Consider the following 72,089-nt stretch of genomic DNA (forward strand, 5'->3'; position numbering starts at 1 on the left):
ATAACTTTCCTTCCAAGGAGTAAGCGTCTTTTAATATCATGGCTGCAGTCACGATCTGCAGTGATTTTGGAGCCCAAGAAAAATAAAGTCAGCTACTGTTTTCACTGTTTTCCCATCTATTTGCCATGAAGTGATGGGACTGTATGCCATGATCTTAGTTTTCTGAATGTTGAGCTTTAAGCCAACTTTTTCACTCTCCTCTTTCACTTTCATCAAGAGGCTCTTGAGTTCTTCTTCAATTTCTACCATAAGGGTGGTGTCATCTCTATATCTGAGGTTATTGATATTTCTCACAGCAATCTTGATTCCAGCTTGTGCTTCATCCAGCTCAGCATTTCTCATGATGTACTCCGCATATAAGTTAAATAAGCAGGGTGACAATATACAGTTTTGACATACTCCTTTCCCTATTTGGAACCAGTCTGTTTTTCCATGTCCAGTTCTAAATGTTGCTTCCTGACCTGCATACAAATTTCTTAAGAGGCAGGTCAGCTGGTTTGGTATTCCAATCTCTTTCAGAATTTTCCAGTTTGTTGTGATCCACATACTCAAAGGCTTTGGCATAGTCAAAAAAGCAGAAGCAGATATTTTTCTGGAACTCTCTAGCTTTCTTAATAATCCAACGGATGTTGGCAATTTGATATCTGGTTCCTCTGCTTTTCTAAATCCAGCTTGAACATCTGGAAGTGCACGGTTCATGTACTATTGGAGCCTTGCTTGGAGAATTTTGAGGATTACTTTGCTAGCATGTGAGTTGAGTGCAATTGTGCGGTAGTTTGAGCATTCATTGGCACTGCCTTTCTTTAGGATTAACATGAAAACTGACATTATCCAGTCATGTGGCCACTGCTGAGTTTTCCCAATTGGCTGGCATATTGAGCGCAGCACTTTCACAGCATCATCTTTTAGGATTTGAAATAGCTCAAAACTGGAATTCCATCATCTCCACTACTTTGTTCATAGTGATGCTTTCTAAGGCCAGCTGGACTTTGCATTCCAGGATATCTGGCTCTAGGTGAGTGATCACACCATCGTGGTTAGCTGGGTCATGAAAATCTTTTTTGTATAGTTTTTCTGTAAATTCTTGCCATCTCTTGTTAATATCTTCTGCTTGTGTTAGGTCCATACAATTTCTCTTTTATTGTGCCCATCTTTGTGTGAAATATTCCTTGGTATCTCTAATTTTCTTGAAGAGACCTCTAGTCTCCCATTCTATTGTTTTCCTCTCTTTCTTTGCATTGATCGCTGAGGAAGGCTTTCTTTTCTCTCTTTGCTATTCTTTGGAACTCTGCATTCAAATGGCTATATCTTTCCTTTTGTCCTTTGCCTTTCACTTCTCTTCTTTTCATAGCTATTTGTAACACCTCAGACAATCATTTTGCCATTTTTGCATTTCTTTTTCTTGGGGATGGTCTTGATCCCTGCCTCCTGTACATTGTCACAAACCTCTGTCCATAGCTCTTCAGACACTCTATCAGATCTAATCCCTTGAATCTATTTTTCATTTCCACTGTATAACCATAAGGGATTTGATTTAGGTCATACCTGAAAGGTCTAGTGGTTTTCCCTGCTTTCTTCACTTTAAGTCTGAATTTGGCAATAAGGAGTTCATGATCTGAGCAACAGTCAGCTCCTGGTCTTGTTTTTGCTGACTGCCTAGCACTTCTCCATATTTGGCTTCAAAGAATATAATCAATCCGATTTCCAGGTGTTGACCATCTGGTGATATCCACGTGTATACAGAGTCTTCTCTTGTGTTGTTGGAAGAGGATGTTTGCTATGACCAGTGCATTCTCTTGGCAAAACTCTACTAGCCTTTGCCCTGCTTGTTTCTGTACTCCAAAGCCAAATTTGCCTGTTACCCTTGACTTCCTACTTTTGCATTCCAGTCCCCTATAATGAAAAGGACATCTTTTCTGTGTGTTAGTTCTAGAAGGTCTTTTAGGTCTTCATAGAACCATTTGGGGCATAGTCTTGGATTACTGTGATAGGAATGGTTTGCCTTTCATTTTTGTGATTGCATCCAAGTACTGCATTTCAAACTCTTCTGTTGACTATGATGGGTAAGGGATTCTTGCCCACAGTAGTAGATATAATGGTCATCTGAGTTAAATTCACCCATTTGAGACCATTTTAGTTTGCTGACTCCTAAAATGTCATATTCACTCTTGCCTTCTCATCTGACAACTTCCAGTTTGCTTTGATTCATGGACGTAACGTTCCAGGTTCCTATGTAATATTGCTCTTTACAGCATTGGACAATATTTCCACCAGTCACATCCACAACTGGGTGTTGCTTTTGCTTTGGCTCTGTCTTTTCATTCTTTCTGGAGTTATTTCTCCACTGATCTCCAATAGAATACTGGGAACCTACCGACCTGTAGAGTTCATCTTTCAGTGTCTTATCTTTTTGCCTTTTCATACTGTTCATGGGGTTCTCAAGGCAAGAATACTGAAGTGGTTTGCCATTCCCTTCTCCAGTGGGCCACATTTTATCAGAATTCTCAACCATGATCCATCCATCTTGGGTGGCCCTACACTGCATGACTCATAGTTTCATTGAGTAAGACAAGGCTGTGGTCCACGTGACCCAGTTGGTTAGTTTTCTGTGATTGTGGTTTTCAGTGGTGGCTCAGGTTTACCACAGGTGGTTCAGTGGTAAAGAATTCACCTGCCAATGTAGGAGACACTGGTTCAGTCCTTGGGTTGGGAAGATCTCCTGCAGAGGAGAATGAAAACTGACTCCAGTATTCTTGCCTGGAAAATCCCATGGACAGAGGAATCTGGTGGGCTACAGTCCATAGTGTCACAAAAGAGTCAGACACAGCTTAGCAACTAAAACAACAAATACCTTCTGTGTCCTACCAATTCCTTCTTCCCTGCAGAGTCAGGCTCTGGAAGTCATTGATCTTTTTACTATTTACATAGTTTGCACTTGTGTTCGTGAGAGATATTGCTCTGTAATTTTCTTTTCTTGTAATGTCTTTGCCTGGTTTTGGTGCAGATGGTGATTGCAGCCATGAAATTAAAAGACGCTTACTCCTTGGAAGAAAAGTTATGACCAACCTAGATAGTATATTAAAAAGCAGAGACATTACTTTGCCAACTAAGGTCGGTCTAGTCAAGGCTATGGTTTTTCCTGTGGTCATGTATGAATGTGAGAGTTGGACTGTGAAGAAGGCTGAACACCGAAGAATTGATGCTTTTGAACTGTGGTGTTGGAGAAGACTCTTGAGAGTCCCTTGGACTGCAAGGAGATCCAAGGAGTCCATTCTGAAGGAGATCAGCCCTGGGATTTCTTTGGAAGGACTGATGCTAAAGCTGAAACTCCAGTACTTTGGCCACCTCATGCGGAGAGTTGACTCATTGGAAAAGACTCTGATGCTGGGAGGGATTGGAGGCAGGAGGAGAAGGGGACGACAGAGGATGAGATGGCTGGATGGCATCACGGACTCGACAGACGTGAGTCTGAGTGAACTCCGGGAGTTGGTGATGGACAGGGACGCCTGGCGTGCTGCGATTCATGGGGTCACAAAGAGTCAGACATGACTGAGTGTCTGAACTGAACTGAACTGAATATGGGTCTCAAAGAACGAGTTAACTAGTATACCGCCCACTCCTATCCTCTAATACTGTAGAGAACTGGTATCACTTTTTCCTTAAATGTTTAGTAGAATTCACCAATAAACACATAAAAGGTTGTTGCTGAACCATGAAAGACGCTGGGATTCTTGGCCTTCGGAGGAGAATTCAATCTGGGGCCTGTGATGAGCCTTGATCACTTGGATGTTTTATGTAATAAAATTTTATTAAAGTATAAAAGAGATAGAGAAATATTCTAACATAGACATCAGAAGAGGGCAAAAAGAATAACCCCCTTGCTAGTCTCTAGCCGGATGTTATATAGCTACAACCAGTCTGCTAATTAGAGAAAGGAAATGTCTCAAAACTCAAGAGAGTGGCACCAGGCCCCTCACTCACAACATGCATTGAGATAACCTTGGCACTAGGTGAGTCATCTCGGGCCATAAAACCATTGACATGAATCTTGAAGAAAAGGCAGATTTCCAAGCAAATGTATAGTTTCATTAACATAGACTAGGAGAACATGTATGAGTATAACACACTGGTTTGTCAAGTCCATTCTGAGCCTTTAGGCAGAAGTGACTTGAAGACAGTCTAGGGTAAATACATAGTACATTAACATAGCTTAAGACAAACATTTCCATAAGAAAAATGCATTGGTTAGCTCAAGATCTGAGAAAAGTTAATATGCAGGTCAGGAAGCAACAGTTAGAACTGGAAATGGAACAACAGACTGGTTCCAAATAGGAAAAGGAGAATGTCAAGGCTGTATATTGTCACCCTGCTTATTTAACTTATATACAGAGTACATCATGAGAAACGCTGGGCTGGAAGAAGCACAAGCTGGAATCAAGATTGCTGTGAGAAATATCAATAACCTCAGATATGCAGATGATACCACCCTTATGGCAGAGAGTGAAGAGGAACTAAAAAGCCTCTTGATGAGAGAGTGAAAAAGTTCGCTTAAAGTTCAATATTCAGAAAACAAAGATCATCGCATCTAGTCCCATCACTTCATGGGAAATAGATGGGGAAACAGTGGAAACAGTGTCACACTTTATTTTTGGGGGCTCCAAAATCACTGCAGATGGTGATTGCAGCCGTGAAATTAAAAGCCGCTTATCCCTTGGAAGGAAAGCTATGATCAACCTAGATAGCATATTCAAAAGCAGAGACATTATTTTGCCAACAAAGGTCCATCTAGTCAAAGCTATGATTTTTCCTGTGGTCATGTATGGATGTTAGAGTTGGACTGTGAAGAAGGCTGAGCACCGAAGAATTGATGCTTTTGAACTGTGGTATTGGAGAAGACTCTTGAGAGTCCCTTGAACTGCAAGGAAATCCAACCAGTCCATTTTAAAGATCAGTCCTGGGTGTTCTTTGGAAGGAAAGATGCTAACTGAAACTCCAGTACTTTGGCCACCTCATGCGAAGAGTTGACTCATTGGAAAAGACTCTGATGCTGGCAGGGATTGGGGACAGGAGAAGGGACGACAGAGGATGAGATGGCTGGATGGCATCACAGACTCGATGGATGTGAGTCTGAGTGAACTCTGGGAGCTGGTGACGGACAGGGAGGCCTGGAGTGCTGCAATTCATGGGGTCGCAGAGTCGGACACGACCGAGCGACTGAACTGAACTGAAGTTCAGGTGGAACCAGATGTCATTATGGCAATACAAAATTTTAAGACAAACCTCTTTTTAAATTTGTATAGAGAAGAGGAAAAAAATATAACACTAATTTGTTTCCTCCTGCTGCTTAAAAGAGAGATAAAAAATGTCCAACACTTGCAGCCTATTTCCTCCATTTGGAGACTCCTGGCCTTCCTGCCTGTTACCCTCTCACCCATCTGGGGCTAATGTTATTTTGGAAGGCTATTAATTATTGATTTAATTTCATTAATAGATATACATTGCCTATTTTCCCTTTTGTGAGTTTTGGCAAATTATCTTTTTCAAAGAATTGGTTCATTCTATCTAGGCTATCAAAGTGTGAGAAAGAGTTGTTTATGCAGTTCATTTAAATATCCTTTTAATGTTCATTCGATCTGAAAAAATGTTCCTACTTTCATTTCTGTTTTAGTAATTGGTTTCATCTCTCTTTTTTCTTAGTTAGCCTGGCAGGAAGTTAATCAATGTTATTGGTCTTTTTGAAAAACAAGCTTTTGGTTTATTTGCTCTATTCATTTTCTGTGTTCAATTTTATTCATTTCTTTTCAAACACTTATTTCTTTATATCTGCTTATTCTAGATTTAATTTATTCTTCTTCTAGTGTCCTAAGGTAGAATATTAGATTATTGATTCTAAAAGATCTTTCTTCTTTTGTAACATATGCATCCAATTGTATAAATTCTCTCTCAGCACTGCTTTCACTGCATCACACAAAGTTTGATAAGGTTTGTTTTCATTTTCATTTAGTGAAAAATTTATTTTTCTTAAGATTTCTTCTTCGAGATTCATGTGTTATTTAGAAGTGTTTAATCTCCATGTATTTTAAAAATCTCCAGCTACCTTTCAGTCATTGATTATGAATTTAGTTCCATTATAGTTTGAAACCAGATACTTCATAGTTTATATTCTTTTAAATTTATTAAGGTGTGTTTTATGGCACACAATTTCATTTATTTGGATAAATATTCCATATGATTTTGAGTAGAATGTGTACTCTGCTGTTCCTGGACAAAGTACTATATAGATATCATTTGCATCCATTTGACTGCTGGTGTTAAGTTCAATTATAGCCTTATTGATTTTCTGACTGCTGAATCTTTCCATTTATGGTAGAAGAGTATTGAAGTCTTCAACTACAGAAGTGTACTCATCTATATGTATCCTTACAATTTGATTACTTATGGTCTCATGTACTTTGATGATCTGTTGTTAAGTGCATCTGCATTAAAGATTGCTATGTTTTCTTGGAGAATTAATTCCTTTATAATTAAACAATGCCCTTCTTTATCCCTGATAACTTTCCTCGCTTAGAAGTGTTTTCTTTCTGGAATTAATAAGAGCACATATTGGAGAAAATGTAGGTTCAGTTACAGTCTACCACAATAAAGTAAGTCACATGAATTTTTTTGGTTTCCAAGTCTGTATAAAAAGTATCCTTATACTATACTGTACTCTATTAGTATGCAATACCATTATGACTTTTTAAAGTACATATATTACTTTAAAATACTTTACTGCTAAAAAAAAAACTGCTAACCATGATCTGACAGTGCAGGGTTTCCACGATACTTCAATTAAAAAAAAAAAAAAAGCAAACAAACAAAAAAAAATGCAATGTCTGTCAGGTGCAATAAAGCAAGGTGCAAAAAAACAATATATGCCTGTATAGTTACTCCTACTATGTTTTAATTAGTGTTGGCATATTATAAGTTTCTCCATATACTTGCTTTTAATGTTTACATACCTTTATATTTATATTTTTGTGGGTTTCTTGTAGGTAGTATACAGTTGGGTCTTATTTTTTGATCAATGGATAATCTTTTAATTAGTACATTTAGATCATTGATGTTCAAAGTGACTACTGATACATTAATAGTTGGATTAACACCTACCATACTTTGTGATTATTGTCAGGTTGTTGCCCTTGTTCTTTGCTCTTATTTTTGTCTTTCACTCTTTTCCTACCTTTTGTGTTGTTAACTGACAATTATGATTTAATTTTCTCTTTTCTTAGCATATTAATTATACTTTTTTCCTATGCCTAATGTTTCCCCTAAAGTTTGCAACATAGATTTACCATCAGTCCAAATCTACTTTCAAATAACACTATATGACTTCACAGGTATATAATACCAAAATTAATCTATTTATCCCTCCAGTCCCTTATATCACTGATGTCATGTGTCTTTCCTATGGTTTCTTTAGGGATTTTGTATTTATCTTTGATTTTCTGTAGTTTGATAATGATATGTCTATGTGTTCATTTGTTTTGAGGGTGGCATTTATGTACTTGATGTTATCTGAGCTTCCTGGATATGTTGTTTGATCTCAGATATTAATTTGGAAAATTTCTCAGTCATTATTGCTTCAAATATTTCTATTTCTTCCTCTCTTTTTCTGGTATTCTCATTACACAAATGTTAAACCTTCTGTAGTTGTCTCACAGTATTTGAATATTCTATTCTACTTTTTTCATTATTTCCTTTGCTTTTCAATTTGCAGTTTCTAATGATATATCCTCAAGCTCAGTGATTCTTTCTTCAGCTGTGTCCAGTCTACGAATAAACTCATCAAAGGCATTCTTTATATTATGATGTTTTAGATCTCTAGCATTTCTTTTGGGTTATTTCTTAGGATTTCCACCTCTCTGCTTATACTTCATCTGTTCTTGTGTATCACCTACTTTATCCATTAGAGGCCTTAGCATATTAAGTACGGTTGTTTTAAATTCCTAGACTAATAATTCCAATATCTCTGCTATATCTGGTTTTGATGCTTGCTCTATCTCCTTAAATCGTGGGTTTTGTCTCTTAGTATACCTTGTAATTATTTTTCTTGCTGGCTGGACATAATCTACCAGGTAAAAGGAACTGCTGTAAATAAACCTGTAGTAATGTGGCAGTAAGGTACTGGGGAGGAGAATAAATCAATGATGTGATGATTAGGTCTCATTCTTTTACTGAGTCTATACTTCTGAAATATATTACTCAGGCATTTTTTCCTGTTAGGTGGGAAAGGATAAATAGAGTGGGCTGGAATTTGCTATTTCCTTTCCTTCATCATGAAAAGCTTGAGGGGGCTGAAGTTGGGTTTTCCCTTCCCCAGGTCAGCTTCCCTGATAGCTCAGTTGGTAAAGAAACCGCCTGCAATGCAGGAGACCACAGTTCAATTTCTGGGTTGGGAATATCCGCTGTAAAAGGGATAGGCTACCCACTCCAGTATTCTTGGGCTTCCCTTGTGGCTCAGCTGGTAAAGAATCCACCTGCAATGTGGGAGACCTGGGTTCGACACCTGGGTTGGGAAGATCCCCTGGAGAAGGGAAAGGCTACCCACTCCAGTATTCTGGCCTGGAGAATTCCATGGACTCTACAGTCCATAGGGTCGCAAAGAGTAGGACACAACTGAGCGACTTTCACTTTCACTCTCCCCAGGTCAGTTTGATCTTGTTAAGAGAGCCCTGTGTATTTCAGAATTATTCTTTTTCCCCTCCTGTCTGAAGCATGAATAAATTTTTTTTCTCTGATATTTAGCTGAGAACCTCTTTGGGCTTCTTGTGGTCACTTTCACAATATTTCAGGGCCTCTTTGTTGCTGGGTTCCCCTGGAATTTTTTTTCCCACACTTTCAAAGTGATCCATACTGCTAAGTCACTTCAGTCATGTCCAACTTTTTGTGACCCAATGGACTGTAGCCTGCCAAGTTCCTCTGTCCATGTGATTTCCCAGGCAAGAATACTGGAGGGGGTTTCCATTTCTTTCACCAGGAGACCTTCCTGACCCAGGGATTGAACTAGCATCTCTTACATCTTTTGCATTGGCAGGTGAGTTCTTTACCACTAGCACTACCTGGGAAACCCTGGTCCACACTGAGCCTCTAGCAAAACTCATCAATTACAGTTCAGGTTTTCCTACCCCAGTTCTAATCTCTGATCTTGAGCCTCTCCTCCAGTAAGCTGTGACTCATTGTATTTGTCTGTCTCTCCATCCTTGGGGCCAGTAATTTGTCCTGTGTTCTTCCCTCTCTTAGAGATCCAAGAAGGGTTGCAGATATTTTACTTTGCTGATCTTTTTGCTTGTTGTTAAGATGAGTTGTGACTCAAAAAGCTCCTTATGTGTGGAACTGGAAGTCTTTTTTTTTTTTTTAAAACCATGAGTGCTTTGTAAAGAATATAACAACTGCTAGTACAGTTTGCCACCACTGAATTGATTTGTACTAAGGCAGCAGCAATTTTATCTACTACTGCTTTTTGTATAATTATGGCAAATTTCAAACACTAAAAGAGCACATAATGTCTTAGTGTTATCACAAAAAAGTTTTTGAGCTTGTGGATCCCTGAATCCCAGAATTCCCTAGGGGTCCTTAGATTCCACTTTGAGGACCACTATTTTAAATTTAACACATATAGAAGCTCTTTTTTGTATTAAAGTTACACATAAAAATGGAATGGTTAATGATATATATCTCTTTGGCTCTAAAAATATCTTTGCTAAACAGCTTTCTCTTTCCTCTAAGACCAAAAATCACCCTTCAGGACACCTACCTCTTCCAACACTAGTTACCTTTTGTTATCACATAAATGACACTGAAAGTAATCAGCACAATTGCCTAATCTGGGCTTCTGCTTAGCAGCTCAGTCTTGTCCAACTCTTTGCAACCCCATGGACTGTAGTCTACCAGGCTCTTGTGTCCATGGGGATTCTCCAAGCAAGAATACAGGAGTGGGTTGTGATTTCCTACTCCAAATCTGGGTGTGTGCACATGATGAAACTGATGCCAAGACAGGAAAACCCACTACTGTAGGGCTGTTATTTTAAATCTCCTGATTTCCAGCTCAAATCATGTTTTTATTTTTGTGTATATGGCTTTATTCAACCATTGAATTCTCTCTCTGTTACGTTTATTTTCTCTTTCCCTGTTTTCCTTCTTTTAATCAGACACACTCCTAATCATACATAGTAATGTTTCTCATTTATGTTTTGCTAGTTCAAGCTAAAAAATCTTTTAAATATCATCTCTGGGTGATTTGACTACATTTAGAAGCTGTGTTAAAGCCCAAAGCAATTAAAAATGGTGTAGTATAAATCTCTGAATGATAGAATTTACAGAGAAAACAGAATGCATATAACTCCTAATTATCTTTGCATGAATTTGAAATCTTTCCAGAGGACAAAATATTGTTTAAACATAAATAATTGCAGTAAAGAAGAAATGAGTTCACCCTCAAATGTTGTCTCTGAAGACAGCGGTTATTCTACCCTTCACTGGCTGTGACTTAACCTAAATTAAACATAATGAGTAAGAAGCTATTAAAAAGGAAAGAAGAAAATACAAGAGGAGAAAAATGCAATCGATAATTTCAGTCCTAAATTGCAAGTTTACTAATCTAGCTGCACCATATTGCAGATGTTTCTTGATCCACCATAAGTGAACCTCAGCAAATTTCTTCCTACTCAGAATAAAATTATTAACCTAACTCCAAAAAAGATGATGTGAAATGATGTGAGCATCAAGCACTGTAACAACTTTGAAAATGTTCCCAACCAAAATCTATGATGCCTGTGCTATTAAAACGTGGTTGATAATTCTCATGTCAGTCATTTAAGGGCTATTTAGGTCTTGTTAATTGAATTTAAAAGGGGACTTTATCATAGACACTCTTGGCTTGAATATTTTTCTCAAAATAAATTGTTAAAGGGTCTTTCTACGTCCAATGTATGGAACAAGCTATTGGCTTGTATTTAAAATATAAATATATTTAAAATGAGGGGCCATGTTGCTTTTAAAATCTCCATATGATGATCTGAGTGCAAATGATTCTACCAGAAGTCAGTATTGTAAAGCTGAATTCTCTTATAAACTAAAAATGCAAGTTTCACATACTGATTTTTGAGAATTATACCTTAGCTTTTTCTAGGTTTCCTGAAATACAGATCTAAAGATGGCTCTAGGTTAACCAACTGAGCATATCACCCAGCAAACAGCTCTGCCTTGTAACAGGCAAACAAGGTGAGCTGCACACTTGCTGTCAATCTTTCACAGTATATTATGGTTCAAATTTAGTGAGAACAGAGCTACAGATTTCTGATTGTTCTGTTAGAATGGCACATTAACAAGGCACCCATCGCTTAAATTTAATATATTGTCCAGTATTCAGATATTAGTCATAAAAAACTGTTACAAATTAGAATTCATTTTTATACCATCTGTTATAAATCACAGTGTTAGTCACTCAGTTGCATCTGACTCTTTAAGACCCCATGGACTGTAGGCCCCCAGACTCTTCTGCCCATGGAATTCTCCAGGCAAGAATACTGGTTGCCATTCCCTTCTCCAGGGGATTGTCCTGATCCAGGGATCAAACTTGGGTCTCCTGCATTGCAGGCAGATTTTTTACCATCTGAGCCACAAGGAAAGCTCAAAGTGAAAGTCATTCAATCATGCCTGACTCTTTGTGACTCCAAGGACTATCCCACCAGGTTCCTCTGTCCATGGGATTCTCCACACAGGAATATTGGAGTGGGTAGCCATTCCCTTCTCCAGGGGGATCTTCCCAATCCAGGGATCCAACCCAGGTCTCCTGCATTACAGGCAGATTCTTTACCATCTGAGCCTGTTATAAATCATGAGATTATCTAAAATTGCAGCATATTTCTAAAGCATGAGTTCAAATACTTTTAGTGATATTGTCCTCTGATCCAACAACTTTATATACACTACATGCCTAAAACTTAACATTCTAAAATTTACGAGGAAAAACTGAAACAGTGAATGTCGGCCTTGAGGGACTCTCAGCACATTAGTATCACTTCAAGGCACCAAAACTAGACCTGAAATCTTTTCCTCCTGTGGGTAATGGCTGAACAGCTTTGAGTCAAATGTTAGAGGGACTGCTGATGATTAATTCTTCCAGCTAGTTTTATTTCATTCCTTTTTTAACTGTGGATGGAACAGAACACTAGCAGGTGATTGCCAGTGAGCCATGGTAAGAGATGAAGCAATACCAAGTTTGATGTTTCTGTATGCAAAGATGATCACTCCAAATCCAAGAGAAGAGCTGACCAAAACAAATAACAATGTTTGAACATTCAGTTTTGTGAGTGCAAACTGAGAACACCATCCTAGAAACACTATTCCATTCTCACCTACAAACCTGGGTGAAATTAAAAGTGGAAAAGATAAAACATGATGATTTACCTCTATTTTACAAAGAGAAAATCATCTTTGGTTCAACTGTCACCCAAAGTGACAGAAGTAAGAGTATTTTGAGGTGAATCAGGCTCAAAGAAACACAAAAGTGAAACGAAGAAGAGGAGTTTAGCTTTATATTCCATGTCCTAGGTACACTCCAGAACCTAAAGAGACTAGGACTAATAACAAGAGTCATATGTATTGAGCATTTGCTATAAGCATGAGTCTGTCCTTCATGTGCCTAAATGAAATGAAAGCAAGGCAGATATTAAAATGTTAAGGGAAATAAAAGAATAAACACAGAGATGTAAGAATCCAATAATAAAAATCACTAGAGACAAAGTCCATTGTTTAATTATATAATATTCCAAACTGAGACTTCACTTTGTGGGATACTTAACCAAATTGCCATCCTATGAAGGAATCAGAATTTTTATTTCTCTCTCTCTCTCTCTCTCTCTCTCTATATATATATATATATATATATATTTTTATACACACACACATATATAACATATGTTTTATGTTAAATAAGTTTATATAGAGAGATATATAGATATATAAGATATAAAAGACATCAGTTCAGTTCAGTTCAGTGGCTCAATTGTGTCCGACTCTGCGACCCCATGGACTACTGCACGCCAGGCCTCCCTGTCCTTCACCAACTCCTGGAGTTTAGTCAAACTCATATCCATTGAGTCGGTGATGCCATCCAACCATCTCATCCTCTGTCATCCCTTTCTCTTCCCGCCTTCAATCTTTCCCAGAATCAGGGTCTTTTCAAATGAGTCAGTTCTTCATGTCAGGTGGCCAAAGTATTGGAGTTTCAGCTTTAACATCAGTCCTTCTATTGAACACCCAGGACTGATCTCCTTTAGGATGGACTGGTTGGACCTCCTTGCAGTCCAAGGACTCTCGAGAGTCTTCTCCAACACCACAGTTCAAAAGCATCAATTCTTCAGCATTCAGCTTTCTTTATAGTCCAACTCTCACATCCATACCCGACTACTATACATACATATAAATATGTGCATATTGATATAGCAACAAATAGATATGATAGATACCACTCACATATATATTGCATATAGACAGAGACAGACAGTCGGAGACAGAGGAGACAGAGAGAAGAAATAGAATAGTTAAGATTTTGTAAATCTTAAACCCATCTCACAGTTCCATGGCCTGAGTCAGGGGAAAAGAAACTGGGCCACAGTTCCTTTTCATTAAAATTGCATTTGAACTATCATATTTGGCCTAACTGTGATCATCCTCTTTTCTCAAATGAATTTGGTCCTTGTGAAAAAAATATGGATTGTCAGCACTGGATCACAAGCTTAAGCCCACCCTGAGCACACTTTATCAAAAAAATAAAAAAGTTTTAACTATGCCTATAGGAATTTTAAAGATATAACATTCTTTCACAAATATAAAAATAAAACAAACAGAAGGGCAGCAAGGCGGGGAATGTGGTGATGTCTCTGTAACATCTAACACTGGAGTGCATCATTAATGAATGTACATAGATTAAAAATGGGGCTATTGGGAACAAGACTGACCAGAGGCATCATGTTTAAGCAAACAAAACCAGGCCCAAGTTACAACAAAATTGCAGAAGCAAAGTTGTATTTTTACCTCCAAATATCTGCATTATATTTTATGATCCATTTTAAATCATAGAAACATGTCCACACTCTAAATGCTGCATTAAGGTGCTTTGATTCTAACATTTTGTGTGCATTTATAGTTTTTTATCTATCAGGGGTGTGTGTGTGTGTGTCAGTCGCCCAGTTGTGTCCAACTCTTCTGCGACCCCATGGACTGTAACCTGCCAGGCTTCTCTGGCCATGGGATTCTCCAAGCAAGGATAGTGGAGCAGGTGCCAGTTCTTTCTCCAGAGGACCTCCTGACACAGGGCTCAAACCTGAGTCTCCTGCTTTGCAGGCAGATTCTTTACCACTGAGCCACCAGGGAAGCCTGATGTACAATGAAGTAAATCAGCTATATGTATACATATATCCCCTCTTCGTTGCACCTCCCTTCCTCCACCTGATTTTACTCATCTAGGTTATCACAGAGAACCGAGCTGAACTTACTGTACTGAGAATTGATACAGTATGAAGGAAGAATATTCACAATCATTTGAAAGGACTATTAAAATACCTCTCCATATTTCAACTATTAAAAACAAAATATAAACTCATATCAGTTTGACAGAAAACAAGTATAAATGAACTGGAGCTTATTTGTCTGAGTCTTGTAAGACTTAAGAAAGTCCTTGAAATAAGAAGACAAGACATCTCTGACAGATGTTTAAACTAAAGTAGAAGGACCATGAAGACCCACTCAACTCTCATATCCACTAAACCTCTCACTATTAAATTGCACCCATAACCTCAGTGAGTCTAATATAATTATTCTGATCTTCCTGGTTGGTAAAGTAGATATGTAAATCCCCAGATTGCATGGAATAATTTTAAGCTAAAAATAACTACAGGTATAAAAGTAATTATATGTGTGGTGGTCTACTGTTCCATTATAAGTTCTTGTGGTGAGATTTTTTGTTCTATTTTAACATATGTTCAAATTCATCAGAAAATTATAATACTTTAAAAGTTATATTTAAAATCAAATCTATTTACATCCAATAATGTTAATATTTGAGATCAATAAAATGTACAAGGGGAAAATGAACATATCAAAATATAAAAAACCTTACAAGGACTACATCCCAAGTAATTTTTCATTTTCATTTGAAATGAGGTAAAAGGAGTCTTTTTTCAAATGCTTGCCTCATCATTTGATAGCCAAATCTGGAGATACAAATATACCATGATCAAACTAAGCAATAAGGAATTTAGTCCAAGTTTACAGGATGAGGCATAGCTGATAGAGTGCTGTGATATTAATGGTTTAGACAAATAACACTGCACATAAGAGCAGACTCAGATTGAAGAAATCTTTTTAAATAGTACAACATTGGAAATGTAGAAAAGTAAAGCTCAATACAAAGAATGACCCTGCCTCCCACTTGAGATAATACTGTTATAATAAACATTTTTAACACTCATTATAAATCAAGACTAATTATTTTAACACCTTAAAATTGTTTAATTCATTTGGGAAGATGTTATACTTCAAACAAAAATTATTTGTAAAAACAGAAGAAATATTGATCCAAAATAATGGATTTTGAAAAGTTTAGACAATCTTTTAGTGACAAACTGTGGGCTATTTTAGAGATGTTTTTTAAAAGCTAAATTCAGTGACTTATTTTTATAATTTTGCTCTTGTGCCTATCAATAGACTGAAGAAACCATACTCAATAAACTAATTTGTATCCATTTATTTACATTACATTATATTAGTACCAACTATGTGTCAGGCATTTGAGGTTTCCCTCTGGGATTAAATAATACATGATACATGTCTAAATATGCAGGAGTTACAATATATATTGTTTTAAAAGTTGAAATAATAGTTAATATTATGCATCAAGTAGAGCATATCCTTATAAGGGTGAAGAGTACAACATACAGTGGAGATGTAACTGTGGTTTATCTATGGGCAGATGACAATAGCAACAAAACACTTCGGGTCAAAATCTCTGGGTATCAAAAGTGACATAGAGAGCTGAATAAAAGAAAATTAATAAGAACCAAAACTAAACACAGTACTCTCGGCAGGGGGAAGCATATTTTCTTTTCAAATATCCATGAAACATTAATCAAATTTTGATCATATATTTGGCCACAAGGAAAAAATTAACTTTTTAAAACGAAAAGCATACAAATGACATTCAATGACTATGAATCTGATTTTAAAAGCAATAGAAACTAATTTACAAAACAGATAGACTCAGATACTGAAAACAAATTTATGGTTACCAAAGAGGAAAGGGTGGAGGGAGGCATAAATTAAGAGTTTTGGATTATCAGATATATATATATATATAGATATAGATATATAAATAAAATACATAAACAATAAGGACCTCCTGATATATGTAACTGAAACACTTTACTGTACACCTGAAAACTAAAACAATATTATAAATCAACTGCAGTTTAAAAGATTAATAGAAATCAAGGGTAAAAACTGTATCTAGTGCCTCAGATATTTAAAAACACTCTGTTCAACTTCTTTTGAAGCAAGAAGTAAATAAAAATTTCAGTTGCTGAAAAAAAGTCACTAAGAAAAACCCCTTGTTCCATAATTTTCATGAAGTGAAATGAAACTTGCTCAGTCGTGTCCAACTTTCTGCGACACCACAGACTATATTGTCCATGGAATTCTCCAGGCCAGAATACTGGAGTGGGTAGCCTTTCCCTTCTCCAGGGGATTTTCCCAACCTAGGGATCAAACCCAGGTCTCCCACATTGCAGGTGGATTCTTTGCCAGCTGAGCCGCAAGGAAAGTCCAAGAATATTGGAGTGGTTAGCCTATCCCTTCTCCAGGAGATATTCCCGACCCAGGAATCGAACTGGGGTCTTCTGCATTGCAGGTGGATTCTTTACCAACTGAGCTATCAGGGAAGCAATTCATGGGATGTGATCAAAGAACACTAACTTTAAGGGATAAAATAGAATGAGGGCAACCACTGTTTTGTTTTGTTGTTATCATCATCATTATTTAGGAGGGGTCTTCATGTGCTCAGTCATATCTAACTCTGCTATCCCATGAACTGTAGCCCACCAGGCTCCTCTGTCCATGGGATTTCCCAGGCAAGAATACTGGAGAGGGTTGCCATTTCCTTCTCCAGAGGATCTTCCCAACCCAGGAATTGAACCTGAATCTCCTGTGGCTCCTGCATTGTAAGAAAATATTTTACCTGCTGCGCTACTGGGGAAGCCCCTTAAGGAGAGCTGTATGTGTGCTTAGTCTGACTCCTTGTGACATGATGGACTGTAGCCCGCCAGGCCCCTCTGTCCATGGGGATTCTCCAGGCAAGAATGCTGGAGTGGGGTCGCCATTCCCTCCTCTAGGAGATCTTCCCAAACCAGGGATTGAACCCAGGTCTCCCACATTGCAGGCAGATTCTTTACCATCTGAATCACCAGGGAAGCTGGGGCAGATGGTCAAACAGAACCAGTAAGCCAAGCTGACAAAAGGGCACAGAGAAGTGGTCTGAGAAGACGGGTCATTATGTTGTCACCATTTTAACAGTGATGAGAAGGTGTGCTCTGGACTCAGTGCCTGGACTCAGATTCTTTTTCTCCGATGTTCTAATTGAGAGACCATGGGCAAATTTCCCCATATTACCAAGGGGAAGAATAAATGCTTTCATGAGGTTTTCACAAAGAGTAAATAAGTACTCAAGGCCATACTAGTGCCCAGCAAAAAGTTAATTCTCAATAAACATTTGCAAAATTCTAGTGGCGAGAATCCAAAGAATAGGAGGAAAAAAACTATCATATAATACAAAAAGTCAAGGGCCCAAAGAGTTGAGAGGATATCACTGGATTTGACTAGCTAACTGACTGCCACCTGAAATTACAAGAATGCAATTAGAAAAGAGCAAGAAAGTTAAAGGTGATAGACTGCAGGAGCTTATTTAGTGCCCCGTAACATTTTTGGGAAAAAAATCATTCAGAATGTCCAACAGGCATTTCTTAAAGATGTAGTATATGTGAGTCACTTGGCAAAGCTATTTCAGTATAGAAAGAAACAGATCATTCCATTGGCTGTCTCTCTTGTATCCTCTGCAGGCAACCTAAAACCCCATGGGCATGACTTAGGCAATGGCAATCACTCCGCATTCTTTGTTTAGGATGGTCATTCCTTAATGTGTTTAACTATCTATTGAGCACCCATGACAGTGCCACCATTTACCTTAAAATTTGGAAATCAACACATATCAGTCATGGAAGGTAAAACTGATTTTTAAAGATGAACCAAAAATTCAAATATTCATATAAAATATTCTCAAGTGTTGGCGCAAAAATACTGAGACAATACAAATCAACAAAATCACAGGTTAACTAGGTTTCATGCTTGCTCACTGTGACAGTTTAGTTCTTTATTTTCATTTTTTGACACTTTAGTTCTTGATATCCAATCTCTCATCTATTCTCATTTTTAATCTTTTTCAATGTTTCCTGTAAAATTCATGTCTTTTTTCCTCTCTTTTTGGGAAAAAAAAAAAAAAAAGGAAGCCTCTGAAGTACAAGAGATTCAGAAATAAAGGAAGTCAGGGAAGAGAACTGCATGGCCCCAGGGAATTTATTTCCTGTCCTTGGGTCATCCCATTTTATTTTCTTCTAGTTCTGAAAACACCATGCTGACCGGATTTTTGATTAAAAGTGGATTTGGGCTGAGCAGAAAGTTAGAGAACTATATATCAACTGACCAAAATCCTTTTCAGAAATGAAACTAAAGAAATTACACTTTCCTTTTACCTACAATTCTCAGAAAAGCGAAAATATTTCCTCAGTATTTAGCAATTCCCCAATCTCTTAACTCCAAGAAATCCATCAAAGGCTCTTTTATAATTATGTAATTGAGTAATTATTATATGCCAGGCATTAGGCCAAAGTGAATAGCAGCATGGAAAAAGAACTATTATCCGTCCTATTTTCAATTTCGAAATCAGGAACTCAAAGATTTACAATAGGTCACATAGTAGCTATAACCAGAGGGGTTGAGATTCAAACCCATAATTATGTGATGTTATGTGATAAAATATTCTGCAATATTAAAATTATGTGATATTATATTCTGTAAGGACCAAAAAAGATAGCAGATTGCAAACAATTTTAAAAAATGTGGAGTAAAGGACAAAAGAGGGAAAAAAAGAGGAAAAGCAGCACACAGAAAGGGAGGCAGTGGGCAATAATAGATATAAAATCCCAAACCTAGTCTGCTTTTACAGAACGCCACTTAGCATTTCACCCTGCACAGGAAACAGGAGAACTTTCAGAAGGTGCCTCTTAATAAGAATGATCTCTCACCCACCAAGCTGACAATAGAATCTGGAGATGCTGAAAAATGCCTGATTGCTCCTGGTTTTTTTTCCCCCACTCACTGAGTAGGAAAAAAATGTAGCAGGAAGAAAATGAGAATATGTGTGCCATCTTTTCATCTTTGCTGCAAAACGGGGGTGAGGGGGGACGGGAGGGAGCGAACATTCATATGTCCATTGCTAACATCCTCATACGTATGAAACAGTTCTGGAATTCTCTTTTTTTGAAGGAATTATAGTATTGTTATTTTTTAATGAAATTCATATCAGAAATCTGTCAGAGAAAAATTTAGACGAAAAGCCGTGTGCCACAGTGAAGGCTGGATGATTAGATAAGGAAATAAGCTACACCATCATTTATGAAAAAGGGATGAAGAGAGATGCTGACCATTTTTGTAACTATATTTCTTCATATTTGGAAGTAAAGGTATAATCTTTGGATCTTAAAATATAAAAATCAATTAATCAGACCATTTCTTTGGAAATAAATGACATGCTGTGTAAATCAATACCAGAGTTACTTGAAAGTCAGGAAATAAAAAGGCCAGAGTGGTTCTCTATGGTTTTATTAGGCCATAGCTAGAATATCAATCCATGACTTGCCAAGGCAGTCTAGAATTCATACGAAAATGTTCATAATAATGGAATCAGCTGTGGAAAGAAGAAGTATTCGATGTCCACAGTATACCCTGTCAGGTGATTCTGCACAGGGCAAAATGACTGAGGCAAAGATTTCCTGTACTGCTGGGAAAAAATGCATCTCCAATCATCACAGGTTTAATAGCAATTCTTATCTCTGGGCTGTAGAATTCATCTACCGCTGAGAAACGACTTTGCCATGTGTTTCTCAATCTTTTGACATTTAGCAATATTATGAAGATTGCCAAATTTACAATATATACTGAATTTCAAAAGAAGATTTATTTTAAGTCATTTCTAAGGTGCACAAATGCTATACAGAAAATAATTATGTACCTGACAGCAATAATAGGAGTAAAGGAAATGGCTAACCAATTTTGTTTTTTATTTACTTCAATATGGGTAATTTAAGAAAGATTTATAGTCTAATGCCTTCAAATATAATTTCTAATACATACTGCAGTCACATAGATATAACAGAATCTGACCAAGTACTGTCAACACAAATGACTTTCAGGGACCAGACAGGTATATATCATGAATAGCAAATGTTCAGTACTAGTGTCAGAAACGAGAGGAAAGCATTTGGACTGAGGCAAAATGAAGACCCCGTATCTCACCAAAGGTGTTCCCAGTCCTATCTTACCATTCCCTTTGAAAATTTAGGTCTAGAGCTGCTCAATATTTTGATTTTTTTTATATTTTTTGAAATTGTTTCTAAAATATCACATTACCCTGTAGCTCAGATGGTAAACAAATGTGCCTGCAATGCCGGAGACCCAGGTTTCATCCCTGGGTTGGGAAAACCCTCTGGCAAAGGGAATGGCAACCCACTGCAGTATTCTTGTCTGGAGAATTCCATGGACAAAGGAGCCTGGTGGGCTACAGTCCACGGGGTTGCAAAGAGTCAGACACAACTGAGTGACTAACACTTCTATTACTAACACATACAGAATGCCTCTGTGAACTACGTAAAAGTCTTGAGCCTGGTCTAAGTCTGAGGACGAATAGAGTATAGGTAAGACAAAATCATGTAGTTGTACGTGACTTGGTCAAGTATGGGCAACACTCCCACTCTGATTCTATCTTGATGTCTACTTCCTTCCTGAGTCCTTCTAGGTTATATGCTCAAGGGGGAGGGTGCAGGAAAGAAGAGGCTGCAAGAAGGTGTGCACAACAGGAACACTGCAAGCAACCGTGTACACTTGGGTACTGGAGTCATTGCTTTTAACTGGCTTTATGACACTTGTCTGACTCATTTAACATCTCTGTGCCAGCTTTTTCCTCCTTTGAACTGAAGAGAATTAGATTAGATAATGTCTAAAATCTCTTCTACCCAGAAAAATCTAGAAGTAGGCAAACTATTTCACAGCCTCTCTGTGGCAAAGGAAGTTGTTAGTCATATTGTATCAAGCCTATACTTTATCTTTAAATCTTTTTTAATAATACTTTTCACTGAGGTAATTTTCCTTTTCAATGGTTACCTTTATTTTTGTACTTTTACACGTTAAAAAAAATTCTATGTGTGTGCTTTAGGAATAGGCTAACAGATTTCATCTTATGTATAAGGTCTAATACTGGAGTAGCTTCCTAGAGGACTGTGTTCAAAAGGATTATGGGAGATCTAGAGGTGGTACACAGAGAAGGCAATGGCACCCCACTCCAGCACTCTTGCCTGGAAAATTCCATGGATGGAGGAGCCTGGTAGGCTGCAGTCCATGGGGTCACTAAGAGTCAGACACGACTGAGCGAATTCACTTTCACTTTTCACTCTCATGCACTGGAGAAGGACATGGCAACCCACTCCAGTGTTCTTGCCTGGAGAATCCCAGGGACGGGGGAGCCTGGTGGGCTGCTGTCTCTGGGGTCGCACAGAGTTGGATGTGACTGAAGCGACTTAGCAGCAGCAGCAGAGTTGATACATAGCATCATAATTGATTAGCAGTGTCTGCATAGGTGAGAGAGAATGATTTCTACTTTTTATCAGAATTAGGTTTAGAAGCATTGATTCTGAATCCTAAGATTTCAAAATCACCTGAACCTTACGATAAACATCCAAGATGCATGATTACTCTTATATATATATATTCTCCAGGCAAGGATACTGGAGTGGGTTGATTTCCTTCTCCAGGGGAACTTCCTGACCCAGGGATCGAACCCAGGTCTCCCACATTGCAGGCAGACGCTTTAACCTCTGAGCCAGCAGGGAAGCCCGTGTGTGTGTGTGTGTGTGTGTGTGTGTGTGTGTGTGTGTGTGTGTGTGTGTGTGTGTGTGTGTGTGTGTGTGTGTGTGTGTGTGTGTGTGTGTGTGTGTGTGTGTGTGTGTGTGTGTGTGTGTGTGTGTGTGTGTGTGTGTGTGTGTGTGTGTGTGTGTGTGTGTGTGTGTGTGTATAAAATAAAAATTTTTAGCCAAAGTATCAACCTCCCTGTTATTTTTTTAGGAGAGTGCGGAGGGCAGAGGGTGGCACTTTTTCTCAAATTATAAAATACATTATGAAAAATATCATTACTTTAAGTTTTATTTCAAAGTCTTGGAAATTCATTGGAAAAATATATAAAGTATACCTTGAACTGCAATGAAAATTAATTCTGCATATCTCACCTATATTCTCAGTTTTTTGGTTTTTTTTTTAACAAATCAGGAGCATAGTTTATCTTACTCTTCACAACTTAGCTAAATATCAAAGAGAGGAGTGGTACGAAGTATATTTCTTTTGCAACCTCATGGGACTGTAGGCCACCAGTCCATGGGATTCTCCAAGCAAAAATACTGCAGTGGGTTGCCATTTCCTTATCCAGGGGATCAGCCCAACCCAAAGATGAAATCTGAGTCTCCTATTTGGCAGGCAGATTGTTTACCATTGAGTTACCTGGGAAACCCCATGAAGCATATACTAAGCCTGTCAGATTTTAAATTCTCATCAGGTCTTTTATTCAGACACATGGAACATGGAATCCAATATCACCATCAAACAAAAGAAAAATTGAATGTTTCAGAAATAACAGAATTTTACATGAAAGTAAAATCTTGAAATATTTAAAGGAGGACAGAAACTTATTGCCCAGCAGTTTTAACAGGGACTCAGAGCTAAATGGGCTTCCCTAGTGGCTCAGCTGGTAAAGAATCCACCTGCAACGTGGGAGACCTGCGTTCGATCCCTGGGTTGGGAAGATCCTCTGGAGAAGGGAACAGCTGCCCACTCCAGTATTCTGGCCTGGAGAATTCCAAGAAATAATCAAGAAAAGATAATTCTTCCAAATGCTAGGAATTCTAGAAAAACTGAATAAAGTTGCTAAATTTGCTTCTTAAAAAATATATATTTCTATGAATAGTATGATGAAATTCTATTTCTCAAGTAGTTTTTAAAGTTCTGATTTTTAAATACCCATATGTAGAATATTTTAAAATAATTACAGTTTTATTATTTGTGCTCACTCCAAAGTAGGATAGAAAAGAACTCCCTAATAGAGATCTTCTCACTTCCTAGGTGAAAAAATATTAAAAATATTAAATTTATTCTATTAATTTTCAGTAAATAAATGTGTGCCAATATAGTTTTAAGATCCTGAACAAAATTGTTCTCTAAGATGAAACATTATCTCCACAGTAATCTTCATAAGATAGCATTTTCTAAATTGAAGTAAATTCAAATTACCCCTGGCTCTGAATTTCTGAATTAGTAAAGAATAAATTATAATGCAGTCATCTTACCACTCAAGGTCTTACTACTGACAAATACATTTAAAAGAAATACAACAATTTCGGGGGAAAGAGACAACCACACTGAAAATCCAGATTCTTAAAAAACTTTCCTCACAAAGCTTGCTCAGATGAACATTTCAGATCTCAAATAAATTTTTACCTGATATTCAAAACCTGTGTCCTAGGTTTGTTTTTTTCCCAAGAGCCATGGCGATGGCTTTTCCAATTACAGCCATATTTGAAAATCCCTGAATCTTTAAATAAAGGTTTCTTTGGATCCCATGGGAAGAATATCTGTGTGGATTACACAACATTAACTCTGACACAACAGTTAGGTTAAGAGAATTATAACTCAGAGACAAAGACATCCATTTATTTTTCATGTCTGCTAAAGAAAATCACATTGTTCATGGGGTTCTCAAGGCTAGAATACTGAAGTGGTTTGCCATGCCCTTCTCCAGTGGACCATGTTTTGTCAGGCTGTATACTGTCACCCTGCTTATATAACATATATGCAGAGTACATCATGTGAAATGCAGGGCTGGATGAAGCATTAGCTAGAATCAAGATTGCCAGGAAAACTGTCAGTAATCTCAGATATGTAGATGACAACACCCTTATGGCAGAAAGTAAAGAACTAAAGAGCCTCTTGATGAAAGTGAAAGATGAGTGTGAAAAAGCTGACTTAAAACTCAACATTGGAGGATGATGTTTCAGAGACCTAGCCTGCTATTACCTAGGTCCACTGGTGATACTTTCCTATTCCTGGCCTCCAAACCTCATCTCTCAGTTTATTGGCCTGTCCTCAACAAGCAGATAGAGTTTGGACTCTATGGAGAGGAAGGACACTAAGAGGTATTTCATGCATGGGCTTTGTAAGGAAGGAGATAACTGTCACTATTCACACGGCCTCTCTGACAGTCCATATGGTGTAGTGTGCAAGTATTTTCAGGGAGGGTACTGTATTTACAGAGTCCGCTGCAGATACAAACATAGCAAGCCACCGAAACAGGAAGAAGCAACTGCTACAGATCTAACTGCAAAGTCAGCCCTTGCTGCTTCCACGAGCCTCTCATCAGTTGGACCTACTGCTGAAATGAACATGTGTGAAGCTGAGTCACGAAATTCAACCTTTGCAACTGTAGGAGCCAGTTCAGAAGACTGGGTAAATGCCATTGAGTGTGTTCCGGGGCAGCCCTACTGTGGCCAAACTGCCCTTTCCTCCGCTGAAGCCCTGCTGCAAGGCTCAGTGACCCAGAAAGATGCAGAGGAGCCAAGTGCGGCGGAGACTAAGCAGCAGCTCTGCCCCTATGCCGCGGTGGGGGAGTGCCGCCGGGAGAACTGCGCATGCCTGCACGGAGACGCCTGTGACACGTGCCGCCTGCAGGTCCTCCATCCCCTGCATGCTGCCCAGAGGTCACAGCATATAGAATCCTGCATCGAGGCCCACGAGAAGGACATGGAGCTCTCATTCGTGGTGCAGCACAACAAGGACATGGTGTGCGGCATCTGCATGGAGGTGGTCTACAAGAAAGCCCGGCCCAGTGAGTCTGCTTTGGGATCCTCTTCTACTGCTGTCTGAAGTGTATTCTCAAGTGGAGGAGTGCTAAGCAACCTGAGAGCAAGATCGTAAGGTCCTGTCCAGAATGCCTGATGACATCTAACTGTCATTCCAAGTGAGTACTGGGTGGAGGAGAAAGAAGAGAAGCAGAAACTCATTCAGAAATACAAGGAGGCAATGAGCAACAAGGTGTGCAGGTATTCTGATGAAGGCCGTGGGAGCTGCCCGTTTGGAGGGAACTGTTTTTACAAGCATGCGTACCCTGATGGCCATAGAAGAGCGACAGAACAGAAAATGGGAACATCAAGCAGATATCCGGCCCAACGAAGCAACCACTTCTGGAAGCTCATCGAGGAACCGGAGAACGACAACCCTTTTGACAACAAAGAGGAAGTTGTCACCTTTGAGCTGGGCGAGATGTTGCTTATGCTTTTGGCTGCAGGTGGGGACAGCAACCTGACAGACTCTGAAGATGAGTAGGACTCGTTTCACGATGAGCTGGAAGATTTTTATGACTTGGATGTATAGCAACTCGGCGGGGCACGTGAACTGTGGTCTGCCAAACCTCAGACGGCCACAGGCCTCGGGGCCGGCAGCCGTACCCGCAGCTCTCCTAGGCGGGCCTCTCAACCCCAGGTGCTGTCCTAGTCATTTTCACCCAGGGCCTGTCTTCTCAACCCCTCACCTTTCCCCAAGGAGTATGTTGTTTTCTCTGTTTAAAAAAGTTACAAAAATAAATCTGAAAGTCAGTTTTTCTGTAACATGAATTTAACTATCAGACAGTTAGGTAGGTTTGGTGCAGTCATGTTTTCCACCAGATCCACACAGTTCAAGGGGAGCGTATCTGGATTTCCAGGGTTCATTTTTGAAGACCCTGGGTTCAGAAGTTATAGCACTGGTCCCTGCGTTGGGGGTCCAGGAATTGGGGTGATGGGAGAAGAATCTGAACTGTAACAAGTAGCCATCTTCTGCTCTAGACTTGGGCAGTGGGTACTTGGTTTCTGGTAAAATCTGCTTTACACCTATATGTTCCGTCTGGTGCCTGTCCTGTCATCCCCACCCTGTGCACTCATCCTGTAGTTTTGGTCTCTCGTTTTATTGCACACAAGTAATACTACTGGGTAACCAGAACCAGGTGTGAATGTATTTGAGATTCTTACCGACTTCAGCGTGATAGGAAAATTGTGAGAGAACACATATAAAAAGATGAGAGTGGAAGGAAACGATGCAGAGTTGGAAGCTGACTCCCCAAGGCTGATGGACTTGGGATGTGTGAGTGCGAGTCTGTGACAAGCTTCCCATCCCTGCATAGATGCAATGTTTGTAGCCTTAACGCAAAAACTCGGTTTAGTGGTTTCAGCCTCGTGTGGCAAATAGATCTTAAAGGACAAAGCAGTTGATCGGTAGCTGTTAACAGAGCAATGCTAGCTCTGTCTGTATAAACAGAAATGGGCTTAGCCATAGAAGTGCAAACTATCTGGTTATCCCATGTATTAACACAACCTAACTTGGGTCCACAGTTGTGTTTAACGTTTGATCTCCTGGACTTCTCGGTCACAGTTGTGTTTAACGTTTGATCTCCTGGACTTCTCGGTCCAGGCACTTTTTGACCAACATTTGTCCTCATTTGAGGCATTTCTTGTCAGGTTTTTGCTGGGTATTTGCCTCATCCCATCCCCAAGTTTGCAGTTAGTGTGATTCAAAACTATCTTCTAAGGAGTTTCCTGTAGTGGAGTCATTTTTTGGCAGTATAGTAAGTCAGGCTTTTCCACTAAAGGGGGAAACAGAGGGTGGTAATCCAGATGATAAGCAAAAAGCTAATGTTAAATTGTTAGAAGAATTCTTCAATCAGAAATTTTAGCGTTGTGTTTTGTTGCTCTATTTCCCAAAAATAACTTGGAGGTGCCCCCAGTGTGTCCATGTACTGCTGTGATGCCTCGGATATCACTCACTTTCAGAAAAACAAAACAAAACAGTAATTGTTGCAGAGGTCTCTGCATTTTGCAGCTGCCCTTTTGTAGGATGCACTTTTCCAAAATAAAACAATATTGAAACACCGCATCCCCTCTCCTGGCCAAAAAAAAAAGTCATCATTCAAAAAACAAAGATTATGACATCTGGTCTCATCACTTCATGGCAAATCGATGGGAAAACAATGGAAACAGTGCAGACTTTATTTCTTGGGCTCCAAAATCACTGTGAATGGTGACTACAGTCATGAAATAATAATAATAAAATAAAAAAAATAATAAAAGACACTTGCTCCCTGGAAGAAAAGCTATAACCAACCTAGACAGCATATTCAAAAGCAGAGACATTACTTTGCCGACAAAGGTCCATCTAGTCAAGGCTATGGTTTTTCCAGTAGTCATGTATGGATGTGAGAGTTGGACCATAAAGAAAGCTAAGAGCCAAAGAATTGATGTTTTTCAACTGTGGTGTTGAAGAAGAGTCCCTTGGACTGCAAGGAAATCAAACTAGTCAATCCTAAAGGAAATCAGTTCTGAATATACATTGGAAGGACTGATGCTGAAGCTGAAGTTCCAATACTTTGGCCACCTGATGTGAAGAAACGACTCACTGGAAAAGACCCTGATGCTGGGAAAGATTGAAGGCGGGAGGAAAAGAGGATGACAGAGGCTGAGATGGCTGGATGGCATCACTGACTTGATGGACATGAGTCTGAGCAAGCTCTGGGAGCTGGTGAAGGACAGGGAAGCCTGGAGTGCTGCAGTCCATGCAGCAAAGAGTCACAGAGCATTAGACAGGACTGAGCAACTGAACTGAACTAACAGAAAGTCCTTCCAGCTATTCTAGGGTGTGGGGGGGAATCAGGTTTCATTTCTCATTCTGAGCAATTCCCCATTGAAAATAACAGGTCTTCTACCTTTGAGAATGTTCTTACTAAAATTTCAATATTTTTCCAATTCCCCAGATATCTCTAAATTGTCATATGGCCTGAAAAAAAATGCAACGTCTAAAACTTCTCTATGCTAGGAAGTATCAGTATGTAATGCAGGTTTTTTTTTTATCACCACAAGGTAATTATTACATTGATGATGGAGAAACACCAAGAACAATACCACAGGACTATAGGATTAGTCTTAGCATTAAAAGGAATTGCATGCCCCGAAGTATGTCCTTAATTATTCAGAAGACTGAGTAATCATCTACATTGAATTTATCAATAATTAATTATGCCTACCTTCAGTTCAGTTCAGTCGCTCAGTTGTGTCCGACTCTTTGCGACCCCATGAATCGCAGCAAGCCAGGCCTCCCTGTCCATCACCAACTCCCAGAGTTCACACAGACTCGTATCCATCGAGTCAAGTGATGCCATCCAGCCATCTCATCCTCAGTCGTCCCCTTCTTCTCCTGCCCCCAATCCTTCCCAGCATCAGGGTCTTTTGCAATGAGTCAACTCTTTGCATGAGGTGGCCAAAGTACTGGAGTTTCAGCTTTAGCATCATTCCGTCCAAAGAAATCCCAGGGCTGACCTCCTTCAGAATGGACTGGTTGGATCTCCTTGCAGTCCAAGGGACTCTCAAGAGTCTTTTCCAACACCACAGTTCAAAAGCATCAATTCTTCGGTGTTCAGCCTTCTTCACAGTCCAACTCTCACATCCATACATGACTCCTGGAAAAACCATAGCCTTGTCTAGACGGACCTTAGTCGGCAAAGTAATGTCTCTGCTTTAGAATATACTATCTAGGTTGGTCACAACTTTTCTTCCAAGGAGTAAGCGTCTTTTAATTTCATGGCTACAATCACCATCTGCAGTGGTTTTGGAGCCCAAAAAAATAAAGTCAGACACTGTTTCCACTGTTTCCCCATCTAGTTCCCATGAAGTGATGGGACCAGATGCCATGATCTTAGTTTTCTGAATGTTGAGCTTTAAGCCAACTTTTCACTCTCCTCTTTCACTTTCATCAAGAGGCTTCTTAGTTCCTCTTCACTTTCTGCCATAAGGGTGGTGTCATCTGCATATCTGAGGTTATTGATATTCCTCCCGGCAATCTTGATTCCAGCTTGTGTTTCTTCCAGTCCAGCGTTTCTCATGATGTACTCTGCATATAAGTTAAATAAGCGGGGTGACAATATACAGCCTTGATGTACTCCTTTTCCTATTTGGAACCAGTCTGTCATTCCATGTCCGGTTCTAACTGAATGCATTTTAAATGAACTTCATTTTTTATAGTGAATTATCCACATTCAGTATCATGAAAGTTTAAAGTTTTTAATAAACTTAAATATGATATCAACAGTGAGAGCTCAGGCTCATGTCCTTTTCTATTTTACACTTTCCTCTGGGTTGGCTCATCCAGTCCTAAATCTCTGAATACCAACTGTGTGCTGCTGTTGTCTCTCAAGTTTATTTCTCAAGGTTGGTGCTCTCCACTGTACTCTACATCCACTCATTCAACTGCTAATTTCATCTTTCCACTTGGATAGATTTCTAATGAACAGTTTAAACTTCATATTTCCTAAAGTCAATTAATACCTCCAAAAGTCAAAAAACTTCTCTAATAATTTTCCCCCTCAATTGAGTGAAAAAGGGCTACCATCTACTCTATGGTATACATGTAAGAATCCACAAATTGTCCCAGACCTGTTGCCTTCCCTCATTCTCTCCATGCAATCCTTGTATGTCTTACCTATAAAACGTAATTTCAAAGTACATACTTCTCTCCACCCACACTGCTACCATGCTAGTCCAAACCACCATCGTCTCTTGTCCAGCACACTGCAGCAGTCTCCGCAGTAGATCACTGCTTTTATTCTTGCCCCTTCTCCAAACCATTTCCCAAGTAGTTGCCAGAGTAACCTTTTTGAAAAAGGGTATCAATTCATGCCACTATGCTGAACAAAACCCTACAGTGACTTTACATTGTAGTGAGACCAAACTCTACCTATACTACACTTACCATCTAATCCCTGCCTTATTCTTTGATCATCTTTTTTTTTTTTTTTTTTTTTTTGTCATTCTCTCCTTTGAATACAAATTCCCAAATAGAAGACTTTTCTGGCCAATGTACCTTCAACCCATCCCTTAGAATAATGTGTGGTATAGCAGATTCTGAATATATGTTTCTAAAAAGAATAAATCAGGTTTCCCAAATATAAATACAAATATACACAGGCAATATAGGGGAGGGAGAAGCATTGGTCATCATTGTGCTATTTAAATAAGATCATATAAAACATATTTATGTACCTTTTTTCCTCATGCAACAATGATGTGAGGAAATCTTTCTTTTCAAATGATAAAGGTTAAAAAAATGGTAAAGCTTTATTTTCTTTCTGTCAATTGTGTATTGCTTTAAACAACCCAAATATATTTTCAGTCATAACCTTATTAATGGAATTTTTTTTCACTTTTTGCCACTTTGAGTAATGCTGCTATTTCCTTGTATAATATATGTCTGTACCTAAAGATATATTTCTATGAGATTGACTCCAAAAATTAGAATAATAGGGTCAAAAATTATACATTTTTAATTTAAATAAATATTACCAAGAACAAAAGCTGTAGCTGTTTACATTTCAACAGCAAAACAAGAGTGTATCCTTTTTCCACATCCATTCCACGACTAAGATTTTAGGAAATTGTTCTCGTATTTTCTAATTTTTAAAATTTAAGTTTTATTGTTATTAACAATAATATATTTCTGTTTTTACAATAAAAGATTTCTATTTTATACATTTAAATACTTTTACCTTTTTTCCTATTTTTCTTTTCTTTCACATTTTTGCCCTTGATTCAGAAAGTTTTTATACCCTGACACTCTAGATACAGGTATAATCTCCTATCATTCTTATAAATTTTTTTTCTATTGTTTAAATTTAAAGTTTTAACCCATATAGAAGCTAGACTTCAACAGTACATGAACGGAGAACTTCCACATGTTCAAGCTGGATTCAGAAAAGACAGAGGAACCAGTGATGAAATTGCCAACATCCTTTGGATCATAGAAAAACCAAGGGAATTACAGAAAAACATCTACTTCTGCTTCATTGACTACGCTAAAGTCTCTGACTTTGTGGATCTCAACAAGCCATGGAAATTTTTAAAGAAATGGGAATACCAGACCATCTTACCTGCCTCCTCAGAAATCTGTATGCAGTTCAAGAAGCAACAGTTAGAACTGGATGTGGAACAGCAGACGGGTTCAAAATTGGGAAAGGAGTACATCAAGGCTGTATACTGTCACCCTGCTTATTTAACTTATATGCAGAGTACATCATGTGAAATTCAGGGCTGCATGAAGCACAAGCTGGAATCAAGACTGCCGGAAGAAATATCAATAACCTCAGATATGCAGATGACACAAACCTTACAGCAGAAAGCAAAGAGGAACAAAAGAGTCTCTTGATGAAAGTGAAAAGACGAGAGTGAAAAAGGTGACTTAAAACTCAACATTCAAAAAACAAATTGCATCCAGTCCCATAACTTCATGGCAAATAGATGGGGAAACAATGGAAACAGTGACAGACTTTATTTTCTTGGGCTCCAGAATCACTGCAGATGGTGACTGCAGCCATGAAATTAAAAGATGCTTACTCCTTGGAAGAAAAGCTATAACAAACCCAGACAGCACATTAAAAAGCAGAGACGTTACTTTGCCAACAAAGGTCCATCTAATCAAAGCTATGGTTTTTCCAGTGGTCATGTATGGATGTGAGAGTTGGACTATAAAGAAGGCTGAGCACCAAAGAATTGATGCTTTTGAACTGTGGTGTTGGAGAAGACTCTTGAGAGTCCCCTGGATTGCAAGGAGATCAAATCAATCAATCATAAAGGAAATTAACCTTGAACATTCATTGGAAGGACTAATGCCAGAGCTGAAACTCCAATAATTTAGAAATCTGATGCAAAGAGATGACTCACTGGAAAAGACCCTGATGCTGGGAAATACTGAAGGCAGGAGGGGAAAGGGATGACAGAGGATGAGATGGTTGGATTGTATTACCAAACCAATGGACATGAGTTTTAGCAAGCTCTGGGAGATGGTAAAAGACAAGGAAGTCTGGCGTGCTACAGTCCATGGGGTCACAAAGAGTCAAACACAACTTAGTGACTGAATAACAGCAAATATCACTACACACTTACTAAATTGGCTGATGTTTAAAAGACTGACAGCATTAAATATTGGCAAGGATGTGGAGAAACTGGAACTCATATACCACTGGAGGAAATATAAAAGGGAACAATTGAGTCAGAATAATTTGATAGTTTTTGGAAAAGTGAAACATATGTCTACCCTACAGTCGAGATATTCCAATCCAATCCAAAAGAACTGAAAACATATTCGTGCAAAGTTCAGTTCAGTCTCTCAGTTGTGTCCGACTCTTTGCAACCCCATGGACTGTAGCACGCCAGACCTCCCCATCTATCCCCAACTTCTGGAGTTTATTCAAACTCATGTCTATTGAGTCAGTGATGCCATCAAACCATCTCATCTTCTGCCATCCCCTTCTCCCTGCAAAGAGATAGGTATGCAAAGATCACAGCAGTTTTAATTGTAATAGTCAAAAGTGGAAACAAACAATTGTCCATCACAAGATGAAAGTATAAACAAACTATAATACAGGCATACAATGGAATACTACTTAGCAAAATAAAGGAATTAATTCTTGATACATACAAAACCATGAAGAAACTGAAAATAATTATGTAGATTTAAAAAACAGATGAAATGATAAATACAGTATTATTCCACTTATATAATACAGTGTTACTTATATGGTCTTCCCTTGTGGCTCAGCTGGTAAAGAATCCGCCTGCAGTGTAGGAGACCTGGGTTCGATCCCTGGGTTGGGAAGATCCCCTGGAGAAGAGAAAGGCTACCCACTCCAGTATTCTGGCCTGGAGAATTCCATGGACTATAGAGTCCATGGGGTCGAAAAAAGTTGGACATGACTGAGTGACTTTCACTTTCCACTTATATAAAATCATAGTAAAAACTAATCTATAAATTAAGAGGATCAGGAGGTAACCTCTTAGAAACCTCTTGTTTCAGCGAATACCTGAAACAAGAGAAGATGTGTGTGTGTGTGTGTGTGTGTGTGTGTGTGTGTGTGTATGGAACACTCAAACTGTGCTCTATAAATAAGTACAGTTTATCATATGTCAAATACACCTCAACAAAGCAGTTTAAAAGTTCCTAAAGTTTCTGGTGGTCTGGAAAGTTATAAAGGATGAGTAACTTGTAGAAACTAAGACTCAGAGTTTTGTATTCTCAAGTGAGGCTGTCTGTTTGAATCTAGTCTCATCTTTATATCCATGGGACTGTCACACAGATGTCTGCCACAGTTGACAAAATTTCAGTGATACATTATGAAACAAGAGAGATAAAAATATTAGCACATATATAATACATAAAAATGTGAATTAACTGGCACATATCACTTAATGACAGTGAGTATAACATACCTGTGCATATGTATCCTTAAATAAACTCAATTAATAAATAGCATTCATCAACACTCATTCCAAACAACCATGTTTAATGATATCCTTAAGAATTAAAAACCTAAATCTTGTCATTAGTTTTTAAAGAGTGTCTATGAATTTGATAAATAAACTCTAGGTACTGATTATGCTATCTACTTGTATATGCATTTGTCTAAAAAAACTCTTTGTAATTCAGAAACATCATTAACTCTGATGGTCATTGCTGCAAATGAGAGTGTTGTTCATCTCATGGCCATCGGCATTAGCACATTAAAGACACTTTTTCTCCCCCTCCGCCCAGCTTAAGTGACTTGATTTCGTTTTGACAAAATGGAAAAGTATTTAAGATGATCTCTGTATGATGTATAGCAGCAACACTTGAAATAGAAAGAGAAAGCCCTTTATTCTCCAAGAGAGGAATATATGAACAAGCTCCAAAAGTGTAGAACATAATAGTTAAGGAAAAAATTATGTATATAAGGATGAAAACTTTCCAAGTTACATTGGTAAGTGAAAAAGCGAATTAGAAAGTAATCATATTTGAAAAGATGAACAAAATCACTCTATAATAATTGTACAGCATTTTTTTTAATACTAGAAAAGTATGGAAAAGTATTTATAAAACCGTCAACCTTAAACTAGACTGCAAAGGCATGGGCAGTTTTTTCTTATTATAAAGTATGTATTTTACTTTTTAATTTTTATAACATCAGTAAAGACATGTTATCTCTCAAAAACAGTTAAAATTTCAAAAGTCCCAGAAAAAGACCTCCCATGAAAGTAAAAATACTTATATGGCATCATTCGTTCAAATTAATAAAAGTTCAAGGAATTATCATATATTGAGAAGACACAGGTATGCTCTCTATTTCTTACAATAACACTGCAAGATAAGCATCATAACCCTCAATTTACAGGTGAGGAAACTGAGGTCCAGAGAGGCTAAGATTTATTCCCAAAGTTGTGTAGCGACCATGTAGCATTAGCTAATTTGCACTCAATTCTGGCTCTAAACCTTGAACTTTTGACTCTATAGTATTACTTTCAGATACTTATAGCCTATTTTAAAGCACAGTGCATTCTAACATTGCAAATATTATAAAGGACTAATATAGAGCAAACTCGCTGCCTTTAAAAAACATTGTATTTACCTTGAGAAAGAAAAGGAAAAGAAACAACATGAGTAACAGAGAATTCCGCAGTCAAGTAATGAGAAAAGAAACCACATCTACTTCATTCATCTCTGCTTATCCCAATGCCTTTCATTCAATGGGTATTTAACACACACTTGTTGAATAAATGATGTGTTTCATTGTGGAATATAAATGTATTTTAAAAAATCTCGAAATATTCAAGTGCATTCTATCCAAAGGATACGCAGACCCTGTGTCAATCCAACACCCACAAAGCACAATCCAGGAAACATTTCTCTTCACTTAGAGCACTGATACCACTCCAACAACACAATCTTACTTGCTTTCTCTTGCCAAAAAGAGAAAACAGCAGCAGGCTGGTTGGGGCGGGGCGGTAGGAGGGGGGAAATGCGCTGTCCATGGTCCTGAAACTACAGCTCTCTGGATAAATAAAGCTCACTGGTACTTTTAACTGTTTCATATTTCAGACTCCCAGAAGCCATGTGCCAACTTAACAAAGCTAAGCGGCATTTTAAAACAGCTCTAAACACAAGTTATTGGACCCTAAAACAGACACAAATGAAAAAAATAAATAACTAAATTCAAATGCCTCTCAAGAAATATTTCATTATCCTTAAAGTAACTGTTCCTGTTTTCCAAACAGTAAGAAATGATGTTAGAGTACTCTCACAAGTCAGGTTACTTTCCATATGCCCTACTTGGACTCTTACACCAGAATCTACGTGGTTGATAGTTTCATGTTCCTAAGAAAATCATTTTAAAACTTGCTTGTTTAGCAAGCAAGAGGCTCTGCTAAGACTGCATCCAATAAACTATCTCAAACAGGGATGCAAAAAGACAATGTAAAATGAGTTACCAATTACTTCATTCAGTAATGATCCTGTATTTTCATTTGGTTATTTTATGTGTCTAGTGTTTATATACATATATATATATATATATATATGTACACATACACATTTGCAGCTAAGAAGCAGCAAATTTGGACATACCACAGGTCAACTGTCTGATTATCTGCTATCAGAATAATCAATATTCATAATTTTTAAATCTATTATATTTGAATTTACTCTCTCAACCTATGAATTTTAATAAGAATTATGTATAATTTATGTAACTCATTCATGTACAAGTAGGAAGGACTACATTCATTCACTCACTCATTCACTCAAACAAGTATTAAAAACCTATGAGGCACAAAGCAATGTGCCAGGCAGTGAATTTTTAAAACATTCCAACACCCAGCAATTGATTAAATATTTGAAATATCAGCTGAAGTAACTATGAATAGTATTTCGATTACTGTACAACAATCTGAAAAATCCATGTTTGTAGAAAACTTCAGTATTTTATTCAATATCTATTAGATATTGGATTTACTGTTTTACTGGTTGAATGTACCACTAAATGTTTTTACTTTTCAAAATCATAAATAAATTTGACAAATCTAAAAGGTCATTAACTGCACTGAAATTCTTAAGACTTGCTATGAAATGTGCTCTTGGTGGGATGTTAACTTCAAAGATATCCATTTCAGCTGATTACCCTTGAGCAAGACATAAATGTTACAGGACCACTGCTGCTAAAGAGATATCTTGCTTTGAAAATAATGAGGGCTGGAATGACCTCACTTTTCTTTTTCTTTGTTTATTTACCAAAAAAGAAAGCTATAAGGATACTTTACTTCCAATTTTACTTAAAAAGAAAACAAGATTCTTAAATAACTAAACTCTCTTTGTCTTAGAAATTCTTCATCAATTTTTCTTAAGCAATAATTAAGAACTTGCACATACATGTATAGAAGTGTACTAGAAACATTGTTTATAATAGTAAAACAACTAGAAAAAAACATTCAATCAGAAAATAGATTTAAATATAGTGCATATAATGAGTCTCTCTATATATTTAATATATACTATTAACATATAAATAATACATTATTATAACATTAATACATATTATGGGCTTCTCCACTGGCTCAGCAGGTAAAATATTCCCCTACAGTGCAGAAGCCACAGGAGATGTGGGTTCAATCCCTGGGTTGGGAAGATCTCCTAGAGAAGGAAGTGGCAATCCACTCCAGTATTCTTTCCTGGGAAATCCCATGGATAGAGGAGTCAGGTGGGTTACAGTCCATGAGGTTGCAAAGAGTCAGATATGACCAATCACTGCTTATTTAATTTATATACAGAGTACATCATGCAAAATGTCAGGCTGGATGAAGCACAAGCTAGAATCAAGATTGTCAGGAGAAATATCAATAATCTCAGATGTGGAGATGATACCATCCTTATGGTAGAAAGTGAAGAGGAACTAAAGAGCTTCTTGACGAAGGGGAAAGAGGAGAGTGGCTGGCTTTTAAAAAGCTGTCTTAAAACTCAACACTCAAGAAACGAAGATCGTGGCCATCACTTCATGGCAAATAGATGGGGAAATAACGGAAACAGACACAGACTATTTTCTTGGACTCCAAAATCACTGCAGATGGTGACTGCAGCCACAAAATTTGAAGACACTTGCTCCTTGGAAGAAAAGCTGTGACAAACCTAGACAGTACATTAAAAAGCAGAAATGTTACTTTGCCAACAAAGGTCCATCTAGTCAAAGCTATGGTTTTTCCAGTAGTCATGTGCAGATGTGAGAGTTGCCCCATAAAGAAAACTGAGCATTGAATAATTGATGCTTTTGAACTGTGATGTTGGAGAAGACTCTTGAGAGTCCCTTGGACTGCAAAGAGATCAAAGCAGTCCATTTTAAAGGAAATCAGTCCTGATTCAGGACTGATGCTGAAGCTCCAATACTTTGGCCACCTGATGTGAAGAACTGACTCATTTGAAAAGACCCTGATGCTGGGAAAGATTGAAGGAAGGAGGAGAAGGGGATGATGGAGGATGTGATGGTTGGATGCCATCACCAACTTGATGGATATGAGTTTGAGCAAGCCCCGAGAGATGGTGAAGGACAAGGAAGCCTGGCATGCTGCAGTCCATGAGGTCACAAAAAGTCGGATACAACTGAGCAACTGAATGACAGCAATGAATACATATTATATATTACTTATACAATTTATTAATTCCAACTGTGATAATAAATAAGTATGAGATGCTTATACTTTTTATATTTATGTAATTTTATAACTTTCTGTAATGTCTTTACTGTTTCCACAATGAGAAAAACATTATTTGAACCAAATGTTAAGTTCAAACACTTGGTTCTGACGTTTTGTAACTTTTAGGCTTCAAGTATGTGTTTTATTAATTAATCCTCCATTTCAGGAGCCTTATGAAATAAAAAGTTAATCTCACTCACTTGCACAAATTTGTTTACTGGTGCCTACGTTTATGCTTTCCCACCCCTCCCCAACATGCATGCCAATAATGTTTTATATATACCATTGAAAAAGTTACTTCTTTCTCTGAATCTCAATCATTCTTCAATGTCAAATAAAGGCATTAGAGTAGCTCCTTTTTATATTTTAACATTTGATATTTTATGATATTCTAGGAAGCATGTCTAATATAGCCCTCAAAGCCTTGGTTAGTTCAATATATGAATTCATTTCCATTTAGATGAACTTAATTTTTCATTAATCAAAGAAAGCATAGTCACTAGGCATACATTTTTTCCTTCTAATACCCTCTAAACTTCTCAAAGTTCAGCCCTTGTAATGCATATATATTACCTCAACATCCCTCCTTTAGTGCATGTGATTTTCATGAAACTGTAAAGTCAGTGCGTTCATGTGACATAAGTCTCAATCACTATGTTCAATGTCATAGGTGTATAGCATGGAAGAAGAGTTCTTAAGAACTATATTTTCATTGGTAGATACTAAGTTGTAGCTGGGCTTATCCGTCCACCTTTACTAGTAAACATTTTGTTTTATTAAGAAATAAAAAGAATGTTATATGAAACAAATGCATTAAGGCCAAAGTGAAACTAGAGTTGTTGCTCACCATTTTCTCTGGCTACATAAAAATCCATTTGGAAAGCACAAAAGGTGGCCATATAGAAGGTATCAAAATTGAGAGATGGAAGAGGGAAATAAAAATGCTAATAACATTATTTAAGCATTTGGACTAAAATGTGAGTAAATCAATCCCAGACAAATGACACAATATATCTATCTTTCTTATTTAAAATAGTCATTGCTGGGTTTCCGGGTCCTGCAATGAAAAGAATTCTGATACGTAAAGTGCAGGAATTATCCATTTATATGCGGGGTTTTTTTAAATCCTATTTTAAAACTTTCCCAATCACCTACTATAAATTCTATACTCCAGTATTCTCTGTATTTACTGGCTTAAATCTATGAGAAAATGTTTTCAGTCATTTACTTTTTATCTCACTCCAAGCAACACATAATGTCTTTTTCATAGTATTTAAAAGCCTAGTGAATAAATTCTAGAAACAAAGCAGTATATCAATTTGTAATACAAAACTCACATTTCTACTTAGGTGTCAAAGATTAGCAGATATCTGCTCATGGTAAATTGATGCCAAGACACAGAGAAAGGAAAATTAACTGCTCTTTTCTATAAAATTACTATAAGTTTGGAAATTACTATAAACTGGAAATGGACACAGTGGGCATTGTTTCAAGTATTTCCTGCCTCATCTTTTAATCCAGTCATCGTTAGAGTCATGGCTCTTGGCCTCCAAACTGGACTGGGACCCTCTCACTTCCTACCCTAGCTTCTCAAACACCCTAGGTTGGGATGCCTGCAGAACCTGTTCCTTATTTCAGAAACATAATCAGAAAGTGCAGAGGATTTACTCCTGAGATTGCTAATTCAGCATATTTGATAATAATCTCTTTAACTATTACACTTTCCATGCCTAACCATGCTGAGTTGATAGAAGGATAATGGTGCGGCCTTCTAAATATCTACTGGAAGCAGAGTCACTTTAAAAAGTCACCTGACCATTTCTACAAATTGTTAATGGATTTTTTTCCTTTTCTTGAATTGGCCGGTGATCCTCTAGAAGCAACCCATTACCCAGTGGTGCAAAATAGACCCTGATGCTTTAATTTTACTTTGCCGTTCTCTTCCTAAAAATGTTGACTTGTAATGAAACCAGTAATTAATTAAAATATCATATAAACAAATTATTGTTATATTGTGATAAGTGTTATGAAGGAAAAACAGAGAGTTCTTTAGGAGCCTAAGATAAGAAGACACAGTTTAACCTAGATACCAGGAAAAGATTCCCAGAGAAAAACATCATTCAAAAGTATGAGATTAAGCTAACGGAGCGGGAAAGTTAAGACATCACGTTGCCAACAAAAGTCTGTATACTCAGGGCTATGGTCTTTCCAGTAGTCATGTATGGATATGTGCTGTGCTTAGTCACTCAGTCATGTCTGACTACTCTATGTGACCCCCATGGACTGTAGCCCATGAGGCTCCACTGTCCATGGGGATTCTCCAGACAAGAATATGGAGTGGGTTGCCATGTCCTCCTCCAGGAGATCTTCCCAACCCTGGTCTCTCACATTGCAGGCAGATTCTTTACCATCTGAACCACCAGGAAGTTCAAGAATGCTGGAGTGGGTAGTCTATTCCTTCTCCAGGGAATCAAACCAGGGTCTCCTGCATAGTAGGCAGAATCTTTATTAGCTGAGCTACCAAGGAAGCCCCTGTATAGATAAACAGATATGAGAGCTGGATAATAAAGAAAGTAAAGCACCAAAGAATTGATGCTTTTGAACTGGGTTCTGGAGAAGACTCTTGAGAATCCCTTGGAAAGCAAGGAGATGAAACCAGTCAATTTTAAAGAAAATCAATCCTGAATACTCTTTAGAAAGACTGATGATGAAGCTGAAGCTGAAGCTGAAGCTCCAATACTTTGGCCACCCGATGAGAAGAGATGACTCGCTGGAAAAGACCCTGCTGCTAGGAAAGATTGAAGGTAGAAAGATAAAAGTATGACAGAGGATGAGATGGTTGGATGGCAACAATGATTCAATGGACATGAACTTGGGCAAACTCTGGGAGATGGTGAGGGACAGGGAAGCCTAGCATGCCACAGTCCATGGGGTCGCAAAGAGTCAGACACAACTTGGCAAGTGAACAACAGCAGAAGAGAGAAAGCATCATAGGCATGTGGAAAAATATGGACAAAGCTCTGTGACTGGAGTGAGCATGGGAAGCTGACATGGCTGAAAGAAGATGAGTATGAATGGAATGAAGAAAGTGAGAAAGCCTTCATCATATGAGATTCTACAGACATTGTTAAAGTCTTCATCTTTATTCTGAGAACAGAGAAAAACAATGAAAGATTTTTAAGCAAAATTTGGCATGAAAAGATGTAGGGTTGTAGTAGTTAAGATGTTTTGTTGGTCAAAGTCTATCTCCATTTTACCAAGACTTCACTTTATCAAGCGCTAAACCCAGGTAACTGTGAAGAGAAATGGTTTCCTACTTTACTGAATGAACAAAGGAACAGTTCCTTCTGAAATATCAATGCATCTACATGCACACAGATATCTAAACGTACAAGTACTCACCCATGATATTTCACACGTGTATGTTCTCACCTCTCGTGTGTTAGCCCATTTTTTAAAATATGATAATATGCAACCACCTCTATGATCACCATTTCAAAATTCTGCATCAACATTTCCTATTTCACAGTCTTATGACAGACAAACAAAAGAAAGCGTGTATGGTTTAAGGTCTAAAATTAATGAAAGTTCATGTATAAATAAACTTACTTACACAACAGAAACAGAATTACAAATGTAGAAAAGAAATTGATGGCTATCAGTGAGTGAGGGGAGGGATAAATTGGAGGATTGGGATTGACATACACACACTACATAAAACAGATAACCAAGAAGGGCCTGCCACACAGCACAGGGGACTCTACTTGATACTCTGTAATGGCCTATGTGAAATAAGGACCTAAAACAAAGGTTGATATGTATATATGAACACATTCACTTTGCTACACACATGAAACAACGCAACACTGCAAATCAACTACATCCCTATAAAAATTAAATTTAAACAATTACGTGCTACACTGACATCTGAGAGAAATCAGGAGAGCTTCATCTGGCCTAACTGCAAGTTTCCCTCCTGATTTTTCTTCTGAGGGTAAGGTCCCCTAGCTAAGTATCCTTCCTTATCAAGGGAACCAAACACAGTCTCTGCTTATCCCTAAGTAACAGATTTCAGTTCCCTGCCCTCCCAGGTTGTAAATAACAATGTGTGCACACTAAGTCCCTTCAGTCGTGTCTGACTCTTTGCAACCCTATGGACTGTAGCCCACCAGGCTCTTCTGTCTATGGGACTCTCCAGGCAAGAATACTGGAGTGGGTTGCCATGCCCTCCTCCAGAGGCTCTTCTTGACCCAGGGATCCAGTCAGTATTGTTTAAGTCTCCTGCATTGGCAGGCAGGTTCTTTACCATTAGCACCTCCTGGTAAGCCCATAAATAACAATCTATGTGACTAATTCACCACTGTCAATCTCATATGTCCAGTGTCAGATGTCATGTGTTCAGCCATCCTCACAATCCCATAGTACAATCTCTCCGTCATGAACAAGGAGATGATTAAAACAGCATGTGAAAAAAAACTGTGAAAATGCTGTGAAAGGTATTATTTTAAAAATATAAAATCAGACCTTTAAACTAAGCTAAATCTTATTTTCTACTGTCAAATCGTCCTGTCATTTTACCGATGACTGAGACTACAGAAATAAAGTTGCCTTTTGCAAGTTCATGTAATTACTAAATTTTATCATTAGATTTAAAACTTTTGGTTGTCTGAATCCAAAGCTCATTTCTACTATTATGTCATATTGCAATATTTGTCCCCCTTCAAATGGGAAGTATATCCAATGAAAATAATTAATATATCCCCCTTTTAAGAAAAATATAAATATCAAATAAGTGATTTTCTTAAAAAGGATTATATTACACCCAGGAAATCCACCCACAATTTTAGGCAAACATCTCATAAAAAAGTTCTCAGCTATCTCTGGTTAATCTATCACTAACAACCTTCGACACACACATACACATAGATACACTTGATAACCACTGCCACCCCCATTGCACACCCATGCATTTAGTGTTAGCACTTCAATGAAGGAAAGATTTATGTCTGGTCAACTGACACAGCCATGGAGAATGTTCCATCATAATGCTTCCACTGTAAAACAACACATTATATCAGTACTATAACCATATATAATGTCTACATGGCACCACTCACTTGGTAATTTCTAACATGAACAATAGTACAGAACAGAACTTGAAGGAGTGCTATTTAGTCGAGTTCCTTGAGAAGGGATCAATAAACAAATATAATCAGTGTTTACACTTCCATCAGCTCTGAAATGTGCACAATCAACACACATGGGAATATCCAGAATGCAGTGCTAAAAAAAATCTCTTAAAGGAATAAAGAAGTGATATGTTTCCATTTGAATGCAGAGTTCCAAAGAATAGCAAGGAGAGATAAGAAAGCTTTCCTCAGCAATCAATGCAAAGAAATAGAGGAAAATAATACAATGGGAAAGACTAGAGATCTCTTCAAGAAAATTAGAGCTACCAAGGGAACATTGCATGCAAAGACAGGCACAATAAAGGACAGAAATGGTATGGGCCTAGAAGAAGCAGAAGATATTAAGAAGAGGTAGCAAGAATACACAGAAGAACTATACAAAAATGATCTTCACGATCCAGATAATCACGATGGTGTGATCACCAACCTAGACTCAGACATTCTGGAATGTGAAGTCAAGTGGGCCTTAGAAAGCATAACTAAAAACAAAGCTAGTGGAGGTGATGGAATTCCAGTTGAGCTATTTCAAACCCTAAAAGATGATGCTGTGAAAGTGCTGCACTCAATATGCCAGCAAATCTGGAAAACTCAGCCGTGGCCACAGGACTGGAAAAGGTCAGTTTTCATTTCAGTCCCTAAGAAAGGCAATGCCAAAGAATGCTCAAACTACTGCACAATTGCACTCATCTCACATGCTAGTAAAGTAATGCTCAAAATTCTCCAAGGCAGGCTTCAACAGTATGTGAACCTGTAAACTTCCAGATGTTCAAGCTGGATTTAGAAAAGGCAGAGAAACTAGAGATCAAATTGCCAACATCTGTTAGATCATTGAAAAAGCAAGAGAGTTCTAGAAAAGTATCTAGTTCTGCTTTATTGACTATGTCAAAGCCTTTGACTGTGTGGACCACAACAAACTGTGGAAAATTCTGAGAGAGATGGGAACCAGACCACCTGACCTGCCTCTTGAGAAACCTGTTTGCAGGTCATGAAGCAACAGTTAGAACTGGACATGGAACAACAGACTGGTTCCAAATTGGGAAAGGAGTACATCAAGGCTATGTACTGTCACCCTTCTTATTTAACTTTTATGCAAAGTACATCATGAGGAATGCTGGGTTGGATGAAGCAAAGGAGAAATATCAATATCCTCAGATATGCAGATGACACCACACTTACGGCAGAAAGCAAAGAAGAACTACAGAGGCTTCTGATGAAAGGGAAAGAGGAGAGTGAAAAAGTTGGCTTAAAACTCAACATTAAGAAAACTAAGATCATGGCATCTGGTCCCATCTCTTCATGGTAAATAGATGGGGAAACAGTGGCAACAGTGACAGATTTTATTTTGGGGGGGGGGGCTCCAAAATCACTGCAGATGGTGATTGCAGCCATGAAATTAAAAGACGCTTACTCCTTGGAAGAAAAGTTATGACCAACCTAGACAGCATATTAAAAAGCAGAGACGTTACTTTGCGAACAAAGGTCCAGCTAGTCAAGGCTATGGTTTTTCCAACAGTCATTTGTGGATGTGATAGACTTAAAGAAAGCTGAGTTACAATAAATTGATGCTTTGAACTGTGGTGTTGGAGAAGACTCTTGAGAGTCCCTTGGACTGCAAGGAGATCCAACCAGTCCATCCTAAAGGAAATCAGTCCTGAATATTCATTGGAAGGACTGATGTTGAAGCTGAAACTCTAATACTTGGGCCACCTGATGCGAAAAACTGACTCTTTTGAAAAGACCCTGATGCTGGGAAAGATTGAAGGTGGATGAGAAGGGGGCAACAGAGGATGAAATGGTTGGATGGCATCACTGACTCAATGGACATGAGTTTGGGTAGGCTCCGGGAGTTGGTGATAGACAGGGAGGCTTGGCGTGCTGCAGTCCCTGGGATCGCACAGTCAGACACGACCAAGTGACTGAACTGAACTGAAGTTTCAACCTGTTAAAGATAATTATTTCATAAAATCTCTTAATATAGAGTTTAAGATAGAAATTACTCAACATATAACATATGTTAGATATTAGGATCCAAAGGAAAATCTGTTGGGGCCTTATGTAGTCTTCAAAGCACAATAACTATTTTGCGTGTTTAACATTACATAACATTCATGCAATAAAACACTTGCAGACATCTTCCTACTAAATTTATTCTTAAATCAAGTAAATGGATTTTCTCATATAAAGTTACTTACGATTAGTCAGAAGTAACAACAAAATTTTCAAAACCCAAATCAGCAAACTAGAGAAGATTTTCATTTTCAAAAGTCAGTTTAGTCTTCTCTATTATTAGAGAAAACACACATACACACCTCATATTTAATATGTAATCTAGCTATGCTCCATATATTTTAACATCCTAAATTTATTTCACTTTGCTCAGGAAAATTTCTGCAAGGAAATGGACAGCTGTGGGAAAGGGAGTTGGCATTCAACTTAAGTTTACAAGCATTTACTGAGCGTGTATTTTCTGCCAGGAGCCTGTTATATTATGAAGATAAATGGTAAATTAAATGTACATACTTAGTCCCTCCTATAGAATTTGTTTGTGGCATAAAACACAGACTCTTCTACACTTCTATTCTATTTTTCTCATTTGTTCATGGGACTTACTTTTTATTTGTATTTGTCTAGTCTGCTTACTTGTTTGTAATCTGGCTTCTCCAACATCAGCTGATACAAGGACTTGTGTACTTCATTCTTCATGGTAAATCTTGTGCCTAACAGATGTCTGGCATATTAGATAAGTAATAGACTATGTCTGTGGTCCCCAAACCATCCTTAGTTTCAACGATTCACTAGAAGTACTCCCAGAATTTAGAAATGTTATGTTTATGGCACTATTTATTACAGCAAAAGGTTAAAGATTGATATCAACAAAGGAAAAAGGTGCATGTAGCAGAGTTCAGGAGAGACTAAGCACAAGCTTCTCCTTTTCCTCTCCCAGTGGAGTCATACAAACAGCACTTAATTTTCCTAGCAATGATGTGTGACAACAGGCATTGCATATTGCCAACCAAGTAGCTCGCCTGAGCCTGCTGTCCAGGGTTTATCACTGGAGTTCAATCACATAGGCAGGAAACACTGACACTGGCTACTCAGCCTCCTGCCCTTGTAGAGATCAAGCTGACACAACACTGCTAAAGGATGCACCATGAATCACATTCTTAGCATAAACTGTCTGCCGTGGCCCAAGGCCCCAGGTGTACAAAGATACTCCTGTCAGGCAGTATATTCCAGTGGCTTAGATATTATCTCTCAGGAGCCAGTCAAGGGTAGTCCTTTCTTTGAAATGTGCAGGGCTTGAACAACCCAACTCTAATGAGTTAATCCTTTATTGCACATAAATATCTGCTAAACTCAGTGAATAAAATATGAGGAATTTTATGAAAAGAGAAGGGCAGAGTACCTTAAGGGTATATAGCAAGGGATTTAGCCTTATTTAGGGATAGGAAATGTCTCCCTGAGAAGGCAAGCTTAAACTGTGATCTAGAAGATAAACGGAAGGGACCAACTCAAAAAATGGGGAATGTGAAAAAGGAAGTGACAGTTGTAGGGATAACATTGCTGTGGTTGTTTAGTCGCTAAGTCATGTCTGACCCTTGCGATCCTATAGACTGGTGGTAGCCCACCAGTCTCCTCTATCCACAGGATTTTCTCATCAAGAATACTGGAGTGGGTTGCCATTTCCTCCTTTAGGGGATCTTCTAAGCCAGGGACTGAACCCATATCTCTTCGTCTCCTGTATCGGCAAGCAGTTTCTCTTAGCAGATGCCAGCAGCAAAGAATCAGCCTGCCAAGCAGGAGACACAGGTTTGATCCCTGGGTTAGGAAGATCCCCTGGAAAAGGGAATGGCTACCTGCTCCAGTATTCTTGCCTGGAGAATAAAATCCTATGGAAAGAGGAGCCTGGCAGGCTATAGTCCATGGGGTCACAAAGAATCAGATGCGACTTAGCAACTAAACAGCAGCGAACAGCATGTGCCAGGCACTGTTCAAGCTGCTGCAAATATAGGGATAGCAGACCAGAGTGAATAAGTAGCATGGGAAAGATCTAGGGACATATTTATCATTTTTAAATGACTCCATCTGATCTCTATAAAGAACATACATCGATGTTCATAGAGAAGAGAAAATTCTCTGCATAAATTTCTTTCAGATGTATCATTTAAATTTTATACCAAGAACAAACAAACCCTTCCTATGACTTGTATAGTTTAGGCTCCCATCTATCCTTAGTCTTCTCTGGTAGCTCACACACTTTAAAAAAATATTTAGTAACATTTACTATGTACCAAGCATAATGCAAGGCTTTTTCAATATAGCAGCTAACCTAAGTTTTGACCTTAATAAGGAATTTTATCTAAAATGAATTGACATAGTTTTACACTGTGAGAGTGTAACATAAAGGGAAAACTATAAATGGGAATAATGAGTGGAATCAGATTTATGTGATTTACACGTGGGTGGCAAAGACATCCTCTCTAAGGAATCACATTTGAACTGAGACCGAAAAGGCAGAGGAGTGAGCCAGGTAAAGTGCAAACAGGATGGAGAACAGGGAATGAAAAGCAGTCCCAGAAAAGACCACAGGCCCGTGGGAAGACTCAGAGTGGGAAATAAGTTGATGTGGTGTAGAACACAGAGAAAGGCAGCATTTCTGTGGTGTTACATATAGAACAGAACTGGTATAAGGAACAGGTGAAATGAAAAAAAAGGGCCAAATGATGGAAGTCCTTCTTGCCTATCATCAGAGCAGGCCTTTAATTTGAAATGCAGGTACAGAGCAGAGTATCTATATATTACAGAAATTTTTTAACTGTGAAAGAAGTATCCCCTGTTCTTAAGTAGCTTGGAACATAGGAGGGACGATAAGATGGACAAATTTTCTCCAGTTCAAGCCAGAAATCACAGAAGAATGAAGAAAATAAGATCTCTAGGAGATAAAATAGAATGAGGTCAGATATTATTTCTTGAAAGGAATATTTTAGCTGCAATCCAACTATATAATAGCTCTAATAACAACAACTGAAAAAAATAGGTAAATGTACAATGAAAATCTGCAAAAGCTCTTCAGAGATATACATGGGAAGCTAGATGAATTGGTTTATCTTAGCTTCTACTGCTGAAGGCCAAATTTCTGTTTCCTTCCACATGTTCTAAGAACAGTTTGACAGCTTCCTTTTCTGTCCTGAGACATATGTACAATACAATATATTTTGTCAGTAAAACATGTGAGCTATGGCTTTAATGCAATGTCAGGTGGGGAAACTGCAATGGTATTAAAATATTCAAATCAGATAGTACCAAAAGTGATGGAGATGTTTTAACGTCTGCCAAACATTCAGCTATGATTTCAAGAAGCCCAAAGAAAGTTTCGTGGATCTCATTACAAGAAAGGAAAATTTATACTGAGAGTTCTCTGAATAAAAGATTAACCAGGAATGCTCATCAGAAGGTTCAAATTGCAGGAAGGTAAGTAAATTGTGGTGCTTCTTATATCATGCTATTAAAGTGAAAGTGAAAGCTGCTCAATCGTGTCCGACTCTTTGCGACCCCTTGGACTGCAGCTTGCCATGGTCCTCTGTCCATGGAATTCTCCAGGCCAGAACACTGGAGTGGCTAGCCATTCGCTTCTCCAGGGGATCTTCCCAAACCAGGGATAGAACCCAGGTCTCCCTCATTGCAGATAGATTCTTTACTGTCTGAGCCACCAGGGAAAACACCAGGGAAGCCAGGCTATTAAGCTCACCCAAACAAAACAGACAGGGGGCAAGACTTGAGCTCCTCGTCCTCAAAAAGCAAAGCCTTTCAAAATGACATTGTGAAAGTTTAAATTCCTTATGCTCCATTTGAAGGAAAAATAAGAGAGGTCCCTAGCAGAGGTAGGTTTGGCAACTCTAAAGAAACATTAAAAATTCAGTTCCTCTCTTTTATTTGCAGCAGGATGAGAATTTCTCTCCCTGTCTCAGAATTCCTTTTTTGCATCCCACTCCACTCTTATCCCTCGTTGCTGTTTAGTCCTTAAGGCATGTCCAACTCTTTTGCAACCACATGGAGTATGGCCTGCCAGGTTCCTCTGGCCATGGAATTTTCCAGGTAAGAATACTGGAGTGGGTTGCCATTCCTTTCTTCAGGAGATCTTCCCAACCCAGGGATCCAACATGTGTCTACTACAGGCAGGTTCTTTACCATTGAGCCACCAAGGAAGCCCCATCCGTCATTAAGTACTGGTAAACAGAGTAAAGGGGTAAAGATTCTTAGAACAATAACATTTTTTATTCACATATTTAACAATTAGTTCCTGAGCAGTTACTAAGTACTGATAATGCCATAATGAGTTAATAAGGTCCTGACCACATAGCACACATGTTACACATTCTAGATGATTCATCAAAATTATTTTGTGAAAAATTCTTTATTACCCAAAGAAAGGTGTGTTTCACCCAGTCCTGCAACGTACGGGGGAGGATGGAGGGAAGACTTGGAAGTACCTCCCCAATAAGAAACTAACACGCGAGCAAGGTAGAATAAAACAAAAGGACAAATGAATTGAAAAAAGGGAGGGAGATATCAGACAAAGAAGGGAAACCCATGGTTCCTCTTTAAGATGGACTGACAAACTATTTAATGGATAAGTCAAGGGCTGCTATGTGCCCTTTCCTTTTGGATAATGAATATATAAACAGAGCTTCCCTGGTGGCTCAGATGTACAGGATCTGCGTGCAACGCAGGAGACTCAGGTTCCTTCTATCCCTGGGTCAGGAAGATCCCCTGGAGAAGAGAATGGCTTCAGTATTCTTGCCTGGAGAATCCCGTGGACAGAGGAGCCTGGCAGGCTACAGTCCATGGGGTCACAAAGAGTCAGATACGACTGAGCAACTAACACTTATATCAACACCCTTTCACATATTATAACCATAACCAGAGTTCACGCTTGAAGAACTCGTTCTGCTTCCCCCTCACCCCTTCCTTGGAGGAAAGTCTTTGCTAGGGTAGAGTAAAAGGATATTTGATATTAGGAAGAGAAATTTCATTTTTATGTTGATGTGTCAATCCAAAACAATGTAAATCCTCCTCAGTTGATACTCAGGATCCTGACCTTTTATGATACAAAGTGGATTCAGAGAAAGAACAAAGGGGGGTGGGAAACGAGGGAGGAAACAGAACCTTCTGCTGTGTACCCTTCTGTTCAGTCTGTGAAGTGGGCACTGCTTTGGGCCCTCAGAGAGATGGAGCCTTGGTCCCTGTCCTAAAAGGCCCACACTCTGAGGCAGAACACTGTACTATGGTTCTGGTCCATTGGGGAGAGCCGTAAGGAAGACACAAGCTGCAAAAGGAGAGCTGGCCTCTGTTCTGCCCAAAGGAGAGAGCAAGCTTCATATAAATAGAGATGTAGGAAGAAAGGCGTGGTGATGGGACAGGAGCGCACACACAGGTACCGATCTCAAGGGTGCCAGACCACGGTAAAGACAGAGCAGCCTTCAGTCTCCCTGCTTTAGAAAGCACCAGGAGAATTTTCTGGGAGTCACACCAGAAGATACCATTGGATTCCAAGGTTTGGAAAAGTGTATGAGGAAAGGAAGCACTTTAAATGCCCAGCAGAGAAGCTGGAAGTCAATTCAGCAGGACATGTGAAATCAACCTAAAGCTTGCTATTTGAACAATGATATCAGAATTAATAATCTTCCGAGAAAGGAGAATTTACCATTTCTAAACTCCTGAGGGTGGGACAGGAGACAAATTAGAGAGCCTAAGAAAAACTTAATAAATTTATATGGGTAATCTGAAAAAGAGGGACTTTACCCTCATTCAGTTAACTTCCTTTAGAACTAAATTGGAACATGATGGGAAAAATGTTACTATGATAAGAAAAAGAAAAGCTTCAAAGTGAGCCATTTAGTGTTTTATTAGGTACCCGAGGCTGTTAATCTGAGAATAAAATTTTCCCAAATGAACTAATACTAAGCGCAGCAATCTGTAGTTATGCAATTATATTAGATAAATATAAACTATATAAGAAATTCCTAATATCCAACCCAGCAGGCCAATGAATTCCTCCTTGAAACTTCATCAAGATCTCTAAGAACATACTCTTTTTGAGTAAGACAGGACTAGTCTAGATTTATGACCTTGTGTAAGCCATTTAAACTCTGGTTGCCATTTATTTAGAAGGCAGTTAAATGTTTATTAATAATTGACTGTGGATCAGGCATCATGTAAGATGTGCTGTGCTTAGTCACTCAGTCGTGTCTGCCTCTTTGCAACCCATTGACTAGCCTGCCAGGCTCCTTTGTCCATGAGGATTCTCCAGTTAAGAATACTGGAATGGGTGTGGCCATGCCCTTCCTCCAGATCTTACCAACGCAGGGGTGTAACCCACATCTCCCACATCGCAGGCAGATTCTTTACCATTTGAGTCACCAGGGAAGCCCAACAACACTGGAGGGGATAGTCTATCCCTTCTGCAGGGGAACTTCCCGACTCAGAAATCAAACTGGGGTCTTCTGCATTGCAGGCAGATTCATTACCAGCTGAGCTACCTGGGAAGCTACTGGAGTATAAGACAGAAACAGGCAGATGTAAACTCTGGCTTCCTAGGGTTTATATTCATGTGGTGATTTTTCAAAACAGGAGTGAACAATGAAGTTTTGTAAAATGCATATTTTTTATAAGATCTTTGTTATATTATAGGCTATCATAAAAATTACACAAAATAACATATTTAAATCCCTTCTTCAGCCTAGTAATAAACTCTGAATAAGTCTTATTTATCCTTAATATTATGAGCAATACTGTGGGCTCTAGGAATTTGCTCTTGTAAAAGTAATTTGCAAATGTAACTTTTGTGAAAGTCTAAAAAAGTCAAGAATGATTTCAAAGCAAGCAGATTCTCAGTTTCTAAAAAGATACCATAAGCACAATGAAACTGACACTGTAACAAAAAAAAAAAGTACTCTGTTATTTTAAAATGACACCTACTTGTGGCAGACATGATTCCTTTTATCTATGTGCTTTGCCATCCAATCATAGAATCAAGATCTAGTTTAATGGTAACTGGCTACTTTCGACAAAGAAAAGCAAGAGGCAGGTTAACTGCATTTCATGGGGACCAGTGTTCTTGCTTGGAGAATCCCAGGGACGAGGGAGTCTGGTGGGCTGCCATCTGTGGGGTTGCACAGAGTTGGACACGACTGAAGCGAATTAGCAGCAGCAGCAGAACATTAAAATAACCTAGGGAGCAATTTATTCTAAAGACAAAGGATCCAGACTAGCAACATTTTCACCAACTATGAAAGGCATCCATGGAATGGCACTGTTATAGAAAATTCTAGTAAAATTCAAAGGCTCTCCTTTCTCAACATTTGCAATCTAAAGAAAATATTAAATAAGACAGAGTGGGTAATTTTTTTAAACTGTAAAGTTTTCTAAAAAATTGGAAAAGTAGGCTAGAGAAGTTTAAAATGCAAAGTCTTCACTAAACTCTGGCGTTCTGGAAGTCAAAACCTAAAGTTTCCTCTGGATTCCTTGGTCCAGCGTCTGCACATAACAAGCTTTCAGGAATTACTTGTTGGGTAAACCAACATTTGTGGCCTTGTAAACTCGCCTCTCTGTTTTTAATAATTCAACAGCATAAGCTGAAAACATTGCTTAGTCATTCCTTATGCAAAGGCCTTGCATGTTACATCACAATTTCAATAATGAGCTGAGTATTTCAGCTATCATGCCATCTGACAGGAAATTAGAATAAATTTAACTGTGCCATTTTCTCATAATCTTTCCTGTTCTTTCCTAATCATTTCCCACTATTAGCTGTTAACCCTTCAGCCATCACTGAACCTAGCCTCTACTGCAGTTCCCTATGTTGCACTGTCAAAAGGTGTTTAAAATAATTTGATTTTCCAATGCTCTTAGGATCACAAGTGGTTCCATATGAAAGAGGAGGACTCTTGAAATAATAATGAGTTTGCTGAGTGATGTCATAACAGGAATTGTCACAAAAGGAACTGAACAAGTGATTAGCTGCTAGAAGTTTCATAGAACTTTAAATAATAGTTCTAAGTACATGTTCTACCAAATTATTTTTGCACTGAATGTCTACCATGGTCTGAAACATTATCTAAGCCACCATCAATATTAAGTTGGACAACTGCAATAACCTTTTCTATGGTTTTACTGCTTCCATCTCTGTTTCTACAAGCTCATTCATCACAGAATGGCCAGAGTTATCATTGTAAAATTTAAATCAGATTTGTTCTGTTCCCTTGTATAAATCGTTCCAATGCTTTCACTGCACTGAGAATTAATCCACATTCCAAACTATGATCTTCAGGCCTTATATAGGGTTCTGATTCTTGTAGACCTCTCGAATGTCAACTCATGCTTTGCACCTGGGTCCACTATATGTGAACCATGCTGGCCTTTCTACTCCTTGGGTCAAAGAAGTGCCTCTCTTCTTTAGAGCCTTTGAATCTGCTTTTTCTCCTAAGAGAATGGCCTGCCCAGAGTTTTTCTAATGAGCATCTTCTTATTCAGCTCAGTTCTTCGCCACGTGTTCAAAGAGGCTTACTATCAACATCCAGTCTAAAGGAGCAGGTACTCTCAAATTCACTCTCAACTCCTTGTCTTACTTCAGTCACATGTTTATCACTGTCGAAAATGATTGTCTTCAAATATTTGCTTGCCTATTGATTAGTCACCTGTTCAACAAGTCCACCCCTAAGATTTGCAATGCCCATGAATATGGGCATGCTGAAATATTTAAAAGTTATAAATTAAGCTGAAAAAAAAACCTACTAGATAAAATATATTCTATCTTCCTACCTTTCATAAAAAGGGTTTAGTAATGAAAGGCCAAGTTCAAATTCAGGACACTCAGACTGCTTGATGTGCTGTGCCAGAACAGGACAGCATGGAGAGGGGAGCAAACATGAGCTCAGGGCCCAGCCTCCCACCCCTTGACACTGCCCCACCCAGAAAAAGACCTCACATTGACATACAAAGCACACCAGTCCATCCAGCCACGTCTCATCTCCAGGCCCTCCTCCCAGGCAAATAGCCATGCCCTGGCCACTCCTCACACTTAGAGAAGGGAGCACAACAGTGTCATACTCTGATCTATGAGAATGGATCCATGAAATAGGCTTCCGTATTCTCTAGAAGTGGGCTGGGCATGGTGTGGTCAGGGAATTTAGGGCGCTAGTTATCTGGCTTTTGATTTCAAAAGAGGGGCAAGTCAGCAGCCTCCCTGGGCCATTTGGACACCATGGCCAGTATGGAGAGATGTGCTGGATAGGGCTAAATGTGATCCTCTACACATAGGCTCAGGACAGGGACCTGCTTACATGAACTTTAGAGAAGTATTACATCTAGATCTCACCCCTACCCTATGTGTCATCAGAACGCAAGTTCCACAAAAACAGCTCTATTTTGTGTTTTCATCACTAAACATCTCCAAGCACTTAGTGTGTGCTTAATAAATATTCATTGAACAAATAAATAGTTGGTATTTGAATATTTACGAAAATGCATATCATGCTTTAACTTCAAAATATCTTTATGAGCGTCTAGATGCTTGTGGTTTTTTTTACCTTTTAAATGCCAAAGCTTCGGTAGAAGTGGGGGAAAAAAGAGAGTCCAAGTTCATATACTGTCAGGACTAAAAATGAGGGTTAAAAGGAGCCAGTTATTCAAGAGTGGAGACTCAGTATAGCCACCCGTCAGACTGCAATTATGTGGAATACATTTTTTTAATACTAGACTTTACTTTTAAGAGCAGTTTTAGCTTCACAGCTGAGAGAATATAAAATGTTTCACCCTTCAAGTAACACAGGATAACATGAGAAATTTAAGATTCACTCTTCTTCAGCAAAAATGATAGGGGATCAGGACCTTAATCATGTCAAGGTTAGGAGAACAGACGGTTATGGAGGCCAACAGACTGACCCATTGTTCTCCCTGGCAATGGCACACTGTTCTTTTGGAAAACTCAGAATCCTGAGGTCCTAGAAACAACCTGAGATCTGCTGTTGGGCTCCTTAGAGACTACCAGATGGACCTTTGGTCTGGGTGAAAACTTTCCCTTAAGTATGGCAGTCATCAAAGAATAAGCATATAGAAATCAGAGATTCCTATCATCATCAAGTTCTTCTAACCAAAGAAAGGTTATTGGCTCCAACTCCAAAGGAAGAATGTCAATAGTCTGATCATATGGTAAAAGAACCATAGCAATAAGGACAACAATCATCATGGCTAACATATATGGAGTTTAGCTTTGCAAAGCCATGAACTTCCTGCCTTCTCCACCCATCTTTCTCTCTAACACAAGGTCCTGGAGAGCACTGCTGTGCACAAACACAAACAGACAACAGAGCCCTTGCAGAAGTTGAAGTTTCCAAAAACTGAATTCTAGCACACTGTCTGAGGAAAAAAAAAAAACAAACAACAACAACAAAAAAAAACGAGTTTAGATACACTGAAGAAGATTGGAAGAAAAGTTCCCCTTTACCCACGTCATGCCTCCCCCAGAGTGACACAGCTCAGTGTGCCGAGTGAGACCTGCTAGGTCCGTGATTTCTCCCTCAAGGAAAACTGAGAGCATGTAGATGAGTATCCGGCTTCCCCAGTTACATGTGATGTTGCCATAAAAGCCTATTTTTCTCTCACTCCACTCTGAATAAAGTCATGAGCTGCATGACTAAGGGAGGGAAAAAGCTTAGAGAGCTGCAGATAAAACGCTCAGAGGGCATTAAATGGATATACACCTACCCAACCACATCACAAACTATATCAGGAAGCTTGCCAATGAGACATTGGAGATGTCTCATCTACAAAAACCCACAATTACAAACACATGAAAAGATGCTCAACATCACTCATTATCAGAGAAATGCAAATCAAGACCACAATGAGGTACCACTTCACACCAGTCAGAATGGCTGCGATCCAAAAATCTGCAAGCAATAAATGCTGGAGAGGGTGTGGAGAAAAGGGAACCCTCCTACACTGTTGGTGGGAATGCAAACTAGTACAGCCACTATGGAGAACAGTGTGGAGATTCCTTAAAAAATTGCAAATAGAACTACCTTATGACCCAGCAATCCCACTGCTGGGCATACACACCGAGGAAACCAGAATTGAAAGAGACACATGTACCCCAATGTTCATCGCAGCACTGTTTATAATAGCCAGGACATGGAAACAACCTAGATGTCCATCAGCAGATGAATGGATAAGAAAGCTTTGGTACATGTACACAATGGAGTATTACTCAGCCGTTAAAAAGAATTCATTTGAATCAGTTCTGATGAGATGGATGAAACTGGAGCCGATTATACAGAGTGAAGTAAACCAGAAAGAAAAACACCAATACAGTATACTAACACATATATATGGAATTTAGAAAGATAGCAATGACGACCCTGTATGCAAGACAGGAAAAAAGACACAGCGGTGTATAACGGACTTTTGGACTCAGAGGGAGAGGGAGAGGGTGGGATGATTTGGGAGAATGGCATTCTATCATGTATACTATCATGTAAGAATTGAATCGCCAGTCTATGTCTGACGCAGGATACAGCATGCTTGGGGCTGGTGGATGGGGATGACCCACAGAGATGTTATGGGGAGGGAGGTGGGAGGGGGGTTCATGTTTGGGAACACATGTAAGAATTAAAGATTTTAAAATTAAATTAAAAAAATTAATTTAATAAAAAAAAAACACCCACAATTAAGCCATGGGCATCCTTGGTGTCCTGGGTGCCTCACTAACACATACCCCAACCCTGAGGCTGACTCTCTGTGAATACTGAGATGGTGGCAGCAGATCTGGAAGAAGGTTAGTGAGCATACAGAGAAAACTGACCTGGATCAGTGAGCCAGAGAGAGACCATAAATCTGAGCTTAGTTTGGCCCTTCGGAAGGCAATAGGAAGGCTGTCATCATCTGGCCTGGTGTTTTGCAGGATGAACAGAAACCATACATGCTTAAGAATTCTGATACAAGAGGAAATAAGTGTGGGGCAGGAATCTCCATAGAAGGTCTGAGAAAGCCTCATAATTCCTTAGTAGGGCTAATGGAAGGTATTCATTTCCCAAGGCAGTTAGGAAAGATGGTGGAGGACATGACTAAAATGTAAACAAAAAAACAACAACAGAATCAGACAGTAGCATTGAAACATAAACACTTCCATATGTAAAACAGAGAGCCAGTGGGAATTTGCTGTATGATGCAGGGGGCTCAACTCAGTCTCTATGACAATCTGGAGGGGTGGGATGGGGCCAGGGATGGGAGGGAGGTTCAAGAGGGAAAAGACATATGTATACCTCTGGTTGATTCATGTTGTATGGCAGAAACTAATATAACACTGTAAAGCAATTATCCTCCAATTTTAAAAAAGTTAAAAAAAAAAGAGACAGTAACAGAAAAAAAATTGGAAAGAGTTGTTTGAAGGAAGATCAAAAAGCTATAAGCAACACAGAAAGACATTTTGACAAAATTAGGAAATCAATATATGAACAAAATGAGAAATTTAAGAGACTGAAATCATAAAAAGAACAAAACAATAATTCTGGAGCTGAAGAATATAATGAATGATTTTTTTTTAATGTAATACACAGAGTCAACAGCAGACTAGATCAAGCTGAAAAGGTGATCTATGAATTACAATGGAGAACAAGAGATATTCTCTAAACCATGTTAAAACAACCATCAAATATCAGAGACAAAAGAGAGTTTCTTAAAAGTAGCAAAAGAAATTGTGATGTACAAGGGAACCTCCCATTAGGCTATCAATGAATCAAGCAAAAATTACTTAGCCAGGAGAGAGTGGGATAATATATCCAAAGTGCTAAAAGAAAAAAACCTGCCAAACAAGAATACTTTTCCCAGAAAAGCTGTCCTTCTGAAATGAAGAAGAAATAAAGACTTCTCAAACAAACAAAAACTGAAGGGAGTTCATCACCATTCAGTTCAGTTCAGTCGCTCAGTCATATCCCACTCTTTGCTACCCCATGGACTACAGCATGCCAGGCCTCCCTGTCCATCACCAGCTCCTGGAGTTTACTCAAACTCATGTCCATTGAGTCGGTGATGCCATCCAAGCATGTCATCCTCTGTTGTCCCCTTCTCCTCCTGCCTTCAACCTTTCCCAGCATCATGGTCTTTTCAAATGAGTCAGTTCTTTGCATCAGGTGGCCAAAGTATTGGAGTTTCAGCTTTAGCATCAGTCCTTTCAATGAATATTCAGGACTGATTTCCTTTAGGATGGACTAGCTGGATCTCCTTGCAGTCCAAGGGACTCTCAAGAGTCTTCTCCAACACCACAGTTCAAAAGCATCCATTCTTTGGTACTCCGCTTTATTTATAGTCTAACTCTCACATCCATACCTGACTACTGGAAAACCATACCTTTGACTAGATGGACCTTTGTTGACAAAGTAATGTCTCTGCTTTTCAATATGCTATCTAAGTTGGTCATAGCTTTTCTTCCAAGAAGCAAGTGTCTTTTAATTTCATGGCAGCAGTCACCATCTGCAGTGATTTTGGAGCCCCCAAAAATAAGTCTGTCACTGTTTCCACTGTTTCCCCATCTATTTGCCAGAGTGATGGGACCAGATGTCATGATCTTAGTTTTCTGAATGCTGTGTTTTAAGCCAAATTTTTCACTCTCCTCTTTCATCACCATTAAACCTGCCTTATAAGAAATACTGAAAACAATTCTTCAAGTTGAAGTGAAAGCACATGAAAATATATAACACACCAGTAAAGGTAAATATATAGTCAAATTCAGAATACTATTGCACTGTGATATTGTGGTGTTATACACTTAATTCTAGCACAAAGCTTAAAGGAAAATAATATTCAAAATAACTACAACTACAATAATTTGTTACTGAACATACAATATAAAAAGAGGAGAATGATGGCATCAAAGACATAAATGGAAGGGAGAATTTTAAAACTTGAGTTTTGATGCAAAAAGTTAACTTGTTATCTTTAAAATCTAGTAAAAATCATCAATTCAAAAAGAAAGCAGCTGGAGGGAGAAAGGAACAATGGAATAATATAAAGCCAGAAAACAATGAATAAGATGACATTAGTAAGTCTTTATCTATCAAACCCAGGGACTGAACCTGGATCTCCTGCATTGCAGTCAGACTCTTTACTGTCTGAGCCATCAGGGAAGCTTATCTATCAATAATTAATCTTAATGTAAAAAGATTAAATTCACCAAACAAAATGCATAGAGTGGCTGACTGATTTAAAAAACAAGACCCAACTATATACTGCCTGTAAAAGGTTCTCTTCAGATTTAAGGACACACTTAGGCACAAAGTGAAGGGATAGAAAAACATATTCCATTAAAGTGGAAATCGAAAGAGTAGGTATGGCTATATATGTATCAGGCAAAGTACATTTTAAACCAAAAACTATACTGAGACAAAGAATATCACTATATAATGATAAGTCAATTCATCAAGAAGATGTAACAATCATAAATAACATATGCACCCAACATCCAAACACTTAAATATAGTAAGCAAATACTAATATACCTGAAGGGAAACATATACAATAATAAGAGAGGACTTCAATACCCCACTATCAAAAATGAATAGGAACAGAAAATCAGAAGGAAACTTACAGTATACTTTAAACCAAGCGGACCTAACAGGCATATATGAAACATGGCATCCAACAGCTGCAGAGTACACATTCTTAGCAAGCTCACATGGAGCATTCTTCAGGATACATTATATGATAGGTAACAAAACAAGTCTTAGCAAATTTAGGAAGACTGAAATCATACTAAGTATGTTTCCTGATCATAATAATACAAAGTTAAAAATCGATAAAAAGAGGAAAGTTGGAAAATTCACAAATATGTGAAAATTAACACACTTAAGAACCAATGAATAAAAAAATAAGATCAAAAGGAAAATAAAAAAAATATGAAATAAATAAAAATGAAAACAAAACATACCAAAATATATGGAATTCTGCAAAAGCAGTGCTAAGAGAGGTTTCAGTAACAAACACCTACAGAATAATCAAGGTAGATTTCAAACAAGCAAACTAACTTAATACCTCAAAGAACTAAAAGAAGAACAAATAAAACTCAAAGTTAGTAGGAGAAAGAAATAACAAAGATCAGAGCAAAAAGAAATGAAGTATAGACTAAAATGACAACAGAAAAGATCAGCGAAACTAATACCTGTTTTTTTGGAAAAAAAAAAAACAAAACATTAGCTAGATTCACCAATACAGAAAAATGAAAAGAACTAAATAAAATCAGAAATAAAAGAAGAGGCATTACAACTAATACCACTGAAATACAAAGAATCTTAAGAGACTACACTGTGAACAGTTGTACACCAAAACATTTGGAAACCTAGAAAACATGAATAAATTCCTATAATTGTACAACCTACCATAACTGAATCATGAAGAAATTGAAAATATGAACAGTAAATCATTAGTAAGTATTAAATTGGTAATCAAAAATCTCCCAACAAATTGATGGTTTCCCCAATAAATCAAAGGATGGTTTCCTCAACAAATTCTACCAAACATTTAAATAAGAAGTAATGTCAGCCAATTCTTCTCAAACTCTTCCAAAAGATGGAAGAGAGGGCAACATTTCCAATCTCATCTTATTTGGCTAGCATTTACTCAATACCAAGCCAGTGATCAGCTCAGTTCAGTTCAGTCACTCAGTCCTGTCCGACTCTTTGCGAATCCATGAATCGCAGCACGCCAGGTCTCCCCATCTATCACCAACTCCCGGAGTTCACTCAAACTCACATCCATCGAGTCGGTGATGCCATCCAGCCATCTCATCCTCTGTTGTCCCCTTCTCCTCCTGCCTCTAATCCTTCCCAGCATCAGTCTTTTCTAATGAGTCAGCTCTTTGCATCAGGTGGCCAAAAGTATTGGAGTTTCAGCTTTAGCATCATTCCTTCCAAAGAACACCTAGGACTGATCTCCTTTAGAATGTACTGGTTGGATCTTCTTGCAGTCCAAGGGACTTGCCAAGAGTCTTCTCCAACACCACAGTTCAAAAGCATCAATTCTTCAGCACTCAGCTTTCTTCACAGTCACTCTCACATCCATACATGACCACTGGAAAAACCATAGCCTTGAATAGACGGACTTTTGTTGACAAAGTAATGTCTCTGCTTTTGAATATGCCATCTAGGTTGGTCATAACTTTTCTTCCAAGGAGTAAGCGTCTTTTAATTTCATGGCTGCAGTCACCAACTGCAGTGATTTTGGAGCCCCCAAAAATAAACTCTGACACTGTTTCCACTGTTTCCCCATCTATTTGCCATGAAGTGATGGGACCAGATGCCATGATCTTCGTTTTCTGAATGTTCACTCTCCTCTTTCACTTTCATCAAGAGGCTTTTGAGTTCCTCTTCACTTTCTGCCATAAGGGTGGTGTCATCTGCATATCTGAGGTTATTGATATTTCTCCCATGATATAGAAGGGGAAAAAAAACTACAGGTCAATATCCCTGATTAACATATAAGCAAACTTTCTCAGCAAAATACCAGCAAATTTAATTCAACATCACATTAAAGAGATCACACAGCATGATCAAGTGGGATTGATTCCAGGGATGCAAGACATGCAGGTTAATAAATGTGATATACCACATTAACAGAAACAAAAACAAAATTCATATGGTCATCCCAATAGATGATGAAAAAGCATCTGAAAAAACTCAATATCCTTTCATGTTAAAAACCCTCAAGAAAAAGGGTATAAGGGAAATATACTTCAAGGGACTTCTCTGGTGGTCCAGTGGCAAAGATTCTGCCTGACAACGCAGGAGACACAGGTTCCGACCCTTGGTCCAGGAAGATCCCACATGCCACAGGGCCACTCAGCCCATGTGCCACAACTACTGAGCCTGCACTCTGGAGCCTAGGAGCTGCAACTGCTGATCCTGTGTGCCACAACTACTGATGCCCACACACCTATGCCCCACGTAGAGCCCATGCCCCCAAACAAGAGAAGCTACCACAGTGAGAAGCCCACAACACAACTAGAGTAGCCCCTGCTCACCACAACTAGAGAAAGCCCACGCACAGGAACAAAGAACCAGCACAGCCAAAAACTAATAAGTAAAAATTTTTAAAAAGAACTATACCTCAATATAATAAAGTGCACACACGACAAACTTACAGCTGATATCACACTCAAAATTTTAGTTGAAAATTTTTACTCTAAGATTAGGAAAAAGACAAGGATGCCCACTCTCACCATTCTTATTCAACACAGTACTAAAGTCTTCACCAGAGTAACCAAGAAAGATAAAGAAATAAAAGGCGTCCAAAGCAGGAAGGAAGAAGTAAAATGTCTGGTTGTTGATGACATAGCATGTAAAATCGTCTTAAGAAAGTGTCACTCAGTCGTGCCCAACTCTTGCGACCCTATGGACTCTAGCGTGCCAGGCACCTCTGTCCATGGGATTTTTCAGGCAAGAATACTGGAGTGGGTTGCCATTCCCTTCTCCAGAAGATCTTCCCGACCCAGGGATCAAACTGGGTCTCCTACATTACAGGCAGATTCTTGATCATCTGAGCCCCCAGAGAAGCCCTACAGACTCCACCGAAAACCTGTTAGATAAAATACGTTATTGAGTGTAGTTGGATGACAGAAATTCAATATACAGAAATGAGTTGTGCTTCACTATGCATTAACAACAAGATATCTGAAAAAGTAATAAAGGAAACAATTCCATTCACAATAGCATCAAAAATAATAAAATATTTAGAAGTAAATTTAAGCAAAGGTATTACATCTGTAAGAATGGCTATTATCTAAAAGACAAGTAAGATAAGTGTTGGATGTGGAGAAAGGGAACATCCATGCACTATTGGTAGAAATGTAAATTGGCACAGTCACTAAGGAAAAAAGCATGAAGGTTCTTCAAAATTTAACCCATATGATCCAGCCATTTCACTTCTGGGTATATATCCAAAGAATATGAAACCACTTTCTCAAAGACATATCTGAACTCCTACATTCATTGCAGTATTGCTGCATAGCCAAGATATATAGCTGTGTGTTGACAGGATACAATTCTGTCTTAAGAAAGAAAGAGATCATGTTATTTGCAAAAGCATGGATACAACTTGAGGGCATTGTGCTAAGTGAAATAAGTCAGACAGAGAAAGACAAATTCCATATGACATCATTTGTATGTGGAATCTTAAAAAGCTAAGCTCAAAAAAAAAAAAAAAAAACAGAAAAAATGATAGTTGCCAGGGAATGGGAGAAGGGTGGGAGAAATGTAAGATATTAGTACAAATTTCCAGTTTCATAATGAATACATTCTGGAATTTAAATATGCAGTATGGTGATTATTGGAGAAGGCAATGGCACCCCACTCCAGTACTCTTGCCTGGAAAATCCCATGGATGGAAGAGCCTGGTAGGCTGCAGTCCATCAAGTCGCTAAGAGTCAGACACGACTGAGCAACTTCACTTTCACTTTTCACTTTCCTACATTGGAGAAGGAAATGGCAACCCACTCCAGTGTTCTTGCCTGGAGAATCCCAGGGATGGGGGAGCCTGGTGGGCTGCCATCTATGGGGTCACACAGAGTCAGACACGACTGAAGTGACTTAGCAGCATGGTGATTAAAATTGGTAATCCTGACTTATATACTTGAAATTTGCTAAGAAAGTAGGTCTCAATATTCTCACCACAAAACTGAAATGTTACTTATGCTAAATGATGAAGATGTTAACAAACCCTACTGTTAATTGGGCTTTGTAATATATACATTTTATAATATGTAAGTGTATCAAATCATCATAGTGTACATCTTAAACCTACACAATGTTATATGTCAATTATATCTCAATAAAGTTGGTGGAACAAACATTCCTAGCACAGATTTGGTGCCCCATAATATGTCTTAAGGAGAAGGCAATGGCACCCCACTCCAGTACTCTTGCCTGGAAAATCCCGTGGACGGAGGAGCCTCCTAGGCTGCAGTCCATGAGGTCGCTAAGAGTCAGACACTGACTGAGCGACTTCACTTTCACTTTTCACTTTCATGCATCGGAGAAGGAAATGGCAACCCACTCCAGTGTTCTTGCCTGGAGAATCCCAGGGATGGGGGAGCCTGGTGGGCTGCTGTCTATGGGGTCTCACAGAGTCAGACACGACTGAAGTGATTTAGCAGCAGCAGAAGCAGCAAATATGTCTTAAATAAGGCGAAAGACCGAATAAAGGAATAATTCCTTGTGTGCAAAGAGTTGTGCTCTGCATAGTTAATGTTATAAATGAGAAAACTAAAGCTTAAGAAATTGAGTGATTTTCCCAATGTCATTTATTCAATAAATTGATGCTGGATCCAGGAATCAAGCCCCCATTTTCTGATTCAGGGCTGCTATATGCTCAAAAATACTATATAATAACATATCTGCAAAAGGGTACTTTACCCAACTCCCCATATTTAACTTTTCTTCAATAGCATAACCTCTTTTGGAGATAGAGCTTCAGCAAAAATGAAAATATCCCTAAGTTATTTCTAACACTTATTTTCAAATAGCAATGTGAGGTCATTCTTTCAAAAACATTCTATTTTTTATGAAATGGAAAATACATTCAAAATGTACTTATTTATTGCAGATAAATTGAAAAATAATGTCAGGTACCTGTGGTGTTACACTAAATTATTCCCTTTTCTTTCCTAAAGCAAATGGTATTATCAACCTCATGCCACACAACTCTTATACCACGCTGCCCCATGATATTGAATTAACCTTTACCTGACATTTCTAGGTAATCATTTTGGGAGCCATCCAATAAATCATTTAATAAAATGAAAATGGAATAACTTTGTAGAAAGAATGTGTGCTCATTTTAAGTACTCCTAAATGGAGGCAATAGCACTCAACAACAAAAATAGCTCTTTGCATCACCAAACTTAAACAGGGGGATCAGCCTTCCACAAAGGCAGCCAGGACCTATCTGGCCATGAATCAGAATAGGCTTCTTAATGACATCCTCAAACAAGGATTGTGTTTGAGGGACTATGTCTGTGGGGTTTTCTCTCCTGCCCTCTTCACCATTTGTGGCCACTGAACTTTTGCAATTGATCAAAAAAGCAGATTGCTTTTTGCAAGGACATTGAATCACTGTGTGGTATAAAAACTGCTATCTAAAACTCCCTATTATTTAGCTTAGGAGATCACTTGCCTTTTGGAGAGAGAAGCTGCCATCTATTTTAAAATATGGAAATGGATGGAAAAGTCACCTTGAAGATAATTTTGTTTCTGCAAAAGGCCATTTGAACGACTTATTTATGTCCATATAAAGAACTGGGAGCCAGTTGTTAACATGCTTGAGTGTCTTAATAATTCTTCAGTTCAGTTGCTCAGTAATGTCTGACTCTTTGCGACCCCATGAACTGCAGCATGCCACGACTCCCTGCCCATCACCAACTGCCGGAGTTCACTTAAACTCACATCCATTGAGTCCGTGATGCCATCCAGCCATCTCATCCTAGGTCATCCCCTTCTCCTCCTGCCCCCAATCCCTCCCAGCATCAGAGTCTTTTCCAATGGTCACCTCTTCACATGAGGTGGCCAAAGTACTGGAGTTTCAGCTTTAGCATAATTCCTTCCAAAAAACCCCAGGATCGATCTCCTCTAGAATGTACTGGTTGGATCTCCTTGCAGTCCAAGGGACTCTCAAGAGTTCTCCAACACTACAGTTCAAAAGCATCAATTCTTCAGCGCTAAACTTTCTTCACAGTCCAACTCTCACAGCCATACATGACCACTGGAAAAACCATAGCCTTGACTAGATGGACCTTTGTTGGCAAAGTAATGTCTTTGCTTTTGAATATGCTATCTAAGTTGGTCATAACTTTTCTTCCAAGGAGTAAGCATCTTTCAATTTCATGGCTGCAATCACCATCTGCAGTGATTTTGGAGCTCAAAAAAATAAAGTCTGACACTTTTTCCACTGTTTCCCCATCTAGTTCCCATGAAGTGTCAGAACCAGATGCCATGATCTTTGTTTTCTGAATGTTGAGCTTTAAGCCAACTTTTTCACTCTCCTCTTTCACTTTCATCAAGAGGCTTTTTAATTCCTCTTCACTTGCTGCCATAAGGGTGGTGTCATCTGCATTATTGATATTTCTCCCAGCAGTCTTGATTCCAGCTTGTGCTTCTTCCAATCCAGCGTTTCTCATGATGTACTCTGCATAGAAGTTAAATAAGCAGGGTGACAATATACAGCCTTGACGTACTCCTTTTCCTGTTTGGAACCAGTCTGTGGTTCCACGTCCAGTTCTAACTGTTGCTTCCTGACCTCCATATAGGTTTCTCAATACCCTCATATCCCATGCTGATTTCTCAGAACAAATAGACTAGCATGCCTAAAGAGACTAGAACCTGAAGGAAGGAAAGAAGTCATACCTGAAATCCTTATCTTAGAGATCTAAAGTTAGGAAATTAGAGAAATGATCCAGAATAGCTTCAACCAAAGGCCAATCATAAGACAATAAAATTCCTTTGAAAAATGAGGCTACTATAAACTAGCAACACTGTCTCAACACAAGAGTCTGAGATTGTAAGTGAGGATAGATTTAATGGGAAAAAATAGCTTATATAGCTGCTACATACCCTCCAAAATACTTTCTTTATTGTGTTCTCAGATTAAAAAAAAAATCTACCATCTCACTCATATGGGTTCTTTGAAGACTCACACAGCAAAGACCCTTCTGAGGATTTTAAATGATAATTGGCTTGAGAGAGTAATGCAATTAATGTACCCACAGTATAAACTGTGGAAAATTCTTAAAGAGTTGGGAATATCAGACCACCTGATCTGCCTCCTGAGAAATCTGTATGCAGGTCAGGAAGCAACAGTTAAAAATGGACATGGTACAACAGACTGGTTCCAAATGGGAAAAGGAGTGCCTCAAGGCTGTATATTGTCACCCTACTTATTTAAATTAGGCAGAGTACATCATGAGAAACGCTGGGCTGGAAGAAGCACAAGTTAGAATCAAGATTGCCAAGAGAAATATTAATAACCTCAGATAAGCAGATGACACCACCTTTATGGCAGAAAGTGAAGAAAAACTAAAGAGCCTCTTGATGAAAGTGAAAGAGAAGAGTGAGAAAAGTTGGCTTAAAGCTTAACATTCAGAAAACGAAGATGATGGCCTTGAGTCCAATCACTTCATGGCAAATAGATGGAGAAACAGTGGAAACAGTGGCTGACCTTATATTTCTGGGCTCCAAAATCACTGCAGATGATGACTGCAGCCATGAAATTAAAACACACTTACTCCTTGGAAGGAAAGTTATGACCAACCTAGATAGCATATTCAAAACCAGAGACATTACTTTGCCAACAAAGGTCTGTCTAGTCAAGGCTATGGTTTTTCCAGTGGTCATGTATGGATGTGAGAGTTGGACTATAAAGAAAGCTGAGTATTGAAGAATTGATGCTTCTGAACTGTGGTGTTGGAGAAGACTCTTGAGAGTCCCTTGGCCTGCAAGGAGATCCAACCAGTTCATTCTAAAGGAAATCAGTCCTGGGTGTTCATTGGAAGGACTGATGTTGAAGCTGAAACTCTAATATTTTGGCCACCTGATGCAAAGAGCTGACTCATTAGAAAAGACCCTTATGCTAGGAGGGATTAGGGGCAAGAGGAGAAGGGGACAACAGAGGATGAGATGGCTGGATGGCATCACTGACTCAATGGACATGGGCTTGGGTAGACTCCGGGAGTTGGTGATGGACAGGGAGGCCTGGCATGCTGCAGTTCATGGGGTCGCAAAGAGTCGGACATGACTGAGCAACTGAACTGAACTGAACAATAAGTAAAAAGCAGAGAATAGTGATCAATTAGGAGTTCCACTTTGACAACGATGAAATCAGGATATTCATTACTTTTAAAAAGACTGGCATTTGCTTACATTCCAAAAAATGGGAAGTTTTGCATCTCTGGGAAGTGTATGTCATTTAGTTGCTAAGTTGTGTCTGACTCTTTGTGACCTCCTAGACTGCAGCACACCAGGCTTCCCTGCCAGGGTCCAGCCCCGGTGGATCCAGGGTAATTCGAAGGGGAGATGGAATCAGCATCCTAGGAAAAACTTATTTAATTACAGATATAGAGAGAGATTAGAAACGGATAGTGTAGTAGGAAATATTAGTGGAGAAAAAGAGGCTGAATAACTTGGTTTATGTGGAATACCAATAAAACTCCAAGACAAGGAGTTTGCCGAGTATCCACGCTCCAGATGGGAATTCAGCCAGAAGGGGAAAGAAAGAACGACACGGGGGAATCAGTCTTTCCAGAAACTGATCCGATTTCTTTATTTTCAGGTTTGCTTGTATACTTTTGTTATACATAGGGATGAATACAGAGTCACACGGGGTCAGCAGACCTGACCCTTGTCACAATCAGGTGCTTCATATAAAATTATACGAAGGTCTTAGGGGTTTTACATCATCTTCTGGCCATGAGGCCTGATGACATTTTATGGCCCTTTCTGATAATGGTCAGTCAACCAGAAAACATTTTTTCCAGGGGTGATTTTTTCTTAAACCAAGCACCACCCTCCAAATAAAGTTGCATTCCTATAGGGTGAGGGTGTAGTGGGTTACAATCAAGAAAGGAATTTATTTAGCCTAAGGTTTAACATGATTAATCTTAAAGGTTAACACTTATTTCTCCCATATCCTAGTTATATTCATTATAAGGGCAGGGAATATGGAGATTTAGCAGCAAATAATGGCTCAACAAATGAAAACCCTTCACCAATATAATTTCTAATCAATCTACTATACTATACTAATAATCTTCTAACTTCTCAAAAGAGTCTATATTTAGAAAGTTTTAAAGCATCTTGTGCCTCATGGTTGGGAGGCTATAAGCAATCACATGTGGCTGGACAAACCCGCTCAGGCAGGCTAGAGAAACTTCAGAGGAGTTTGTAAGTTAAAACACTCTTGTCACGCCCAGGAATTTTTATTAACTGGAGCTGCAAGTTAACTCCTTCTCCAAGAGAAATGGTGATAGGGGAGAGCCCCCCATAAAGTCAGAGGTGTATGTGAGAGTGTAAGTAAAGTAGGCAGACTCTGGTTTTGGGGGTAGATGCTTGGGAACAGGGGGTTTCCTGAGGCTCAATCCCGCCTTTGCGTATGCCAAAGCCTCCTTCCTCACGACCTTTGTCATGGGTGGAGTTCCTCACGCTGGCTCCCAGCACTTCCCTGTCCTTCACTATCTCCCTTAGTTTGCTCAAACTCATGTCCATTGAGTTGATGATGCCATTCAGCCATCTCATCCTCTGTTGCCCCCTTCTCCTCCTGCCCTTAATCCTTCCCAGCATCAGGGTCTTTTCCCTTAAAGGAAAGTGGATACAAATAGATTTAGTTCAGTTCAGTCACTCAGTCATGTCTGACTCTTTGCGACCCCATGAACTGCAGCACGTCAGGCCTCCCTGTCCATCACCAACTCTCGGAGTTCACTTGAAACAAACAGATTAGTGGCTATCAAATAGGGGCGATTGTGCCCTCTCTCATGGAATATTTGGTAATGCCTAGAGACATTTCTGTTTGTCACCACTGACATTGGTATCTAATGGATGAAGGCCAGAGATATGCTGAAACATCCTACAATGCAGAGGACAGCCTCCCACTACAAAGAGTTTTCTATCCAACCTATCAGTAGAACTGAGGTTTGGAAAACCTGATATAAATCAGAAAGAATCATTTTAAAGTCACACACAGGAAAAAAAGAAACACTCAGATCTCTCTACAAACTCCCAAAAAAGTCCATAAATTTGACAACAGACAAAAACTTCAAAATCCTTCAATTTTCAGATGCCTGATTAAGTTCTTCATCCTATAATATATTCATAGGGTGTATTGAAGAAAAACTCTTCAGTCATAATTCTAAATCTACACTGATATTCTGGAAGTACTGAAGATTGACTCTGAGAATTTTGCTGCTGCTCAGTTGCTAAGTTGTGTCTGACTCTGTGACCCCACAGACTGCAGCACACCAGGCTTCCCTGTCCTTCCCTATCTCCCAGAGTTTGCTGAAACTCATGTCCACTGAGACTGTGATGGTATCCCATCCTCTGTTGCCCCCTTCTCTTCCTGACCTCAGTCTCCCAGCATCAGGGTCCTTTCTAATGATTCGATTTTTCTCATCAGGTGGCCAAAGTACTGCAGCTTCAACTTCAGCATTAGTCCTTCCAATGAATATTCAGGGTTGATTTCCTTCAGGGGGCTTCCCTTGTGGCTCACCTGGTAAATAATCCGTCTGTAATGCAGGAGACCTGGGGTCCATCCCTCGGTTGGGAAGATCCCCTGGAGAAGGGAAAGGCTACACACTCCAGTATTCTGGCCTGGAGAATTCCATGGGCTGTATAGTCTATGGGGTCTCCAAGAGTTGAACACGACTGAGTGACTTTCACTTTCCTTTAAGATTGATTGATTTAAGAGTCTTCTCCAGCACCACAATTCAAAAGCATCAATTCTTTGGTGCTCAGACTCTTTATCCTCTCTCATATCCTTATGTGACTACAGGAAAAACCATAGTTTACCTATACCTAAATGGACAAGCAACTTTACTATACAGTGCATTATGGGGCATTTTGTGCACTTGGCACTTTAGCAAAAGAAACTGAACCATCAAACAAAATTTCATAAAAAGCCAGTGTTGTAAAGTATTATGCAGCTTAGGGCCACCTAAGATGAGTTGCTCTCTGATCTGCAATTTAGTATTAAGTCTGGTCAAACAGAACAAATTTTGAGTCCCAACTCCAATTTAACAAACTGCTCCATTGTGAATGTGAGATCCACACACCTCACCTAAAAATGATGATTGTATTTATCTGATGCGGTAATTAGGAAAGTTAAACTCTGTGGTGCTCAACAAAATATTTAGGACATTAACAGTTTGACACTCAACAAATACAGACAACAGTGACATTTTCCAAGCTAACCTAGGTAAGCGTCACAGAATGAAACTTGATTGAAAGAAGAGAATTTGGGGGGATTTTCTATATGGATAATGTCTCTTCTAGAAATCATGACTTTCAGTAAAATATCAATTCAAACAACTAAGGTACTTAAAGACAAGGGGAAGCTTACATATTACTTCATGCTGATTCTAAGTCAGGGTATTTTGTTAATGTTGACATAAAGGGAAATTTTATCACATAGAGTAATAGATGGATTATAGTAAGGATGTCCATAGTTTTACCGTGATAGAACTTCAACTGTTGAATGACCCACTTAATTACTCAAAATCTCATCCCAAAAAATTAGTATAAATATAAAAGACAATAAAGAATGAAAAATGACATAGTTTTGTTGGAAATTATAAATTTATGCATTTAAAAACATTATAAAACAAAACAAAATTAATATAATTGTCAATTTAACATTAACCATATATGATTCAGAGATGAATAACTAACTGAATTCTCAACTTCTCAATGAGAATTTCTTAGGGACATGCTGACCTCATCTAATGGAGAACATATTGTCTCTCAGTAATCCCAAAATATCTACCCCAGGGTACCTATCCATGTTACACCATTAACAGCATTTGATTCATAACCCTTTCAGATCAAAACCAACTTCATACTTTGTCCAGTTATGCACTAGTGACCCAATACAAACACATAATTCATTGTTTATTGTTCTAAGTGGGTAGCTAAATCCATAGCCTTCAAATGATTTACACTTTCCTATACTCAATTTGTTATACACGTCACAGTCTTGATATCAGACATATGGCTTTAGCCTAGAATTTTGGCCCTCCTGTACACTAATTAAAGAATTAGACAGAAGCTATATAAGAAAGCAGCTTTGTGAT

General features: G+C 38.6%; 1 pseudogene; it reads left to right on the forward strand.

Moving 5' to 3' along the window:
• Positions 1 to 24,609: 24,609 nt before the first annotated feature.
• LOC138086146 (E3 ubiquitin-protein ligase makorin-1 pseudogene) lies at positions 24,610 to 25,329 on the forward strand (annotated as a pseudogene).
• The last annotated feature ends 46,760 nt before the right edge of the window (positions 25,330 to 72,089 follow it).

The sequence above is a fragment of the Capricornis sumatraensis genome, chromosome 9 (assembly GCF_032405125.1).
Source record: "Capricornis sumatraensis isolate serow.1 chromosome 9, serow.2, whole genome shotgun sequence".
NCBI lineage: Eukaryota > Metazoa > Chordata > Mammalia > Artiodactyla > Bovidae > Capricornis > Capricornis sumatraensis.